This window comes from Dendrobium catenatum, unplaced genomic scaffold, assembly GCF_001605985.2.
Source record: "Dendrobium catenatum unplaced genomic scaffold, ASM160598v2 fragScaff_scaffold_370, whole genome shotgun sequence".
Taxonomy (NCBI): Eukaryota; Viridiplantae; Streptophyta; class Magnoliopsida; order Asparagales; family Orchidaceae; genus Dendrobium; species Dendrobium catenatum.
Window position 1 is genome coordinate 3,002,814 of NW_021318832.1, and position 72,089 is coordinate 3,074,902.

At 34.2% G+C, this 72,089-nt stretch overlaps 2 protein-coding genes across 3 annotated transcripts; one reads left to right on the forward strand and one right to left on the reverse strand.

Moving 5' to 3' along the window:
- Positions 1-17,546: 17,546 nt before the first annotated feature.
- Positions 17,547-42,316, forward strand: LOC110105224 (endoribonuclease Dicer homolog 3a). 2 transcript variants are annotated; one of them, XM_020834627.2, is made up of 24 exons: positions 17,547-17,754; positions 17,825-18,005; positions 18,134-18,247; positions 19,323-19,457; positions 19,550-19,619; positions 19,759-19,823; positions 20,087-20,218; positions 20,322-20,474; positions 20,710-20,845; positions 21,514-21,619; positions 21,693-21,885; positions 21,963-22,123; positions 27,824-28,042; positions 28,219-28,484; positions 28,592-28,866; positions 28,968-29,473; positions 29,708-29,805; positions 37,860-38,092; positions 38,190-38,399; positions 38,775-39,533; positions 39,650-39,976; positions 40,185-40,353; positions 41,503-41,614; positions 41,928-42,316. In XM_020834627.2, exons 1-24 carry the CDS (start codon positions 17,630-17,632, stop codon positions 42,112-42,114), a joined length of 4,932 nt encoding a protein of 1,643 aa, XP_020690286.1. In that variant the 5' UTR covers positions 17,547-17,629; the 3' UTR covers positions 42,115-42,316. The 2 variants fall into 2 exon arrangements, with proteins under 2 accessions (XP_020690286.1, XP_020690291.1); XM_020834632.2 differs by having other exon boundaries at positions 41,506-41,614.
- A 437-nt stretch (positions 42,317-42,753) lies between these two features.
- LOC110105215 ((S)-coclaurine N-methyltransferase) lies at positions 42,754-55,779 on the reverse strand. The gene is made up of 8 exons (XM_020834617.2): positions 55,533-55,779; positions 54,995-55,103; positions 52,622-52,846; positions 49,248-49,347; positions 49,055-49,165; positions 48,766-48,849; positions 48,396-48,454; positions 42,754-43,263 (listed from the first exon to the last, which is right to left on the reverse strand). The coding sequence occupies exons 1-8, from the start codon at positions 55,717-55,719 to the stop codon at positions 43,071-43,073; spliced, it is 1,068 nt and encodes a 355-aa protein (XP_020690276.1). The 5' UTR covers positions 55,720-55,779; the 3' UTR covers positions 42,754-43,070.
- Between the last annotated feature and the right edge of the window lie 16,310 nt (positions 55,780-72,089).

Consider the following 72,089-nt stretch of genomic DNA (forward strand, 5'->3'; position numbering starts at 1 on the left):
CATTTATGGTATGTTTACAATTCCCCTAATTGAATAATTTGTTGTTAAAATGGCATCAAAATAAAGAAATTAAAAGAGGAAATTAAAAAAATATACTTAATAATGATTATATATACTATAAATTTTTAATATAAATATTATGCACCTATAATAATATTTATAATTCAATGAATAATTTCAATTGAAAAAAACATTGCGTTGGGATATTCTAATACATATTATCTCAATATAGATTCAATATTTTCAATTCCTTTTTTATAATTAAATAATTATTTTTCCATCTCAATGCCTATTTAAAACAATCTTTGACACTAATCTATTCTCACCTTAAAAACAAAGAAAAATAATTATTCTTTTATAGGCCTAAACATCTTCATTTCTTGTCATACCCATTCCCCTCTTCTATTTCTTTATCTTAAACCCTCTAAATCTTAGATGCAATGGGCATATCTCCCCAAAAATCTTTAAAAATGGTTGGTAGGGTTAATCAAGGAAAAACAAAAAGAAGAGTTCTAGTTGATCGCTATGATTCATGGAATTTAAGTCCAACAGATCTCTCTTTTATGTTTTTTATCTTTCCTACACTTCCTTTGATCTTTTTGTTCTATTTTTGTTACAACAATCATGTTATGGTATTTGAAGTGGCAATACAGAGGTAAACCAACACTATTATCAACATTAATGCTAGGAACACCATGATTATTTTGATAATGATTAAGGGGATTGGAAAGGATCTTAGATAAAAGTAGGATAGAGACTTCATTGTCTTCCTTGTTCCTTCTATTCATCTTGTAACTGAGACTTTTATTTTTGAGAATAAAAGTGATTTTGATCTATTTTCTTGATAAATATATGGGTCATTTTTTATATTTTAAGGGGAATTTCTTATTGATTTATTTTTCCTATAATTACTTTCTATGGGGCTAGCAACATGAGATTATCAAAGTTCATACCCATCTTAAAGTTGCTGGGTACAATGATGGATTGAGAATTGATAAGTGGGATTAGAAGAGTTGGGAGAAGGAGACACTGCTTACCAAATAAGTTTGCCCTCCTTGTATGTTATATGAGGCATTAAGTTGAAAGAGCATCAAAGGAAAACCTATAAATCTCTAAGATTAATAAAATAAATGCCTCATACAACAAATAAGAGGCAAACATACTTGGTAAGTAGATGTCTCTTCCTCAATGTTCTTCTAATCCCGCTGATCAATCCCTTCTCACCAAAGTAGCTAGCAACTTTAAGATCGGTATGAACTTTGATGACCTCATATTGCTAGCCCTATATATAAAAAGATATTAGAGTGTATAAATAAATTAATAAGAAATCCCCCTAAAACATAAAAATTGACCCATATTTTTACCATCTCATAGAAAATGAAATGAAGATAACTAAATCAATAACAGATTCCCAAGAAACCATATAGAAAATGATCCACATTGTTGCTGAAAATAGACCAAAATCACTTTTATTCCCAAAAATAAAATAAAACTTAGGAGGCACTTTGAACAATAGAAGTAAAGAAGACAATAAGGTTGATATCCTTCTTCAACCTAAGATCCTTCCCATTATTTTAAATCATCATGATAGCTATGATAAAAAGAGAACAAAAAAGATCAAGCAAATGAAAGAAAGATAGAGAAGATAAAAAAAGTTTTCTTCTTCCTCAACTGACTCTGCAAGCTTTTTATAGGGGTCTCCTGATTGAGATGTGGCCATTATTTCTAAGATTTGGAGGGTTTTAGAGAAAGAAATAGAACTGAAAAGTGGGGGCAGTGAGAAAAAAAAGAAAGTGAGGCCTTTAAAAGAAGAATTGTCATTTTTTGGTCATTTTTCTGAGTGCTAGTTGCTATGCTTTCTGTTAAATAGAATGGGGGGATTAACATACATACTACAAATATTCTAATATAATTATATATCTAATATCTAAATTTTTATATTTACTTATTTAATACTTTAATCTCCCGAATCATATAAAAAATATCACTAATTTTACTTTATCTAAAGTAAAACATAGATTTTATGCATGTGTTCTAATTTGGATTGAAGAATAGTATGTTACATAAATAGATCTAAAGATTTAAGTTTTAGCTATAAATACATAAGAATTTTTTTATATGTTTATAAATCCTGAAATGAGTAATATGCTGATATAATAGAATCTAAATATTGGCAATAAATTATAGTAATAAAAAATACTTAAAATGATGATATATTATAACTATAAATTTTTACAATAAATGTTATATACTTTGAATAATTATTTTAATTGAACAAAATTAATTATTTTAATATATTTGATATAATTTTACTCATAATAGACAATTTTTTTTTCATAAGCATTTTCATTTTTCCATATCGCACCTCCAACAATCTTATATATAAAGCTCTCTTGACAACCAAAGAATGGCGAGGCCTCACCAACTTCATTGCACACAGTGCTCACTGTCCTCTTCCATTTTAAAAAATTTCTCTAAAGCCTCTACACACAATGGATGCAACTTCCCTTGAAATCCCTTCTAGAAGGCCTGCGGAGTCGACCAATGAATAAAAAGAGTTCAAGCTGGACACTAAGAAACAGAAGAGATGCTTCATGGAATTCTAGCCTCAAAGGTTTCTCCTTCATCTTCGCTTTCTTTCCTTTCTTTTCTTGCTTGATCTTTTTTGTTCTCTTTTCGTCGTATCTATCAGGTTATGGTGTTCAAAGTGGCAATGCGGAGGAACACCAATGTCGTTCTTGACACACACACATGAACAACCGTGATTGTAGTGATGATGATTAAGGAGATTGAGAAGGACTTTAGGTTGAAGAAGGATAGAGACATCATTGTCTTCCTTTCTCCTACTGTACATTATATCACCCAATTTCTTTTTGAGAACAAAATTCATTTTGTTAGATTTGGCAAAAAGATGGGTTGTTTTTTTGTGTAATTATGTGGGTTGAAGAAGCACCTTACATTGCTTGGCCCACATAAAGCAATGAGAGTATAATTGAATCAATAGCAAATTCCCCTAAAACCAGACTTGAGGTGCTCCTTCAACCCATAAAATCTCTAAAAAAAAATCATATTTTTTCCAAATATGCCAACATCAAATTGTTCTCAAAAAGCAAAATACATGAGTGACAAGATGAACAATAGGAGCAAGGAAGATAATGAGGCCTCTATCCTCCTTCAACCTAAGGTCCTTCCCAATCTCCTTAATCATTATCATCACAATCATGGTACCTCCACATTGCCACTTTAAACACCATAACATGATACAGGCTATAAAAAGAAAACAAAAAAGATCAAGAAAGCTATGACAAGAAAGAAAGCGAAGATAAAAGAGTAACCTTCGGGGCTCAAATTCCATGAAGCATCTCTTCTGCTACTTAGCATCTGGATTGAACCGTTCTTCTTCTTCTTTGGCTGACTCCAATCCTTTTAGAAGGGTTGTTTAGGAAAGATGCGTCCATTGCATGTAGAGGGTTTTAGAAAAAATAAAATAAAATGGAAGAGGACAGTGTGTATTGTGTGCAACGAAGGTAGTGAGGCCTCCCCATTCTTTGATTGCAGAGAGTTTATATATAGGATTGTTAGAGATGTGACATGGAAAAAGGAAAATACTTATGGAAAAAATTTGCTCATAACTTAAAAAAAAACTAAAAGATATTTCCTTAGATATATTAATATTAGTAATATTTTTTGTATGATTCAGAGATTAAAATGTAAAAAAGTAAATATAAAGATTTATATATTAGATATTATAATTATATAAAAATTTTGTAGTATCTATACAAATCCCCGATTCAATTTAATAAAATTTAATTGCAATTTTAGCTTTTTAACATGATATAGGAGTAAGCATTCGCTATCATACAAACGTTCCACAAATCCAACTTTGTCGTGCAATTTTCTCTCCTAGTTTATGTTAGATTTCAACATTTGCATGATTGATTTTTTTGCCTCCAATATAGCTGGTCAAATTGCATCCTCATCTTGATTGACATGAAACTCGTCATCTTCTTTGAAACATGAGCAACAATACTCCAAGCAACATTTATATGCTTAAGACACCCATATTTGATGCTTCCTTGGGGACATTTGTGCATTATTCAAAACTAACTACATTTGCAATAGCATAACCAACAACCTGTAGGTCAAGAGTTATATTTAGATATCTAAAATTAACTTGGTGCCTAACTTATGCCCAAGAGTAAAAGTGGGAGAGGCCACCCCATCACCATAGTCTTGTTCCCTTGAGAAAATTCCCCAACATCTGTTATTATGGTCTCACCTTAAAAAAATTTGACATTATAAATATTTTGAGAACCGCCAACAAGAACAAACATCCTCTTGATCAGCTCAACCTCCACCTCTACTACATTTTTAAATGAAAGAGAAATTATGTTGATAGTGGGATTACAAATACTCAAGAACTTTGATTGCATGTTCTTGTTGATGCACCTCCCTCGAAGTTGTCACTTTTAATCTTCTTGTATTGTTGCATTTTCAATTTTCTTTCCACTCTCTTATAGGAGAGACTTGAGACACTTTCAACCTCTATGCTCAAGTAATAAAATCTTCTAGTGTGCTTCGGCTCACCATAATGCAATCACATTTCATTGGATGGACAATGGAGTGGGGATCAACATCACATAAGCACTCCATTATTAACCTAAGTGACTTGGATCCTTTAGATATAGAATCACTCAATCTCCTTTTCCCCAATTCTATATCATTGTCTCTAGCTCAAGTGAGGCTTAAAAAAATATTGAAGGCCTCTAGGTGATATAATTGGGAATAGTTAGCTACACACTTCCATCGCTTATTGAAGGACATGAAGAAATATATATCCTTCCTCTCTTTAGTAAAAGAAGGTAGTCTTGTTAGCAATAGAAGGGAATCAACATGAGTGATGAAGTAATGAAGTCCTCCCAAAAACTTAACATAGAAGATGCTCAATGATAATATATGTGGACAACACCTCATCCATAAGTGAAGATTCAAAAATATAGGCTCCATTTTGAAGAAGGGGGGGGGGGGGGGCAGAGAAATGACTAAAAAATAATGGAAAAAAGTATGACACGTCATCATACAACCACCCACCTTGCTTGCACCCTATAATCCACCAGGAGATCATAACTATGTCCCACATATGGACACCTTTTATCAAGGTCATAAGAACAAACATTCACTATGATCATACTTCTCAAGCAAAATGTCTAGAGCACTCATGTCTCAAATCAACCATGTTAATGATCTAAGTATAATATAGTATGCTTTACAGTCTTACTCACTAAAAATATCATAATCTCACATAACATTCAAACATGTTTTCTAAGAAAATAATATATTTTATTAACATTCATTGATTAATACATAATGCATGAAGTTTGAACCAAAAACACACTTTAATATTACAATTTTTTATCTATATTTATGAGGAATTAAAATTCTCCCCATATGGCCACCACTAGTGTTTCCAAAGTGCCTTCATCTCTCATCACCTTGACCTTTTATAAGAAATTTTCAATACACACTAAACACTGTTACAAAGAAGCCCAACCTTGATTCATCACTGATAAGGAACCATGAACATATTGAACTCCTTAGTGGAACCAACTCCTAGAAGTTGGAGAATGAATAGCAACATCTTGGCATTCTCCTTGACTAAGCATAATTGAAGTGGAATCAAGCCTGTATAAAGTGTAGTGATAACCAAATAGTATTGCTACACCAATTCAACTAAGAATGCCTTCATTGATGTAAACTATCCTAGCAATACCCTTAAATGGAAGCGAATAACTCATTTCCTTGATGGGCAATATGTTGAATTTTGGAGGAATTTTTAGGAATACAAACTGGCATCCATTTAAAGTTAAAATTGAAGGACACTCTAGTTGTAATAGCCCAAACTCTTAATTATCAAGATATAGTTCATTTTAGCCTAAGGGCCTCATGATTTTGTTCTGTTAGTGTAACTTCTCAAGAGGACACATGCGACACCTATAGGATCAGAATTTGGATTGACATTTTCTAACCCGATTGAAAAAAAAAAACATGAGAAGAGGAGTTTGAGAGGAAGAAGAGGATTTTTTAGCCGCCGGCCCAGTTTAGAAAGTTGTTTGGATAAAGGTCGGTAACATTACGTCTATCTTAATTTTTAAAAATATGAAGTTTTTTTTTCTAATTTTTCAATCATATTTCTGTTTCCATTAGCAAAAGGTATATAACTTTGCAATAGTAAAGCATTCATTGCGTAACTTTTTATATGTTATAAAGATTACAATTATGTATATTTTGAATATTTTTTAGAAATTTTATAACGGGGGTTTTATAATTTGTGGGGTTTTTATTAAATAGAAATATATTTGAAATATAAAAAATAGCGCGGTAGTACGATAAAAGTCTTAAAATATTATTTTATACAATCTCTAATAATTTAATAATTTTTTGAAAATATGTACTTTTGCCTAATAGGATTTTATGTTGCCTACTCTTTAATTGCTATAATGTGATGATATATGTATATATGCGATTACATTATATCTTTTGAGATCCCCAAGGAGCCAGAATTATTTAAAATTCTATCTATATCAGGGAATATTATGCTGTCTATAAGATACATTGTGATGGTTATAAGTTATATTTTGGTGTCTACGAGTATGTTTTTGTGCTATAAGCACAAAATGGAGTCATAAGTGGTTTGAATCCTTTGAGATTCTATCTGGGTCCAAAAAATGTGATATGAACTGCTTTATGATATAAATTATAATTTATTTATCTGCTTAGTATTATTATTTAAATAATTAGATAACAGTTATGCTCCTATTACATTTCATGGTATAATGATTTATTAGATTATATTTATTTGCTTTAAATATTCAATAAAAGAATTTTAAAAATTAGATTTGGTTTGTGTGGCATGCTAAGTTGTTATAATTCAATATGGTTTTGCTTCTAGTTTTTATGATCTAGAAAAGAGAAGGAGATTGTTAATTAGTAGTTCAGGATCATATAGGAGATTATAGGTATTTCTCTATGTTGATTTTTGTATAGTCATAGATAGTTTAAAGGTACCTTAACTGCAAAGTTTTTTAATAAAATACCAACCATTACACCAAACATGTGCGTTAATGTTTAAGAGTTTAACCTATTTTACTTAAAGGATTTCACAATTTCCCTCACTTAAGTAACTGATGCCCTTGTCACCATCTTTACTTAGAGTCATCCACCAGGTATATAGAATTTTAGAGTTGACCCCTACAAGTTCAAGTGGTTACTCCCGCTATGTAGTACTTTATCCCATATAGGGTTCAAAAGGTGGCTCCTATGGAGTAGCACTTTTTCTTGTATGACACTTATTTCCCATCTTCCAGCTAGTGTATTACTCTAATACAATTTGTAATAACTCAAACTCTTAACTATCGAGATATTATCCGCTTTGGCATAATGGCCTCATAGTTTTTTCCCGTTAGTGTAACTTTCTAGGAGGTTACCTATCCCAGGATTATTATGAGATGAGCACACTTAACTGCAAATTTTCTTAATAAAATTTCAACTATTAAACCAAAAGGTGCCTCAATGTTTAAGAGTTTAGCTTATTAAAACTTAAGGGATTTCACTCTAATAACCCACTGATAATTCCTCTACGTAGGAGGGGGAGATTTAAAAAGAAGAACCTAATCATCGCTCCATAAGTATCAATATTGATGCTCACAAAACATATTTTGAAAACTAACATTGCATTAGCATAGGATTGATGATCTTCCTCACTCAACATCACCTCCATATTTCCACCCCCCCCCCCATCACCTCCATATTTCCCCCCCCCCCCCCGCTCTCCCTCCTTTATAGGGGGGAGTTAATAGCTCCTTCTTTTAAGGAGCAACTTAATAGTAACCTCATCACAAAATTAACATAATATTCCTAAAGATTAGGATTTTCCCCTCCTAATATAATTATGACGCATATTGTAGCCATAAAATTTTGACATGATATTGGGATAACATGCTTCATGAATGATGTCTATGCTTGGCATTCTTGATAAATGCTTGTGCAACATACTCTTGACATAATCAAGTTGGATGGCTTACTGAAGTTTCCTTAATTATAATGAATCAGCTGAACCTTAGTTTGTGAATAATCAATCTCTCAGTGTCAACAATACTCCAAAGGAGTCCATCCCAATGTGTGATCCATGCAAGCTCATTCCAATAAACCATGCAACAACATGCTTAAGTACTCCTAGGGTAAATCAGAAAATATAATATAAAGATTAAAAAAGCTATCATGTATGAGAAATTTCCTATTGTACATATAACTACTATTTTATTAATCATAACTTTTCTATTAAAATGATATTGCAAAAAAATTTCCCTTCTTAATGACCCGAAGTGAGAATATTCTCATCATTTGTGTGGAGTATCTCCTTGATTCATCTTAAGGCATTGTAGGATGTCTTGCTGATGTGGATGTTTAATCAACATTCCTTAGGTTCATTAAGGCAACCCATTACCTCACCTCTTCCACAATTAAGGATGAGAGTAGGTGTGTTAATATTTGACAGAACCCAAAACCCAACCCAAACTTGACCCAAAAAAATCTAGGTTCGGGTTGACCCGGTTAGCAAACGGGTTGGGTTAAAATTTTTAACCCGTTTCAAAAGGGTCGGGTTCGGATTGAGCCGGAAATCCGAAATCAACTCGACAATGACCCGAAAGTCGGAGACAACTCCGGATTTCCGCCCGAACTCCCACAATCCCATGGACTCTACCATTGCCACGCTTGCGAGTCGCAACTCTGCTCGCACTCGATCCCGCAGACGACTCTGCCCGCACTCGCGGACCCATTGGCTTGCCCATTGCCGCGCACTCGCGACTCAGACTCCACCAGCACGCGATAGATTATATATTTAAATCTATTTAAATATATAAAAGTATGCATGCAAAATCAAGTAATAAAATGATGAAGTATATTGTCGAACTCATGAGGAAGAATCATATTTTCTTGCAATAAAACTACTACTATTCACTCTAACTGCATAAGTTATTCTACTGAAACAAAAATGATATTTTTGAATTCTTATCACTGAATAAAAATAAGTTGTATAGTCGATACAATTTTAATAAATATTTTGGAATGATATATGTAAATATCTTATTTTTTCTAATGAAAAGAAGAATTAGAAAATTCTTCTTTTCATTAGAAAAAAATGATATTTACATATATAAGCATTTTGTTAATAACAATAATTGGGATATGGATACTATTCTGGAACTCGTGCCGGCTGAAATTGGTAATAAAATTAAGGAGGTGAGTTGTTTTGCTGGTATTGAGGATCAGATTATGTTTAAACTTTCTTATAATGATTCTTTTATCTTTAAAAATGTTTGGCATTACATTAGGGAGAAAAATGATGTAATTGTTATCTTTGATAGAATTTGGAGTAAAAATATTCCAACTTCTTATTATGTCTGGTTTGGAGAATCATTAGAAAGTACATTTCTGTGGATTCTATTCTGATGAAAAAAGGGTTTTATTTACCGTCTAAATGTTTGTGTTGATATCATATTAAAAGTATTGATCATCTTTTTATTAATGGTGCTATTGCTGCTAAAATTTGGCTTTGGTATGATGAGTTTTTTAATACCTGTTATTTTTCGGGTCATCTCTTGTTTAATTATTTTCTTATGGCTTTATTCCATAAAACTGCTAGAGGGCACAATAAAGTGGTTATGGCTGTTACTCTCATTTGGTTTATTTGGATGGATAGGAATGATGCCAAGTATAGAAACATTCCTATGAACCATAAGAGAATTATTGCTAAAGCCTAAGATAAGATTATTAATCTCTTTAATGCTGGTCTTTTCAAGATTAGTCATTTTTGTGGCTGTAAGGCTATGGCTAAGAAACTTTATTTTAAGATTATTGACAATGAGACTGATATTTGTTTTAAGTTTGTCTATTGGAGAAAGCCGAGGGATTTTTTCATTAAAATTAATATTGATGGTTCGGTGGCAAATTGTAAGTGTGGTTGTGGTGGTATTTTGAGAGACAAGGAAGGTAAATTGCTTATTTGTTTTTCTTGCCCTCTTTCTTTTTATTTTGTCCTGGATGATGAATTAAAGGCTCTCTATCATGCTTTAAAAATTGCCTTATCGCCTTATCTAGGGGATTTTAAGGCTTTGGATTGAAGTAGATGCTTTATTAGTTATTCATTTTCTTATTTGTTCTAAACTTGGTAATGCAGATATTGTTTATCTGCTTAGAGATATTGAAAGTATGCTTTCTCAAGTTGATTATTTTATTTCTCATATTTGGAGAGAAGATAATGCTTGTGCTAATTTTCTGGTCCAGATGGGAGCTGAGTTGATTTCTTTAACTTGTTTTGATAATTTGAATATTCCTTTTTTACTAAAAGGTTTGATTAGATTAGATAAATCTGATTTAACTTGTTTGAGAAAATAATTTGTTCTTTTGAGTGGTAATTTGATTTGGATTCCCTTTAGTGCTTAGTTCTTGTGTTACTTGTTGGTGTGGGGGTTGTTTTGTTTGATGTAGGGTGTGTGGGGGGTGGTTTTTGTTTTGAGGGCTGGGGTTTATTTCTAGGTTGGTTTGGTTGTGTCTGGTGGTGTGTTGGGTGGGTTGTGTTGGTTTGGGGGGTTTTGTTTGTTGTTTGTGCTGGCTTGGCTGTGGGGTTTTATTTCTAGGTTGTTTTGGTTTTGTGTGGTGGTGTGCTTTATTTTGGGTTTGGTGGCTGTTTGGTGTGTTGGGTGGGCTGAGGTGGTTTAGGGGGTCTGTGTGTTTTGTGTTGTAGGCTGGCTAGTGGGGGCTTTGTTGTTGTGGTTGTTCTTGTGGCGTTAGGACTATTGGTATTGGAGGGAATCTTTTTTAAATTATGCTCTTGTCTTTATTGTTTTTAGTTCTATCAGATGTTGCTTATTTTGTTTCTTTGAGGTTGTTTTTTGTAGGTTATTTTTTTTATGCAGGTTAACTACTTAGTTGTTTGGAAGAAGGATGCTTTGGATTGGTTTGTGTTAGGGTGGTTGATTTTCACTTGTGCTGATTTGTCTTTCTTTTTGTTATTATTGTATCTTAGATAGGGACTCATTGCTCAGTAGGTTTATTTTTATTTTATATTGTAGCTCTTTTGAGCATTTAGTAAGCGATTTGTCCCTTTTGAAGGACTTTTGTAACAACATTTTTATATAAACGTGTAAGCCCCTTTAGTGGTTTTAACTAAAAAAAATCATATATTTTCTAATGAGACTATTAATTTTAGACGTGGATCAAAGCATATACATTCCTAGATCTCTATTAAGCTTGTAGGCATGAAAAGTATACAGGCTAATCTCCTATAATTTAATTATATGCATAGAGTCTTGAACAGTTAAACATCCTATCTCTAGGCATGCCAACATTTTATTTTTAATATTCCTGATTATTCTTGCATTCCTCCGTCGATGCTATATATCACACTAAGTTTTAACTATACACATGACCATTTTATGCATTAAATGAAGAACAAAATATATTGAAAACATCCATTAATTCATTAGAGTAAAAGAATATATGTTAGTACTTAATATGCTCTTTATAACATCAATCCAAAATAAGAGATTTAGCCAAACATAGAAGAATTAGTAGGCAAACTAATTTTTATCATATTCATAGAAGGCAAAGTACAAGATAAGTAATGGAATTTTATCATTGGAAAGGATTGAAGTTTCTTCTATACACTCCTTTCTCCAATTACATTGTTGCTTATACACACATAGTCTAAACTCTCTTAGAGATTGTTTCTTGCACTTCCCTATCCTCCCTTAGGTTTTACTCTAAGAGGGTACTAGAGAAGTATACTGAAAGTGTACTCAATTTTACTCAAGTGACTGAACTCTTTTATAAATAAAATTGAACATCTATTTATAGGAAAACATAGAAATGGCCTCAAGTGCTACAACGCTTGACAAGGTGACACCGCAATGCTTAAAGTTGAATTAGCACCTCGGTTGACAGGTTTGTTCCACTACGGTGCTTGGTGATGTGGAATAATTACTAATTGAATAGTCACATCCTTTTGCTAAGTTGTTCATGGCTTTTAGGAAGTTATAATTGGTACACGGCCATGGCGCTTTGGAAATCTGAGGGTTATGGCGCTAATGTGGAGTTTTTGATGCTGCGGCGTTGAATTATAGCTCTGTGATAATCATTTTCCCGAGAACCCGACACTACCAAGCTAAATGTTTAATGTAGTGACGATCTCAACGCAGCAGCGTTGACTATGATGCCCCTATAGTGCTCACAAACATAGAGGATGGTGTTGTCATGTCCCAAAATGGTGCTTCAACGTGGTTGATTTGGACACAACAGTGTTGTTTCATCTGGTGTCGCGGAGCTATTTGACACTTTGTATTTTTCATAAAATTTTCAATATTCCCTATAAAAAAATAACTAAACAACACATTCTCACTAAAATTCAAATATAATAGCAGTATGTAATTTACACTTAACATATATGTATTTTGAATATTAATAAATTATTTGATATATTGATGCTTTCGCTTGTTTAATTAATATAAAATAAAATGGCTATAATATATTAATTCGAGGATAAAAAGATGTTATTCTTTCAACTTAAGTCTTGAGGGTAAGGATGTAAACCATCATTTTTTAATCAAATGTCATAGCAGTATTATCCAAACAGTAAGAAAATCATATGAATAAATAAAACAAAAGTATCTATGAAAACTGTCAGAAATTTATGATAATGCAGTATTATCAAAGAAGTGTATAAAAGTGCACATGATGTTCAATTATTTTGTATTAATCTCAAATCTACATCTTAATCACATGCTTAGTAACAATAAATCAATAAAAATAAATCAATGCCTTATGTACATGTACAAGCAATTATATTAAACAGGTAAGGAATTCTGGTTTGCGAAGTATGTTTCCATTAAATATTCTTAAGTATTCATGTGACTTTTATTAATCTCGAATCAATATTGTAATTATTTTTTATAACTCCTAATCAGTAAATCATGTAAATCAGTAGAAGATATCACCAAAAGTTAATAGTATTTAAAGGAAAGCTTGTCAGCCTACCATCCTGCACATATATAAAATAGTCTCCAGCCAATCTCAACAATGAACCAGCCCTTCATATTTATTTTTTACACATAATACTGTAAAGTAATAATGACCAACTATTACTCATTTATATGCCCATATTCATTCACAATATTTTCATTAACTATATAATCATATCAAAATGCCCAAAATACTATTCTTGCTCAAAATCATACAAAATGAAATGAATACAATTTTAACTTATAAAAATACAAAACCATCCTTTCAAATGACCAAAATAATCACTATTATAATATACTAAAAGTTATGCGATAAAAGTCACAAAAATATGAGAAATCGCAATACATATCTATTTAGACAAAAAAAAAAAAAATCTAGAATCAAAATATTCGAAAATAAAGATTGGATAGAAGTTACCTACAATGATCAGAATAATTTTTTGTAATAAAAATGACAGTCAAAAAAATCTCAGAAGCTTTTTCTTTCCTTTCTCTCTCTTCTTTTTTCCCTTCTCCTCTCCCCTTCCCTTCCTTTCCCGGCAAGGAAAATGAGAGAGAGGGAGAGACTGAGGAATGATTGAGCAGAGAAAATTTTATATTAAAAAATAATATTTTTAGGGCCTAGCGCCGTGTCTCTCCAACTTGGTGTTGCAACACTACATGCTCGTTTCAGAGTTACTATAAAATAGAGAGCATCAACTCCGCTACATCGAATTCTAACTCCATAGCGCAGCTCCCCTTAGAGTCGTTGTATTCAAAATCACAATGCTGCATCGCCACAATTTACAAATTTCATATATTTATTTTTTTCAAATAAATTCATTTAAGAACTCTGAGTTGTTACAATGATATAGATTATGAATTTATGATGAGACTTTTGCTCGTGTTATAAAAATGATTTTCATTTATACTATTTTTGTGATAGCATTAGTCTTTTAGTGACATATGTCTTAAATATATGAAAAGAATGGCTTCTTAAATGGCAACCTTCAGGAAGATGTCTATATGGTTCCACTCTCCAGGTGTTTCTCTTAACCTTAAACTTGAGAAAGATTATATAATCATCAACATCCACTTTGTGCTTGGTTTGAGAAGTTTTCTACTATGCTTATTATCTAACTTAATTTTCACCCTAGTGACCATTACACTACCCTTTTTCTCAAGCGCACTCCTATTGGACATATTTTGCTTTTCTTATATGTTGATGATATGGTGATTACATATGATGATATTAATGATATTGTTGTGTAGAAGTCTGAATTCATTTCTCACTTTAAAATAAATGATTTGGCCATTTCAGATAATTTTTTAGGTATTGAGCGGTTCATTCTTCTAAAGATTATCTCTCGCAATTTAAGTATGTAGTTGATATCATGAATTTATTTTAAATAAAGTTATTTTAAAATTTAAAAGGATTAGGTATTTTGGCCATAAGTTTCAAATAAATCATTTTTTTTTGTATTTTCAATAAAGTTATAATCGAGTAAGTGCAGTTCGATAAGACAAATACAATGATATGAACAACATTTACATCTGAATACAAATATACTTAAATTAATTACTATGAAACACAATTAAAATTTTTTCAAAATGATTTAAGGGATTAAATATCATCTAAATTTTTTGTGCTATTTGTTGAAATGAGTATCTTAACATGACAAATTTGACTTGTCCAAGACCACCTAATGAAGAATTGAGATTAAAAAAAAAAACATGGTATAAAAAGATATGCTTATACTATTTGATGCCATTTTTAAAAATTTTATAGTGATTATCAAAATGCCCTTCTTGAAATTTTTAATGTATATTATATTTTCACACATATATTGGATGACTTCATAAAGAAAATTTTTAAATTCATTGAGAATTTCAAATCTATCCTTATCATTACCCAATATCAGCTATTGATCATCATCAATGTTTGTTGTTGACCACATTAATGCTAGTATCATCAACACCCTTTGACTTATAATTATTTTCATCATCATAGCTGGGTGTTCATCAGCATTGGCGCTATTCATCATCACCACTGGAATTATGCATCATATTAACCTTGATGCCCATCATTACCATTGTCTAAAATTTGTTAACCATCGTATATGTCTTCTCAATCTCTTATGCTTCGTTTGGGACAGCTTTTAATCATTGCTTTTTCGCCGCTTCCATTAAATCTTTAAGCTAGAAAACTGCTTTTGAAAGCAATAAAAAGGTTGTCCCAAACAAAGCCTTAGTTTCGAATCTTATTAAGAAAATGATCAACCAGAATGTCCATGATTGTATGACTTTCAATGTTCTCTATAGTCAGTGGCTTGATGAATACCAATAATCAATATTTGAGACTATGGTAAAGGCATACCAAAAATCAGTGAATTGTACTATAAAAAAATAGTGAGACCCTGATATATTTGACTAGTATAGTATTTTGGGAGCAATTTTAGCCCTAGAAAATTCATCAAGTCATTGAATGCCAAAAATCCATCAAAATTTTAATGAAACAAAGAATTTACAATTTCTTTTGGTTATTCACTATTTTTTTGTCATAAAATGTCTCAATAAATCACTTATTATTGATGAATTTTATGTCCTAGAAAGTCACTAATTATGTAAATAAGCTTCTTACTTTGCTAGTAGCTTGCCTATTAATACTCAACATAAAAATCCATGTTATAATATATGAGATGTGTATTTGTAAAATATCTAACTTTTAATCATATTTTTAATAATTTCAATTTATTAGTTTCCAGTGAGTTTCAAAAATATAATCTTACACATTTTTCTCCTTTAAAGAAAATTTTCACATAATTTTAAAATGGATAAAAAATTCCATCCAATATTTACCAATAATAGATTGCAAAGAATTATTTTTCTCACCAACAAAGATGAACAGAATAAGAAAAACCCACATTTATTATTTATACAAATCAATATGAAAATGCTAAACTCTAACATAAATTAAAAAAGGAGAGGAAAAATACATAATGAAGTCTGATCTATGGAACTTATGTGTGATATTGAATGCCTGCTATTATATAGTGTTAGGGCATCTCCAACCGAAAATGTCATTTTTCACTCCAAAATGTAGGGAAATCAAAAAAATGCCGTGTTTCATCTCCAATCCAACGCCATTTTGCCGCTAAAATGGTCGTTTTCGTTGGCGCCTTTCTTCCCAAGCTGTTCGGTAGAGAGAAGAAAATGCCGCAGATGAACAGAGCAACGCCAATATTGGCGTCGCACTGTTCATCCGCGATCAAATGGCGTCAAAAATGGAGATCGGTTGGAGCAAAGCAAGAACGACAAACAAGTGTTTGCCGTTCGGTTGGAGATGCCCTTAAGAAATCTTGAATGTAATGCTTTTATTAAGGGGCTATTTGTTTAATGAAAAAGGAATGCATAGTAAAAAAAATGAAGGAAAAAATAGTGCATTAAAAATACTTGTGAGTTGTTTAGTTAAGTATTCTTATGAGTTGTTTAATTGAGTATATTACAAATGCAAGAGTTTACTTTTGTTTTTTTTTTTAAAAAAAAAATTTAATGAAGGTAAAGCAAAAAATAGATGTTTGAAATAATAATTGATCATATATAAATGATGGTGATGAGGGTGACTTTCGGTAGCAGTGGGTTGTGGCTACCAAGGATGGTGGTCAGCAACATTGGCAGCTCATGGTGGTGAGGGATGACGGGTAGTAGTTCTCAGCACTGGTGGCGATAGGTGGAGAGGTATGGCAACAACTAGTGATAAAGGTTGAAAATGGTGGTGGCTAGTGGCTGCTAATGGACAGGTGGTTGCGAGCAGGTGACGAAAAGCTTTGATATGTTACTTCAAAATTCTTATATGATTATACATCTAAAATTTTGAATCTTTATATTTACTTAGTTAACAGTTTAATCTTTGAATCATATACAAAATATCTCTAATATTAATTTATCTAAGGTAAAATATATATTTTCATGCATGCTTTCTAATGCAATTTAAAGGTAGAGTGTTACATAAATAAATCTAAAGATTTAAGTATCATATATATATATATATATAAAAGAATTTTTTTATATGTATATAAATCCCCAAATAAATTATAATATAATATGCTGATGTAATGGTATCTAAATATTGGCAATAAATGATAATAATTAAAAAATATACTTGATAATGATGATATATTATAGTTATAATTTTTTACTATAAATGTTGTATACTTAGAATAATATTTATGTCATAAATGATTTTAATTGAAAAAAATTAATGTTAACATATTTGATATAATTTTGATCATAATAAATATATACAATTATTAAATTTACTTTGAAAATTTCTATATGTTAGAAAATTTATATTATATTTATTTAAAAATAAATTTACTATCTTTCATTTTTTTTTTAATTTCTAAACAATTTTTTTTTCCGTGAATATTTCCTTTTCGGGCCCATCTCTAAGAACCCTATATATATAAGCCCTCCGACGACAAAGGACGGCGAGGCCTCGCCACCTGCGTGCTCACAGTGCTTACTGTCTACTTCCATTTTTCTTGTCTTTTCTCTAAAACCCTCTTCACGCAATGGAAGCTTCTCTACCTAAAAACCCCTCTAAAAGGCCAGCGGAGTCAGTCGATGATGACGAAGAGGGGTTCAAGCCGGACGCTAAGAAGCAGAAGAGATGCTTCACGGAATTCGAGCCCCGAAGGTTTCTCTTTATCTTCTTTGTCTTTCCTGTCTTCACTTGCTTGATCTTTTTTGTTCTCTTTTCGTCGCAGCTATCAGGTTATGGTGTTCGAAGTGGCAATGCGGAGGAACACCATCGCCGTTCTCGACACAGGCGCGGGGAAGACCATGATTGCGGTGATGATGATTAAGGAGATTGGGAAGGACCTTAGGTTGAAGGGGGATAGGGGCCTCATTGTCTTCCTTGCTCCTACTGTACATCTTGTCACTCAGGTTTTTTGCTTTTTGAGAACAAAATTGATTTTGTTATATTTGGCAAAAAGATGGGTTGTTTTTTTGTGTGGTTTTTGGCGAATTTGATATTGATTCAGTTATACTCTCATTGCTTTCTGTGGGCCTAGCAATATGAGGTGATAAAAGTTCATACCGATCTTAAAGCTGCTAGCTACTATGGGGAGAAGGGGATTGATCAGTGGGATGAGAAGGACTGGGAGAAAGAGATCTCTACTTACCAAGTATGTACGCCTCGTTGTATTTTGTATGAGGCATTTAGTTGACTGATTGATTACTGGAGTTGATTTAATTTCTTTGCGGTCTTTACCAAATTATTATTTTTTCTATAATTGATTATGTTTTTTTTTTTTGTTTTGTCTCTCTTGTGGGTGAATAAAGAGATTATTTTGATGGCTTGGTATATTGTTCTATGTTTTTTCAGAGTATTTGTACATTTGATTTATTTTTCATTTGGGCGATGTAAGAGTTTCCTTTCCATTTTCGTATTGATTTCTGCTCAATGGCTGTTTGATTGGATGCTTTTTAAAATGCATGAATGTTTGATATGCAGTGTAACAAAATGCATGCATCTTAGAAATGTAGATGTTGTTTGGTTTAGTGTAAATCAAATGCATTGAACAATTTTTTTGAATTCATTTCAAATACATTAAAATGTTTCTCTTTATTCTCTCTCTCTCTCTCACCCCCCCCCCCCCCCCCCCCCCTTTTTTTTTTTTCCCCGGGCTCCGGCCAGGTTCAGGAAAGGTGTATTGAAGGGCTTAGGGCGGAAGGTGACTTGAAGTGGTGGGGTTGAGTGTGGTGTGGAGGGCTTGTGGGATGATCATTTGTGACAAACGGTGCTTAGGGATGTCAGCTATGAAAAGATTACTTGGGGAAGGTCACTGGCATTAGAGACAAGGACGGGTGTGTGAGTTATTTGGAAAGAGCAAGATTAGTGTGATGAGGAGGGACTCGAGGAAGATTGAGGGTGACGAGCAGTTCGGGAGTGGTTGAGGACAATGGAAGCATGGGAGGTCTCCTAAGACAAGAACAAATCAATATAAGCTTTGCAAATTCCTAGTGATCTTGTTTGAATGAAAGTTAAGTAAATTTAGAAGTTACAAAAAAGTAACAAGAAAAGGGTAAAAGAACAGTACTTACAAAAATTAAGTTAACAAGAAAGCAAATAAAGCTAGCTAGGGGTGCCTAGCCACTCAAGGAACAATATTTATCTGTGGGCTAGTATGTGCTTATCAAGTGCTGTTAACTATTTTACATTCAATCAAATGGCCATATCATGTTAATTCTGTTTTACAGGTAATGGTGATGACACCTCAAATTTTATTAGATTCATTAAGAAAAGCTTTCTTACCAATGAATGTGGTGCGATTGATGGTGTTTGATGAGTGCCATCGCGCCACTGGTAACCATCCTTATACTAGGATAATGAAGGTATTTGCAGAAAGTTTTGATCTTTTACCTTTTTGTTAGACTTTATTCCCATAATGATCCTGATAATCTTCAGTATATCTAATATTGTACAGGAATTCTATCACAAGTCTCTACAAAGGCCAACAATTTTTGGAATGACAGCATCACCTATTATAGGAAAAGGCAAGCTTCAGTTAATCTACCCTAATTTCCAAATTGGTTTTTTTTCTTCTTTCTAGGTCCTTGCGTTCTCAATTTCAAATTTGATTTGTAGTTATCATATGCATTTATACATCATAATTAGATTCAATGTTCATATCAGGTGTTTCGTCAGTTATGGAATGTGAAGATAAGCTTTCTGAACTTGAAAGCATTTTAGATGCAAAGGTAAATTGTATCTTGAATTTTTTTCTTAAGCACTGAGTCAAACATTCAAATCAATTTTGCGGCCTCTAAATAAAAAATATGCATTGTATGTCTGATTAGAGTGCTTCTTATATCAGTTAGTTGATGGAATTTTCATGTAGCCGACCCGTGTAGTGGGATAAAAGCTTGACGTTGTTGCTAATGAAATTTTCATCTACAATCAATATATGCCGCTCTACTGCCTGAGCTTAAATTCATTGAGCTAAGTTATTCTTTTTTTACAGATATACACAGTTGCTGACAGGAGTGAAATGGATGTATATATTCCTTCTGCAACACAAGTTAATATATATTATGATCCCGAGTTGTTTATTCATCATTGTTTAAAAACGAAGCTGGAATTGTTATTGAAAAAGGTCTTAATTACCCCCTTAGTTGTATTCTTACTACTTTTCTCTAACTTTAGTTAAGAATATATGTGAAACAATTACTTCTTTTATCATTCCTCCATTGTAACAGTTTGATGCTGCTGTTATCTCTTTGAGTAGCTCTGTATTGCATCATTATAGTGACTCTGAAGATATTCTGAGAAGATCCAGAATGAGATTGTCCAGATGGCATGCAAAATTTTGTTATTGCCTGGATGAACTTGGATTGGTTTGTGCCAGTGAGGTATTGCTTGTTTGTATCTGATGTCATTGCCTTCATATTAACCATATCACTAGGTTTACACAACTTTAAAAAAAACATGGAAGCCTACATAATGACCTATATTCAGCAATTTTGCTAGTTATAAAATTAGTAGCTATTGCTGAAAGCATAACGGTTTTACAATTGGTACACTTTTCAACAAATGTTTGTGTGTAACAGAAAATATCTTAGTTATTTATAAATTCCCCTGCAACAGGCTACTAAAATATGTTCAGAGAAAATCCTTCGTCCATATTCTGCAGACTCCAAGGATTTTGCTGCAGAGTGTTTGGAAAGATGCAAATCCTTTGTTGAGCAGTCTAGGAATTTATTTAACGAAAGTTTACCTGAAGGTATAATCTTATCCTCTTCTATCTTGTTTTCTCTTGATACTCCTTATATCTTTTCTAATTAATGATGGTTTAAATGGTTTTACTTCTGGTTTTACCTGACGGCTTCTCCTTTCATTTCATATTCATATCAACCACCCTTGCTATTTAGTACAAGCATATTGAATTATGCTCCAGAAAGCTTTATGATTTTCTTAATATATCTATTGAATTATATATTTGTGATGCCTTTCTGACCTGCTTATGCTTTTAATAATATCATGACTGAATATTCTTTGATTCCTAACAATTTGCATTTTTGCATCAACTCAAAAGGAAAATATTTCAACTCACTGTTCTGGACGCCAATATTTTATCTAGCTTAAAGTAAAATATTTCTACTCACTCTCAGATTCTTCTGCAAGCATGCAAAATAAATGCATGAATTTAGGGAGACCCATTTGATTGAATGAGCGCATGTGCATTTGGGTGCATGAAATACTTGCCAGTTAACTAATGCACATTGATGAACAAAATTGCAGATCTAGATGTTTGTGTTTGTGTTTTGGGATATGATACTTGAGAAATCTCTTAACATTTTTTCTTATGAGCTTAATACTGAGGTTTAACATTCTATGCCTGTTATTCTATTGTTAATCAAAATATATGATTATACCTTATTATGCTTTCAGGTTATGACATTCTTCTAAAATCTGGAACTTGCCGTCCAGAAGCCAAGGAATTGGGTTATATGTCTTCCAAGTTGAGCGAGCTGATGTGTATTTTTCAATCATTTGAGTAAGGGGATGGCTGCCATTTTCTTTTTAAATTGAAAAGAAAAAATAACATATTTTTGAAATTTTAATTTCAGCACTTCCAGAGAAGTTCGCTGCCTTGTATTTGTTGAAAGAAAAATTACAGCTAAAGTGATAGGGTGCATGATTGAGAAAATTAATATTTTATCAAATTTGAAAGTTTCTTATTTGACTGGAGGAGGTTCTTCAGTAGATGCATTAACACAAAAAACTCAAAAGGATACCTTGGACTTATTTCGTCGTGGAAAGGTATCTTTGATGTTAATGTTGCTTTTAAATTATGAATCTTATAATATTTTACCGAAGAGCTGAATATTACTTTGTAGGTGAATATATTGTTCACTACTGATGTAGCTGAAGAGGGGCTTCATATACCAGAATGTTCATGTGTCATTCGTTTTGACTTGCCAAAAACAGTTCGTAGCTACGTTCAGTCGAGGGGGAGAGCTCGCCAATTTGGTTCCCAATACATTATTATGCTTGAACGGTAGTGATCTTTCTTGTTTGTTAACTTTTGCATATTGAGTATCTTGTATATTTTCTCTGGCATATTTAGAAAGTTAATTCCCTTCTTATGTTAAAGTCCACATGACACTGATATGTAATTTCCAAGAAATTTAATTATGGATTTAAAAGAGTGAGTTGTTGTGGTTTTCAACGAATATCTGATAGATCTTTGTTAGAAGGTTTATTACAGATTTAAATTTTATCTGTTGGAAAAATTGTTTACAAGAATAGAGTTTAGTTTTGTTAGAGAGTGTGATTGTAGGTGGGCCAAATTTGGGTCTCATACACCAGTGGTCAATTTTTTTTTTAGTTTGAAAGCTTAAGTCTATGGATGAGGATTGATTATTAGTAAGTACATCAACATAATTTTCATATCTCTGATATGAGGCTAAATCCAATACTATCATGCGACTTTGCAATCTCCTCCATATGTGAGAGCTCTCCATATCGTCCCTCACTCCCTCTCAACAAACCAAGCTGAGTAACATTCACCACTATAACGGCTCAACTTTTTGCTCATCTCGGCGGCCATGTGTTAGGACTTGAAGAAGGCACTTCTATTGGTTAGGCTAGGTCAATCGATCAATCAATATAACTTAAAGTTACTCTGCGAAGTAACTCAAATATCTAAGCAATGAAGAATTTGAATCCATGTTCAGTTGGGCCTATAAAACTGTTAACTTGCTAGAGTCCATTGACTAGAATTGCCTAAGTCATTGAGTGTATTGCCTAGATTGATTCTCATTACATGTGTTTTAATTCTATGTTGGCATTGCAACAATTGGTTCTACCTTTCTCGGCATATCAGCTGTGATGTGACTACTCCTGGAATGATGTGCCAACTATGCCCCAAACCTTTCACCCATTTCCGTAATGACTCTTTGCTATGAATCAACATCACTCTCTAGAATAACTGCATACCATAAAGTTTGTCGTATAATTCATACAATGTGAAGTCAACCTCTATTTTGCTCGACTTATGTCCCACTATTTTTATTTTTGTTGAAGTTGGTTGACACATGCCTTCACATTGCAATCATCAAATAGATCCTCTCCAATCCATCGAATGCATATAAATACCCCTTTCTTAGACAACCAATATCAGGTAAGAGATCAAGCTTTTAGCATAGACTATGTGAATTATAATTTGAGAGTAATTGTAGGGCAAAACTTTTCTCTGTATTGTTGGTGAGTTAAGAAAAAAGTGACTTAGTGGAAATTAGTATATTCTTTTCTTTTTTATATTAAAGCTTCTTGCATTCTCCCGTATAGTGGGCGTAGGTCTATTGACCGTGCCAGTATAAACCCAAGTGTGTTCTATCTTTTTTTTTTTCATTTTATGTCTCCCTCTTCCTAAGTATTTTCTTTTTTTTAATGGATGCCTTTCTCTTTTTTTTTTAAGGAAGTAAATTGACCCATTAACTCAATGCTCCTCATTCTCTCTTTCCTTACTTTTCATTCTGAACCAATCGAAAGTCCACTCTTGCATGTCGGGTGATCCACCTGATGATCTTTTGATCATTCACATCTTTTGGTTCTCTTATTAAGTGTCTTCTCTCTTCCATTAGGAAGTAAATCAATTCAACAAGTCAACCCTATCCTCAACTCTCTCTCTCTCCCCTAGCCATTGTGAACCAGTCGAAAGTCCATCTATACATGCTGGTTGATCCATCTCGAGATCTTTTGATTGCTCAAATTTTATGATGCAATCATTGAAAAAATATTGGGTCAATGAAAACTTAATAAAGTATCATTCGTCATAATTATACTAGCCATCATCATTACCTACCTATGCTTCTCGGTGGTAGTGATGGCGAAGGAATGCTTCATCTCAGTGTCTCATTTCTTGGAGCTTTCATGCATAATCAACTTTTTCATCCAAGGAATGCTTTTCCTTGCTCCATGAATTTTCCTTACTACTAGAGCCTATTTGGCTCCCATTTATCTAACTGCGGGTTGAGTGCCTTGATCCTTATGTCATCCTTCATTCCATCAACACTCGTCATGATATAAGTTCTAACCAACTATTGTCCTGCTGCATTGGTCATCACCATACGTCATGTCAATCTCATCCCTCTACTCAACGACAATTGGGTGAAGTGGCTTGTAGAGGAGTCTTCAAAACATTCTTTTCATGGTTAATTTAACAATTGATATGTAGCCTTTATCTTAGGAAATTTTGTGGAAGCATTTGTCTTTAAAATATTTTATTTATATTTACTTATTGGAGGAGGATAGCGATGTCGAGGAGGTGCCAGTGCCAAGGGTCGGGAGCGCCTCACCTGTCACAACCCGACCCGGCTAGCCCGAGTTAACGGGGCGGGAGCAAAAGGTCGTACGGAAAACTATAATAAAACATAAACAGTTCTAATTAAAAACTTTAATTAGACAACATAATCATCATCCAGTCTAAGAAAGAGCTACTAACAACAATAAACTCAGATAGTTCCAAACAGTTCAATTATCTCAAGACCACTAAAAACTTTCAACACATCATTACATAAACTCCATTTACTATTCATACTCAGATACAAACTCAAACTTAGACTTAAAACATAAAAACAAATGGAACATTTCTTCCTCCTGAGGTCCCCTACGACGATAAGTGTAAGGTCGTCGTGCAGCCATTACTTCTCTCCTGAAAACATTTCCAAAACGAGGAATGAGCCAACGCTCAGCAGGTAATTCATAGCACAGTTAATTTCATAAGATGCATAAATTAAAAACATTTACAATTAGAAACTAATTCATTTAATTAGACAAGTCATAACATAAAATGTCATTTTTCTTTTTCATAAACATTGCTATCCTTTCATTCTTTTCTTTACTCTTTTTCATATGCAATGCAAAGTGCAAAATGATTATGCTAAATATATCACCCGTACCGGAAGTACCCCTTTTTCGTACTGATCAGGAACGTAGTCAAATTTTTTGGCCATTTTCTTTACCATTTGGCTTTTACAAGCCTCATTACCATTTTGGCTTTTGTAAGCCCCTTTACCATTACCATTTTGGTACTTCCGGATCAACATGTAACATGAAAATTTTATTCCATTTAAATCTTTCCATTTCCTTTCATATTTATTTCATTTATTCATATACATTAATTTCTTTTCAAGAATGCATGAAATGTAAGCATGAAACTGTAGGGTACTTTAAAGCATGAATATCAAAACATTTGACAGTAAATAAAATATTTGACAAGACAAGAAAATAATTATATGAAATTGCATTCTAAGCATAAAAATTTTAAAGCACTTATAAATTTAACTGGGTTCTGAACACCTACCTCAAAGAAAATACGGTACGTCACTTCGACAAAGTCTTTCACTTCACACCTTAATGATCACCACCTAAAAGTTTATAAAGTAAACGTGTCACATCAATAGAAATCAACTTTCCTAAGTCTAATTGTCAAACCCGGCATTTTCTCTTAACCATTCCTTACGACATTTAAAGGATAATTAATTAAATTAATATGAATTTTCGGATTTAATAAATACCTAATTTTCAAAAATCTATAAACCTTCAATTTCATCAAATCATTGTTTCAAAATTGGTCCTTAACATATATTAATAACTATATAATAATTTTCGGATTAAAATAATCAAAATAATTCATGAAAATTAAAAATTTACTAAAACCCTAATTTTTCTTCATTTAAGCATTTCTAATAAACTTAGGATCAACATTAGTAAAGGGAAATTCTAAAATTTCAAAATCTAAGAAAAACCCTCATTTTTAAATCTCCAAAATCTCTATGTTTTTATTGCCAAAACAATCCTCTAAACATTCCTTAAAGATTTTGCAAAGAGATTTCGAAGAAATTCTAAAATTCTATAAAACCCTAGAATTTTCTTTTCCAAAAATCTAGAGATCGGGAAAGTTTCATTTGAAAATAATTATACCATAGTGTTCCTCTCGTCGTCCTCTTCGTTTTGACTTAAAAGTTTCGCCGGAAGATCGTCGCCGGAAAGCCCTCGCCGAAGCACGCCGTCCGCCCTAGTCCGCTCGTTCCGCTCGGTTCGGTCCTTCACGCGTGAAAATGAGATGGGAGAGGGGTTTCGGTTTGCCAATTAAGGGAGAAAGGGTTTGCAAATGTCCATAATGCCTTTGCTTAAGTAATTTCGTCTTAAGAAACAAGTGAGGGTAAAATGGGTATTTTGAAACTTCGTTAAATTTTAACTCCTAAAATAGGCTAAATTAGGTAAGGGTTATTTATATCAAAATGATCAGAATTTTGCGTAGGATTTTCTAAAATTATTTTCGTTGAATTCCGTTAACGTTGAAAATCTTACTTAAAAATTCGTCGCGGCGCTTTGAAAAACGTGCGATGCCCTAAAATAGTAATTTCGGGTTTTACATCACCAACATTTCCATCCTCATCCTCTTGATCTGAAGAATGATTTGAAAGAAGAAGAGTTGAAGGAAGAGATAGAGGACGAGGATGGAGATGCTGATGAGGAGGTAAATATTTTACATTTTTTTTTCCTAGCAAGCAGGATTTCTAGGTTTTTTTCTGATTTGATCACTTTCTTCTATATCGTGATGAGCAAGTAACATTTTTTTTTAAATTTAACGAAAGAGATTACTGTTTTCAATTATAAATGACAGCGGTATATATGCGCTTCTCTGTATATAAGATTTTTTTTTTGCATATATGTTTGTTTATGGGTTAGTGATTGCAATTTTAGATGGTTTTAATTTGTCAAATTTTTGTTCATTTTGATGCTTGGGTATTTTTATTATTTTTTGTATGATTTTTTAATTAAACTTATTCTAACTTTGGTGAGAATTGTATGTTAGGAATAAGTTTAATTTAAAAATAATAAAAATACCCCGGCATCAAAATCTACAAAAAATTGACAAATTAAAACCATCTAAAATTGCAATCGCTAACACATAAACAAACATATATGCAAAAAAAAAAATCTATACAGAGAACTGCATATATATTGCATTCATTTATAATTGAAAACTGTAATCTCCTTCATTAAATTTAAAGAAGATGTGTTACTTACCACGATATAGAAGAAAGTGACCAGATCTGAAAAACTCTAGAAATCCTGCTTGCTAGAAATAAAAAGTAGAAGTAAAATATTTACCTCCTCATCAACATCTCCATTCTCATCCTTTATCTCTTCTTTCACCTCTTCTTCTTTCAAATCATTCTTCAGATCAAGAGAATGAGGATGGAGAAACTGGTGAGGCGCTCCCAACCCTTGGCACTGGAACCTCCTCCACATCACTATCCTAGCTCCTCATCCTCTTCATCAACATCATCTCCCTCCAACGCCTCATCAACATCTCCATCCTCGTCCTCTATCTCTTCCTTCACTTGTTCTTCTTTCAAATCATTCAATAATCACATGATGAGCAACACTAAACAGAGCGAACATTCCAACTACATTGTACTCAAAAGGTAAGATGTATTATTTGCTTACACAGTAATTGCATAAAGACAAGTTTATTTATTCATAATAATATTTCTTCAAGTTCTAGTTTTAATTGAGGTGCATATATATATATTCTTTGATTACAAGTGCTAAAGGAATAGTTCTCTTGTTTAGTCAGAAATCCTTGCATTTTTTCTTGATTTTTATTTTGTTGTTCTTTCTCCGACATTATAGTAGTGATTCTCACTCTCTAAGATGTAACTTAATATTTTTATGTCTGCAGGGGAAATATTCAACAAAGGAACCTGTTATTTGACATTATGAGGAGTAGGCATTCAATGATGGATGCTGCTCTTAGTCGAGATCAAGATGCTTTGATTCCAAAAACATTCAGCTGCGAAGAAATAAATACATATCGCGTTGATTCAACTGGAGCATCTGTGACTGCTGATGCAAGTGTTAGCCTTATCTATAAATACTGTGACAAGCTGCCCAGAGACAAGTAGGGCAATATTATCCCTAGTAGCTTTAATTGTTCATATTTTCCTTTTAACATTTTTATCCTTGGTAGCTTTAATTGATCATGTCTTCCTTCTAGACTAATGTTTCCTCCATAATACTTTGTTGTTCTATTGTAATCTATTACTATGGTAACAAGTCAACATCCCCTTGTTGTAGATATTTCACTCCGCGGCCGGCTTTCCAATTTGATGTTTGCAGTGGGGCTTATGAGTGTACGATTACTTTACCAGCCAATGCTGCATTTCGGTCCTTAGCTGGTCCTTTCTGTAAAAATTCTCATCTAGCGAAGCAACAGGCTTGTTTGGAGGCTTGTAAGCGACTGCATCAACTTGGTGTTTTAGATGATCATCTTAATCCTATAATTGTAGAGCCATTGGAATCTGAGGTTGATGAAAAAACAAAACAAAATACCAATGGTATAGGTATTAATACTATCCTCCTTTTTATGCTTGTATTAAAAACTAGCCTGCTAGTTTTTATCTGTATCTTTGGTGCAAAAATTGAGATTGACTTGCACTCCTGTTTGAAGGAACAACGAAGAGAAAAGAACTCCATGGAACAACCATTGTCCATGCGATATCAGGAACTTGGGCGTACCAGAAGACTGGTACTGTCACTTTACAAGGATACAAGATAAAGTTTGTGTGCAATAACATAAACTACAAATATTCTGGATTCATTTTGTTGCTTGATACTGTTCTTGATGAAGATGTTGGCTGTTTGGATATGGATCTTTATTTGATTGATAAGACGGTGAAAGCCTCCATTTCCCCATGCGGACCTATTCAGCTGGATATTCAGCAGGTCTCTCTTATTAATGAAAAAAATTCCTAGTTTACTCGATAGCATTTGTCCAGAAACCATATTTCGATAATTTACTTATGGTTGTGTTAATTTAATCTCAGATGGAGCGAGCAAAACTATTCCAAGAACTATTTTTTAATGGCTTGTTTGGCAAATTATTTAAAGGATCAAAATCTCGTGGACAGAAGAGGGAGTTTCTGCTAAAAAGCGAGAGCAAATCGATGTGGAGCAGTTCCAAGATGTACATGCTTTTACCACTTAAAACTTCAGGCCAACAACATCATGATGAAGCACATATAAATTGGGATGGAATTGATGCTACTTTTTCTGTGGTGGAATTCATGTCAATGATTTACTCATCAGGAGCAGAAAGTGATCAACTGTGGAAAAATCTAGTTCCATTTGTTTCAAGTAATGTTTCTGATGAGTCTAGTATCATCCACCTTGCTGATAAGCTTGTGCAGGTTCAAAGTGTTAAAGACTTGGTAGTTATGGCGGTTCACACTGGCAAACTCTATACTGTTCTTGATGTTGTAACTGGTTCATCCGCTGATAGTTCGTTTGATGCACCCGAATTTGCTACATTTAAAGACTACTTTAGCAAGAAGTAAGCAAGGATTTAATAAGAATTTTCATTTTATTAATGTGTTTATGAAGAATATTTTTGCACTCAATGAGGGCACATGTGTTAACATGCATTTTTCCTTCTTTCATGCTAGACGCCTAGTTTTATGCGGATTTAATTGAGTGACTGAGCGCTTCTTGGTAGGATGGTTACTATGTGTGATCGCTGCTTATCAGATTTATGTCAATTGAATTCATTTTCCTTTTTGTGGATTAGGTATGGAATTGTGCTTCAGCTTCCGGGGCAACCATTGCTGCTTTTGAAGCATAGTCATAATCCTTACAACCTTCTGTCTTCTTCCAGCCATATTGAAGGTTTGATTTTCTTTGTAAAATATTGTTGCATTTCATGTCTCATTTTTTAGTTTTCTTGTTTAATATGATGTGGCATATTTTTCGTATGTAATGTTAATGATTCTAAGAAATGTTTAACGTTAGGAATGTTTAGAATATCTACCTAAAACTTTGTTTATCTCAAAAACTATTAAGAATATTGAGCATGAAAAATCATCTTTTTTATATTAAGATATTATTTGATGCATGGGATTTTAGAGGAGCAGTCGTTTATAGTGAATCTTATTCATAAGGCTCCTAGTGCAATATTTTGAGGTACAAAAAAAAAAAAAAAAAACTAGTGCAATATTTTGAAAAAAAAAAAAAAAAAAAAAAACATACAATTCTCACCAAATACAGAATGGTTTTTTATTTGATATTTTTCAATAATAGCACTTCACCTCGAATTGAAGCATATTGTTGACCACTAACCACCAATCCACTTCCCCCACTACCCACAATCTCATAACCTCCCCCACTGCCTGATCTTATAACCTCCCCCACTCACGTAACTCTCTCACATGGCAGTAGTCAAAACCTAACTCCGCACCTCTCAATTTACACTGAGCCACATACAGGAACCCCGAGATCCTCTCTCTTGCTTGATCTCTCATTCTCTCCCAAGTTCTCTGTTCGTTTGCAGGAACCGCATGCAAGAGCCGCTCGACCTGTGTCCCATCTCTGACCCCCACTCTCGTTTCTTTGAATCCAATGTCCACATCTCCAAATCCAGGCGCCTATGCGATCTCATCCCATATCGCTCTCATACGTTTGTCCAAATCCAGGTCCACGCAAGTGACCTGCTTCAACATCTTCGACCTCAAACCTACGCCCGCGCCCACTCCTACTCCAACCCGAAACTTGTGCCCTCATCTTCTTCCATGACTCCAACCCAACCCGTTCTCTCTCACACGACACAGTAGCTGCACGTAGTAACTAGGCCAACCCCAACCGATCTCTCGATCCCCCATCCACTCGAGCTCTTGACCACCTACAAGCTCCCCTACACTGCTCGTTAGAACAAGCCGCTCAACCCATCACCGTTGTCATCACTTTTGCTACAATAAATTTTATAACTTCATTTGTTTCGTGCTTAAATAACAGGTACAAAAAGAAACCATGCCCGTTGTATCTTTGATCCGGCTGGGAGAAGAACGAGAAGACATGAAGACCTGCGTTCGTTGTATATTTGATCCGAGTAGGATAAATAAATTATACGAAAACCCCACGTCTGTCATATGTTTGATACGACCAGGATAAACAAAGGCAAGTGCCTACTAGACACTCCCTAAATGGGGGGGTGGGACGCCGAGAGATTGTCGAAATTTTAAACAATAGTGGATATTCATATAATTAAATTAAAAAATAAAATTTTGAAAAAAAAAACAATAAAATCATATATGTATGTAATTATGAGCCTGAGGAATAAACATTAACTGGACTACAATATCAATCAATATTTTGAACTCAAATTAATTGATTATGGTAGAGACTAAACTAACATCATAAAAATATTATTATAATATGTCAGCAAATTGTTATAAAAAAAAAACATATTGAGTGGAAATATAACATGAATTAACCTCATAATAGCTTATCCTCTTTTAAGGAGCTCCTCATTGAGCTTTTCCAAGATGAATTTTAGCGCTAATCAATTCTTTGTATTGTAATCATGATCATTATGATATAAACAGAAATTACTTTAGTCCAGGCCTTAAGATGATTTCTTCATTAACGCAAGTAACCTTAAGTATTCTCAAATTGGAATCAAGGCCATGATAATAGAAATTGACTGATTAAAGGGAGGTAGAATAACTTCAAAACACGTTAAAGTAGGCAAGACAAACCATTATCTTTGATGATCATTATTCTCTTTTTGAATACATCTCTCCAATCGAACAAGTCAATTATTTATTGCCTCTTGTAGCACCGAGAAGAGTATGAATTCACTTTATTTATGAATGCAAGCTATTTTATATGCGCATCGAAATGTTTATTTGATTAGTATGTCATTCAATTAAAAGTCTCATCTTTAAACTCAATAAACTGGCCATTAATCAGCTCAATAAGAGGTTCATTTGGTTAGCTAACAAGCCAATCAATAGTTTTGCTTGTTCATACACTTGATAAAGCTCATTTAATCAACTACTAAGTTGTTTGGTAGTATTGTTGATTACTAGGTTAAATATGGCTCATTCTGTTGATAACAAGCTGCTCGATATTAATATTATGCAAGAATAACGGTCAAAGTTTACTTATAGAAGATCCATAAGCAAATGTAAAATACATTGTACAAATGTAATGAGAATGCGAAAGACATTATGTAAGTTTAATGGAAGTGTAAAATACATTATGCAAGTTCTGCATGTGTTACGATCTTTACATCAAGCTCTTGAATGCGAGATCCGATAATGGCTTCGTGGATTTATTAAAAGTGCTTAAACACCTTGATGATAGTCATTGACATGAAATTTTAACCTGAGAGAGCTATTTAGTTTTCAAAATGCCTTCAAAATTTTAAAATCTACCATTCAAAGCTGTATTCAAATCTTACTAAAATTTTAAATTTTTAAAATGAGATTCGTTATAAAAAACTTAAAACTAAAATCCATTCACACTCCGCAATGGTTTGGCGAGAATGATGAATTGAAGATTAACTTTAGCTCACAAAGAGAAGACGTCATGCGGAATGTATTACTACAATTCATTCTCAATTGATTTCTTATCAGCAGGCACGAGGCGTGTGCCCTTTGACTTGGTGGGTTTTCCGCAAAATGGTACCACTATATTAGGGTCATGGTCAAAGCCCGTATGTTCCCTGTTGGTTAAAAAACTATTGAGTAATAAATTATAGGGTGCACTCGATGAGGTATAAAGCGCTCTGTTAGCTAAGTTTGACTTAAGTTCACCCTTTTAGACAAACATTCACTCTAGATCTACAAGGTATCTTTGGACAAAGCAACCCATACTGTCGACAAGGTTCCTTCTGTCAGGTTGGGTTGACTAACTCCTCTGACTGAGTAAACCAGAGACTATGATAGCCTGCGATGATGTAACCAGAGGATCGTGATTGGGCCCATCATCATTCCCCCATCACTCGCTTTAAGTATACAGTGATAAATTTCAAATCATAAAGTCCAAAATCTAAAACTAAATTCAAATTCTAAAATCACTGCTATTATATGCTAGATAATTATTGCAACCTATTTAACAGGTAGTCTTAATGGAAAGTTATCTCTTATTATCGAGAAATGTAATTAACCATAGGGACTTGCGCCAATAGGAAATAAGAACTCAGATCATAAAGTCCTCGCAAAATGAGGGCAAAATCTCTGGGTAGCGTCTTATCTAAAGCCTAATGTCTTCTGAAAGTTTACCTCAGAACCTAAATTCGTTAAAACTATTCCCATTAATAAAGAGGCGTGGAGAGGCCGGGGCGAATTTTTAGTGCCCCACACCTACTTTAAGTATATAGTGATAAATTTCAAATCATAAAATTCAAAACTAAATTCAAACTCTAAAATCACAGTTATTATATGTTAGGTAATTATTGCAACCTATTTAACGAGTAGTTTTAATCGAAAGTTTTCTTTCATTATTGAGAAAGGTAATTAATCATAGGGACTTGCGCCTATAGGAAACCATAACTTAGATCATAAAGTCCTCGTAAAATGAGGGTAATATCTCTAGGTAGTGTCTTATCTATCAAATCTAATCCGTCTTTTGAAAGTTTACCCTAGAACTTAAATCCGTTAAAACTCTCCGTGTTAAGGAGAGGGCGGGGCGCAAATTCCCTAAACCCTAATCTTCCTAGAAAATATAGTGTCTTAGAGAACATTTACCCAAATAATTTCACATGCAGAATGAGCTGTTGCTCTGTATTTAGCGTCAACCGGATCTAGCCACAACTATTTGCTATTTTGCTGCTTATTTTTCATGATGACATGTTGCCTAAACAAAAATACAATATCTTGAAGTTGACTTCATATTTTTAACTAACCAACATAATATATATCTAGGAATGTTTTGACATTCATGTGCTTAGTCTTAGTGTATAATAACCTTATTTTACGAGACATTTGAATACTTGAGAATGTGCAAATCTCATTATTCTTCAGTTATGGATTTTGCTTGTATCGGATCACAATTCCTTTGATGAATGAAATATCAATTGTTGCTTAATTATTTATACATAAATGACCAATGACCATCAATTCCATCCTAGTTTATGTGTGCTTTGTCATGATGTTGTTGGCCTGAAGTTTTAAGTGGTAAAAGCATGTACATATTGGAATTGCTCCTCATCGATCTGCTATTGTTTTTTTTTTGGCAGAAACTCTCTTCTATGCCCACAAAATATTGATGTAGGACTAAATGCGTATGTTGTTGCATTTGAAATTATATGCCATTGAAAGAGCAAGAGCAATTAGTCAATCTTTCTTGATTTAAACGGTGATTGAAAACAATAAAGTAATGATTTAGATCAAGCAATAGATTACACAACAAAGATTTAGAATACAAAAATAATCAATCAATTCAGATTTTTCATAATGCGGGGCTTTCGATATAAATTTCCTAAATTAATATTTAGAATAGTCACTATGAAAAATCTCTCACTCAACTCTTTAATGATAGGTGAAAATGGAGAAAACCTACATAACCTTTATGACGCTACAATGAAGGGAAAATTTAGAAGAGAAAAGACTTGGAGGATAGTTTACCTTTGTCAGGATTCAGAAGCAAGTCGCCACTAAATGGGAGGGTGTTGTTGGTCGATATTGGTGACGAAGGAGAAGAGGATCCTCTCTATGTTGTCTTCAATGGATTGATCGTTCTCAAAGTTGATGTCGAAGAACGAAGGCTCGGAGGGTATCAATCAGCCCTTGATCATTGAAAACAAAGCTGTGATCTTGTTCTGGTTCAGCTATACATGAGTAGACATCAGACTAAGAGTTGTGGGAAATTATGGACGACAAACGGAGTCTTTCCAGACAGCAGGACAGCAAGGAGGCCTTGCTGAAATTTCTGGACCGTAGTGGAAAACCTTGGAGAGATGGTAATAGTAGAAAGTAGGAGAAGATTAGGAGTAATTAAGGTGGAGAGAGGAGGGGAAGGGGCTGACCATATGGAAGAGGGAAGGGAATTCTATTTCCAAATTTGGGAAGTTATTTAAGGAAGGAAAGTGATCCAAAAATCTAAATTTTAATTTCAGATTTAATGGTAGAGGTAATTGGGAAAATTTGAAATTCAAATTCCCAAATTCCAAACAAAGGGGGAAAGGAGGGAGGGGCCGGAAGCTATGAGAGGAGGGGTGGATTTAGGGAGCTTTGATTGCTTGCCAATTCAAGCAACCTAAGTTACGAAAGAGATTCAAGTCAAATATCTCTCAAATTTGATATTTAATTTCAAATAGATTTGATTGGAGGAGTTTCCAAAATAGTTCCTCATAATTAAGAAAGGGGTTTCAGATCTTAAATAGATTAAAATCTGATTTGAAAACCTTCCTAATTTAAGATGCGCTAATTATGGAAAGTGACAATTAGGATTTGAAATTTGGGGGCAAAGGGAGAGGTGTGGCCCAATGGCTAGGAGAGGATTAGGATTAGGGCCGGTGGCTAGGATTAGGATTTGATATTTGGGCTAGTGGCTATGGGGAGGGGAAGGGCCTTTGTTGCCAACGGCTAAGGGGATGGAGGGACCTTGGGCCGACGGCTAGGAGGGTGGAGGGTGGAGGCCGACGGTTTGGAGGAAAAGAGAGGGAGGCCGGTGGTTTGTGGAGAAGAAGGGGGATCTTGATAGAGGAGGTGGACCACTAATCCAGACCCTTCCTGTGGTTGGTGGGTAGTACGTCGCCCTCACCTAGGGACTTCATACTCTCACAAGAGCTCTCAAACTCACAAAAACACAAGTGCATGAATTTCTCATAATAATTATTAATTATCCTCTCCAAAGAAGAGGAGTTATAAATAGCCAAGTTACAATAGAAAATCCAAAAGACAAAAGTGCCCCTAAGGATCACAAACAACTAGTCCCTCAAGTGAGGGTAAAAACGGAAAAATATGATAATAAATCAAATACACATATAATAATAAACCTAATACAAAAAATAACTCAAAAATAAAGTGGTGTGATCGTGGCCATAGATTGTCGGCCCCTTCTCTGGTAGATTTTTCATGTTCGGATGTCCTCATCAATTGATCTTCTAAATAATTTGCCAACTAAACCATTTAAAAATAGTTCTCGGAGTAGTTTTTCTAAAAGTAGTTCTAAATAATTTGCCAACAAATATTTCAAAAAGCTAAGCCTTGGCTAAACCTTGGGAATCTTAATGTCATAATGCCTTACAAATGTAGAAATACTTGATAACATTTGTTGCTGGATAATACTTTTGTATGTATATGAATTTTTGAAGGTAGCAATCCCCCAAATATATTGGGGGATTGCTACCTTGTTGGATTTGCATTCTTGGATATGGTTTCTGGACAAATGTTATCAAGTAAACTTTGAATTTTTCATTAATAAGGGAGACCTGCTCAATAACCTGCTGAATACATTCACCAGAGGAAATGGAGACTTTCACTGTCTTATCAATCAAATAAAGATTCATATCCAAACACCAAATTTCATCAAGAATGTCATCAAGCAACAAAATGAATACATAATAATTGTAATTTATGTGATTGCAAACAAACTTTTTAATGTGATAACATGGGTCATATGGTGCCTAGGTTCTTGACATTACATGTACATTGGTTGTTGGGGGGATTTCATGTTTCTTCGTTATTCCTTCAAGCAGCAGTGGAAGTCAATCTCATTGAAGTTTTGATTTTCTTAGTAAAATATTATCTTATTGTTGCATTTCATGTTTCATTTTTTATTCAGCTTTCTTGTTTTTTTATTGTGGCATTTTTTTATATATTGATAATGATTTTAAAAAATCATTAAATGATAGGAATCTTTAAGATGCATACCAATAACTTAGGTTACCCAAAAACTATTAAGAACATTGATCATGAAATTTATTTATTTTTAATATTTAGGTATACACTAAAAAGAATTAATTAGAAAATATTAGAAATGACCTTTCTTTATTAGATTTGAATGAGAATTTGACTTTTAACCGGACACAACAGAAAAAAAGGATTCATGTAGCCGGGCCGACCCCACAGTGGGATAAATGCTTGATGTTGTTGTTGTTGTAAGGTTTAAACTAGGATGTTTTGAAGAGGAAGTTAATTTTAATGATTATTTTTTTAATATTAAGGTATACACTAGGATGTTTGAGGAGGAAGTTAATTTTGATGATCTTATTCATAAGGCTCCCTTCTTATACGAATGAGTATAATTTTCTAAGATAAATGTACAACACTCACTAAATATGGAGTACTTTTTAATTTGTATTTTTTTATGATAGCACTCCCCCTGAAATTGAAGCATATATATATATATATATCTTTAGCTTGTTTTATAATTAAGAGAAAGATGGAGAACTTGGAGCTTTTGTATTTATACCAATTATTTTAAAATGGAGACATGCAATGTGATATTCTTAGTAGAAAAAGACAACATCTTCACTGATATTACATTCAATCATAATGTGTTTGATTCTTCATTGAACATGGTTGTTGGCAATGTGGATAGCAGCATTATTACAACAACAACTACATCGTCTTTATCCTATTATGTGAGGTCGACAAATAGTGACATGATTTCTTAGTACAAAATTGTAGGTTGAGTAATTGGAAAACTAAATACGCTTAGGAGCAAATCATTTCACACGTAGAATGAGTTTTAGCTCTGTGTTCAACTTCAAAATTAAATGGGCACAACGATTTTTTTCCTTGCAATGAACACAATTAGAATATATTATCTAGTTGACTGCATGTCTTCAATCGTGCAGCATAGTCAACATCTGAAAAATGCTTTTACAGTACCTGAAAATTAATTTTTATTTTTTCATGTATTTAAAACCTTGCCTGTTTTACTAATTGTTTTTTTCTTAGCAACCCCCCTCATTCGCTTTTGTTTTTGAACAGGAGGCTTAACTACTAAAAAGACAAAGTTTAGAAATAACAGTGCAACTAAGTCACAAAATCATGTGCGAATGCCTCCAGAACTTCTGGTTCACATTGATGTTCCCTTGGATGTGATAAAATCTTTCTACTTATTACCTTCCTTGATGTATCGAATGGAATCCCTGATGTTAGCTAGCCAGTTAAGAAAGGAAATTGGTTACCATTCTGTTTGTTCTTCTGTATCAAGTGCTTTGGTATGCCATTTGTTTGCTGAAATGATTTTATGTACTGTTTAGTTATAAATTTAATTTATCAGTTATTTCATTGGAATCTAAAGCACTTTTTGGACAGATATTGGAGGCGATAACAACATTAAGATGCTGCGAGGACTTCTCCCTGGAGCGCCTTGAACTTCTAGGGGACTCTGTACTGAAATATGCGGTGAGCTGCCATCTTTTTCTAAAATTTCCCAAGAAACATGAAGGTCAATTATCTGCTCGCAGATCACAGTTAGTTTGTAATGCCACTCTTCATAAATTCGGAGTGCAACAAAATTTGCAGGTACGTTTCATCTTCTAAGATTCATACATACAAATGTTTTATGAAGATATATTGTATGTCTATATATACATAGTGATAGAGATTGGTCTATTTTGATTTTACATTTAAATGTCATTATGCCATCAAGACTAAAGCGTCGTTTGGGACAGATTTCTTACTGCTTCTTAAAGCAGTTTTCTAGTTAAAAAAATTAAATATTTTATACTAAAAAGTTGCTTTAGGAAGCAGTAAAAAAATCGTCCCAAACGAAGCCTAAATGGGAGAAAATATTTTATATTAGTGTATTTACAGTTCCTGGTGGTATGCTTGCAGATTTATTGGCTACTTGTAGTCCTTTCTAGTTTATTGAACTTTTGAAGTGTCTCTCCTTTACAGGGTTACATACGTGATGCTGCATTTGATCCACGCCACTGGGTTGTTCCTGGTCAAGTCTCTCTTCATCCTGTTCCATGTAAATGTGGAGTTGATACTCTAGAGGTGCCATTGGATGGGCAACATGTGTCCGAGGATAAATCTATTGTGATTGGGAAGGCTTGTGATAAAGGGCATAGGTGGATATGCTCCAAAACAATATCTGATTGCGCTGAAGCACTTATTGGTGCATACTATGTCGGAGGTGGACTTAGTGCCTCCCTTGCTGTGTTGAAATGGTTAGGTGTTGAAACTAGTCTGGAGCTGGAAATGGTGGAAGAAGCAATAAGGCCTCTCTCACTAAGGAACTATTTACCCAAACTTGATGAGATTGAAAATCTGGAAAAGAAGGTTGGGTATAAATTCAAAACAAAAGGCCTTTTACTGGAGGCCATGACTCATGCTTCCCAACTTGAATTAGGAGGTATCTGGTGCTATCAGCGGCTTGAATTTCTTGGCGACTCGGTGTTGGACATCCTGATTACATGGCTTCTCTTTCAGCGCCATACAGATATTGATCCCGGAGAGTTAACTGACTTGCGATCAGCATTGGTTAACAATGACCACTTTGCTCAAGTTGCAGTAAAGCATAAGCTTCAAGTGCATCTTCTACATGGTTCTGGATTGCTTTTAGAACAGATCACAGAATATGTAAAACTGTATGAGGAATCTAGAAAGGATGAGCATACATCTTGGCAAAATAGGCCACTGAAGGCTCCCAAGGTAAAGTTCTCGAGCATCTTCAGTTCATTTACTAGGGTTTTGTTTTGCTTTTTTTTTTTTTTTTTTTTTTTTTTTGTAAATCTGCTTGCAACAATTTTTTTTTTTTTGCTATTCAGGTTCTTGGAGACCTGGTTGAGAGTATTGCTGGTGCCATACTGATTGATACGAAGCTTGATCTTGATAAAATATGGGTTATCTTTGAACCCCTGTTTTCACCTATTGTAACACCTGCAAGTCTTGAGTTGCCCCCATTTCGGGAATTGTCAGAGTTATGTAGTCATTCTGGCTATTTCTTAAATGTGTCATGCATTGATGAGGAAGATATGGTGCTTGCTACACTTGATGTACAACTGAAGGATGTTTTGCTGGTCAGACGAGCACGCGATAAAAACAGAAAGTCTGCCAAGGGACAGGCAGCTCTTCTGTTACTGAAGGACATGGAGGTTTGCTTTCGTTGCATAGCTTTTATTGTTTAACATGCTACATTAATAAAAAGATGACAAAAAAAATCTAAATGTATCACTTTAAGCCGTTGCAAGTTCTGATCCTCTTTATGGTTATACTGTTGAAAAGCCTGGTTTTAAAGATTGTAGTGCTACTGGCCAACCCCCACCTTTTGCTCAAGTTTTGTGGGATAATTTTATGTTACAGGAAAGAGGATTCTTACATTCTCGACATGCTTCGAAGAGCGAAAAACATGAAGGACAAATTCTCAACTCAAAGCAGTCAGGAAGAGACTCTGTGTTAACAGAGCTTACACAGGTCACAGAGGATATGGATGTTGCACCACTGCTAAATGGCAATGGGCCCTGTCCACCAGGTATCTTGATTCATTAAAAAACTTATTTCAATAGTTTTTTTACATATTGTGTTTTGATTCATTAGTTAGATGGATCATTTGATCTTTTTGAAAGTGGTTTTCATTCATTCTTACTGTTTATGCATGTTACCGAGTTCTGCCAATATTAATAATGTTACTATTTAAAATTATCAAAGGGAGTGGGTAACTGTTGCTTAAAAAAAAAAGAGAGCTCAGCTAAAGATGATGCAGGGTACGTTCTTGAAGAATTTTGCACAAAAAGACTTTAGGGATAAGTTAATGCATCTTTACTCAAATTCATTTAGACTGTCATTTTGCTTCACTTCATTTTGACACCAATTTGATGGAGGATGTTTAAAGATCTAGGGTCACTAATGCGAACTATGATGAAATGCACAATGAGACACATAAAAGCTAAAATTCATAGATTACCAACTCTCAATTTTAACAAAGATTAGTCACCTTTGATCTAAAAATACATATTTATTTCATTTCAAACAATAACATAAGAATCAGCAAAATTTGAAATCCCAAAGTGAATATAAAATTCAGCTAGAAATAAGATTTTCTTGTATCATCACATAACAAAATTTCAACCAAGCTCGCACCAATCATTAAACTAGGTAACAATAAAAACAACAATAGAAGTCACTGGATGGAAGATCCAAAAACTCACCCCTGAATCTACACGCATAAGAATCGAGTTGAAACTGAAACTTTATTTCACTATTTAAGGTTCTAGCAATTTACATGCTTCAGGAATCAATATGTGTAAAAAACTGCAAATTCCAATTTAGCACACTCAGATTCCATCAACGATGGCAAGTTCCCAAAGTTAAAAATTCCTATTTCATCAATTCCTGCAAAACCCAATCTCCAAGCTACATTAAAAAAAAAAGTAGAAGAAATGTGATCAGAATTAGAAATCTGCTACAACAACAATGACGAAAGTACAAATTTAAGCCTCGCCCTCCAATATGTAATAATTGGACAAAAGAAAAGTTGCAAAGTTCGCTACGTGAGAAATTTTTTGCCCGCATGCTTAATACTGTTTGTCTTCATTTTGAAATGGTTGTCATCATCATGTCACCTTCATCAGAAAATTGTTATAGTATCAGTTGCACTAATAAAGTTTCCAAAACTTGACAGTAGTGGATTTACCAGTCAAACTGAAAAAGGGCGGACCGCGTACTGCAATTTATGAACTTTGCAAACGTTTTCATTGGCCTATGCCTAGCTTTGATTCAGTTGTCAAGCCAAGGTCAGTATAACATATTTAGCATGCAGTCTCTCTCTCTCTCTCTCTCTCTCAACTATTCTGTGCGGATGCCGAATGTAGTTTAAGTCCAGAGACTAATAAGAATGCACCACATTAGCAGTACCAAGCAGGGTACCGAGTAGTATTTAGCTGTTGTATGACGGTACCGAGCAATATCGAGCCGGGTATCGAGCAAGGGGTGAAGTGGCGCATTTTGGTTGGTCTCTAGACGGCGTTCGGCATCCGCACAGAATAATTCACTCACTCTCTCTCTCTCTAAAACATTTTACATGAATGATTGTTTACCACCATGCAGTGGTGTTGATGGGAAGAAGGGGGTTCTTAAGTTCATTTCAAGTATCACAATGCATTTTCCTGATTCAAGCATGATCAAGCTGGCAGGAGAGAGCAGATTAGATAAGAAGAGTTCACAGGATTCAGCTGCGCTAGTTATGCTCTATGAGCTGGAAAGACTTGGGAGATGCAGCATACACGAAGTTTGATTGGTAGATTCGGACTTTTTAGAAGAAAAACGTAAAAATCTTTCAATACTGTAGTTAGTTAGATGCAATCAGATCCACAATATTGTTCTCTCGATGGCCAATTTTTTTTTTTCTGTACATATGTAGTAATTGAAAAGGTACCATTGTTTAACTCATTAAACATTTTCCAGCAATAAAAAAAATGTTAACGGCTCTCTCTTTAGTTTCAGCTCCCTTAGTATTTTCATTGGTGTAGATGAACTGAACATTAATTAGTTGGGGTCTTGTTTGAGCGTAAAAAAAAATGATAATAGAATATCATTTTAAAATATACAATACAAAATATTTTTTTCATGATTCTTAGGTAGGGTGTATCTATATATAAAGAGAGGGAGTTTTTCACATGTCATTGGCTATTTGTAATAAAATTTAAATAATTGATTTATTTAAATATTATATTGATATTTGGAAAAAGTGTGAATTAACTAATTTAAATTTCAATAATTTAAATAAGTAAAAAATGTTTTTAAAAAAGTAATGATGAAAATCATTATACTTCTAATAAACATATAATTATCATTAAACTCGGATGATAAATCTTGTCTAACTTTTAATCATAAGTAAATAAGTATAAATTTTTGTAACATATCAAAGCTCAAATAAAATTATAAAAAAATGCGCTCAATTGAGCTTTGCTATATATATGCTTCGTTTAAGACTACTTTCTTACTGCTGCTTAAAATAGCTTTATGGTAAAAAAATATTTTTTTTTACTAAAAAATTGCTTTAAAAAGCATAAAAAAGCCGTCCCAAACGAAGCCTTATAATTTCAGTTACCAGTTGTGCTTCGAGTGATTATTAATAATAAATGAAACAATACTTTTAATACATAGTAGCGAGCTGAAACTAAGCTGGAGTTTGTCCATTAGCTCATTAGAAGATAAAGCTGCAGATTTTGGTCCTTAGAATCTGTAAGTTCACTTCTTTTTAAAGAGGAAATTAGCAACCATCCATTCATCTCCACTGTTGTAAGCAAAAAGCTCTGCAACTGAAATGAAGAAAGTTCTCCAATAAGCAGTCCATTTCCTGGCTGAATCCTTCCCATAAGTAGACTCCATAATGGGTCTTATAGCATCTGACTGCTTATCCATTCTCTTAAGCCATTCTTCACTGCATGGAAGTGTGAATTTTGAATCACTGGCAACAGCTTTAACATATATATATATATAAAGATGCCAAAATAAACAGTGAAAGCTACTTGAAAGAGATTTTAAAGGCGTGCGGAGTTCATCTAATCTGCTTAGCATACAATGAGTTTTCAGTCACAATCTTGGACCAATTGGATATCACCTTCTCCGAGCATCAATTAGCCTCCACAATCTCTCTCTTCCAAGGCCATCTCTCTCTGCTCTCTCCTACTCTAAGTCTCTAATGGCCACTTGTCCCCTCTTTACTTGAAAGCTGTCTCTTATTATCTGCTTCTTACCTTATAACTCAATCGGTTTAAAATTTTCATTGTAGGCTCTGTGGCACCTTTTTTTTCTTTGGGTCGTCGAGGAGAGTTTTAAATAGTATGTTCCGAGGCAAATTTTCAGAAGGCAGATTAGGTTTTAAATAAGACATTACCTAGAGATTTCGCCCTAATTTTACGAGGACTTTATGAATTGTGTTCAAGTTTCCTATAAGCACAAGCCCCTATAGTTAATTACCTCTCTCGGTAATGAGAGAAAACTTTCGATCCAAGGTTATTCGTCAAACAAATACGTAATATCCGATGTATAGTAGCCGCATGATTTGGTATTTGAAAATTTAATATTTAAAATTGAAAATTCAACATCTTGCACTTAAAGCGGATGGTGGGGAGAGTGATGATAGACACAATCAAGATCCCATTGTTATGTCATCCTGTGCTATCATGATCCCTAATCTACTTAGTCAGAGGAGGTAGTTGACCCAACCTGACAGAAAGATCCTTGTTGGCAACCATAGGTTGCTTCATACAAGGGTATTTTGTAGACCTATGGTGAGTATTTTGTCTAAGAGGATAAATTTAAAGCCACCTTATCCAACAGAGGGCTTTGTGCCCTATCGGTCTTATCCTATTGATTCATTACACAAAGATTTAACATCTTTGGGGAACACACGGACTCTTACCATGATCGTAATCTAATTGTGCCATTTGGCAGCGAAACCACCGGTTATAGGACAGGTGCAACGTCCTTACTGGCAATATACGAATTGAAAATTAATCATAGTGATACTCTCGACAAGATATTTGCTCATTGTGAGCTGAAGTGCTTTTCAAGCTTGTACAGCTTGGCAAACTATTGCGGAGGGTGGATTGATATTTGCTTTAAGTGTTTGGTACTTGATTTCAATTTTAAACATTCATATCATAGAATATATTTTATGGGAATTGAGAGGCATTTTCTAATATTTGGGGTCCCTCCGGTTGAGATTTTTTATCAATATGACCATCATCAGGATACTTATGGGCAATTTCATTTTGTTGGTCAAACTTTGTCGACTTTGTCTACTTGCCAACAAAGGACTAGGTTCGTTGTCGACTTCATGCCCTTATTAATGAATTTTTCTTGTAATAGGCCTTGAAGGCCTAATATAAATGTATAAAACAAATATCTCGGCCAATGTTACAACCATATATTTGTTGATAGTTTGAACTGTGTCAACTCCATATATTCACATAAAAGGATCGGGCTTGAACTTATGTTCATTTCTTAACCCGCACAACATCCTCGGACGTTACGTGTGTGCATACAATACGCTCACTGATTCCCACGCATATATATATTTTTACATGTATGTTACATGATGCACATAGTAGTTGTATGTATACAGTGCAAGTGGTGTATATGACATATTTGTATAATATGCATTTATGTGAAACATGAGTTCATTGATTTACTTATGCATTTAGATGTTGTTACATGCTTGAATGACATCTCTACATGTTGCATTATATATTAGTATGCAGTAAAATGACTTAATGCACAATCATAATGTATGATGTATTTGCATGATTTGTGCATAGTACACATGTACATGGTATGTATGCTTGCATAATACATTTGCATGATCATTCAGTGTTCCTGTGTACTACATGGGATGTTTGCATGTTGGCATAGCGCGTTGCCGCTACACAATACATTATACATGTTAGGTGATATGCTTGCATAATGCATTTATGTATTGCTTATTTGTATACACAATGCATTGGTGTGATAATTCAATACTCTCATGTGGTTCATAATGTATTTGCAAGTCAACGTAGTGTGTTGGCACTACAGAGTGTATTTTGCATATTTGATAATATGCTTACATGTTGTATTTTATATTTTGCGACATGTATATGCATGATATGAATGCATCAGTGCACATTTCAATGCATGGAGGTATTTTTCCAAAATTTAGTTATAGCTAGCTGTGCAGAAGTATGCAGGATTTCATTCTATAATCTGTGAACACCTTCCGTTCGTTTATGTGAATGTTGCGAATCTAATGGCGTGGTGTAGCAACACATTGGGTCTCATTTCATCTCCTGCAAGCTATTATTTTCTTCAATATTTAGCTTACGAGAGTATTCTTCCTCCTGCAAATGAGCTATGTGGTGCATCAGGAGCCTCCAACTTGTCGCTTCCAAATAGACATATTTGTCTAGTGTGACAGCTTGGCGCCGCAAATTTACTATCTCAGTTTATCAGCGGCCCGCAATTTTTACTATCGACTTCCTGCTTTTGCCTACAGGTGAATCGTAGTGTTGCGTTATGGGTCACTCATTGCCTCTTGCAAGGGAGATATTACACGCATTGTGAGTTTTGTTGGATATCCAGAAGTCACCCGCTGTCGTATACTAGTGAACTGTATTCAATGCGACATCCTCTTGCACTAATTGTAGGTACTCACACTCGTCGTAGTTTCTTAACCTTGCTTGTAGTGTGTTGTATATCTTTTTATATTCATAGAGAAGTCATCATACTTATAGCATATCCTGTATCGTTGCTAGCAAGTAAGTCATAACGCTTCACAACGGGTCATTTGTGGCTTTTTGCATGTAAGTCATTGTGCACTGCAAGCTTTATTAAATATGTATGCAGGTCGTCAGTGGATATCCAAAGGTCACTAGCCATCATATGCAGACTGTTGTGTTCACGACGTATTTCCCACAATGGCTTGTAGGTGCCTGCACTTATTATAGGTTCATTGGCTTTGCATGTAGGCGATGTGTTACATTCACTGCAATCTTTCATTTATGCCTGTAGAGAATCCATCGCACTTGCAGTACATCCACTATTGCTGGTTGTAGGCAGGACCGTTGTATGTATTACAGGCCTTCTATGGTTACCTATGGGCAAGCTACTTTACATGCAAATCTTCTAACGATGTAGTGGCTTATAGGTGTTTGCATTTGTTGCACGATCTACGACATTTGCTCGTAAATAGCAGATTGTGTATGTGGCGGGTTTTCTACAGGAGTCCGTAGGTGCTTGCATTTGCTGTCAATCAACCGTCTTTGCTTGCAAGGGGTCAGTGAATTTGCTAGCTAGATAGTTGCTTATTATTGACTGTAAGAATGGTCTAGTATTTACTGCATGTTGTTCATCGTCACCCATAGGTGGACTAGTGCACACGACAAGGCTCCTACTGTCGCTTGTAGATGTTCATGTTCATAGTGGATTCTTGGCTTTTGCTTGTAGATAGTGTGTGCATTTGTGTCCACAGGGGATCCGCCGTACTCGTAGCATATCCCCTATTGTTATTCACAATTAGATCATATTAATCGTTATCGCTCATAAGGAATGGTCGTATTCATCTACAAATGAACTGACATTGATTGCAAAAATGTCGCAACATTCACTGCATGCTACTTGTTATCATCAGTAGATGAGTTATTGTGTGTTCATCAACATTGGCATTGATAGCAAAGAGGCCATCTCTTTTGCAAACTTCTCATTTTGCTTGTAGACATGCTATATCCCTTGCATGTCGCTCGTCATTGCTTGTAGGATTTAATGTACCTATTCATATGTTGATATTGGCTGCAGGGTGTTGTTGCATTCATTGTAAGTTACTAGTACTTACACCATTTATTGTGATTATATCTATTTATTTTGTAAGCATAATTGAGATGAACATTGCAAGTCAACTATCATTGTTCATAAGTTCCATGTCATGGCATGTAATAAGGTCATATCTTCTATAATTTCATCGTCACTTGTAATCAAGTTGTGTTTGCAAGTTCTTTGTCCAGCATAAGTTTCCTGATCATTCATTTGTGTTAAATTATTTGTCATTTGTAAATTATAATTTCATTTTATGCATTTATTTAAGTTTGGTTCCCAGTTGTTCATTCAAGTTCTGTTCCTTGCGCTTGTTTAAGTTCAGGACCTCCGTATGCTAAAAAATTTGGCAGCCTCCAAACGTCTCCCCCATTTATGGGAAATTTGGAAAGTCTGGGCCTTCCCACCTCGCTAAGAAAAGCATGTATGATGAGTGTCAAGCGACACCACGGTCATTATTTTTTTAATCTCACTATGCTAAGAAAAGCGTGCATAGACCTTTTGTCTTCGTTTTATTAACGCGAACATGAGTGCAGAGGTCGAGATGAGCGAATCCTGAGAGAAAGCTCGAGCGGCGTCGGCGCCGAACAGGTACGTGGGATTTGAGCATAGTTTCGGGAGATGACAGGGAGGTCAACATCCATGAAAAGCAAGGAGATGAAGAAGAAGAAGAAGTTTGTCCGTTGTTTGGGATTACTTTCAAAGTTTTCTACTTCCACCATATAATTCTCTCTCTACCTTTCTTGATAATCACAAGACTCCATAAAACCCCTTGGTTCTAGAGATTATTAGGTGCGGAGTGTGGACAAGGAGAACCGTCCGCACACAAGTATAGGGTACCCACTCGGTACCGCTTGGTACTGCTGGGTACCGTTAGGTACCCAGTGCTTGTGCTGATGGTGCACACTCCGCACCTAATAATTTTTCCCTTGGTTGAGCCTTCGCTTTAGGAACATAATTGACCTACTTTATTGCAAGGGTCCATTATCTACATAAAATATTCTTCACCATGATAATCCTACCAAACATTCTAAGAATCCAGGCTATTATGATTACTCATACTCATACTTTACTGTTTTCTTCTCAGGTTTGATATTCTCATTTGCAATTTTTATCTGTATTCTAATACTATTTATATCCCAAACTTTATGAATTACAAGTAAACTAAATTAGCTACAACTGCAAGTGTTTTGTATGAAGCCAGGACTCTTTAAAGAAACAAACCTTGTCCTTGAATAGTGTATACCACTAATAAGCCAATGGTTGACCACAGAAACATCATCCTGCACAATACATTAAAAGTTGTAAAACACAGTTCTTAAAAATTATACTAATCAGGTTTTGAAAAACCAAATCAACTTACTCACATTAGGTTCTTAAATCCACAAATTAATGATAATAAAGCCATATTCTTCTAAATATTTGTAAAAAACAAAAATGAAAAGTCTATCATGAAGATTAATGATGTGTCAAAAGTAAAAACTATTTTTTCATCATGAGATCCATGGTGGAGATCATGAAATCAGTAAAAAGAAATCTCAGATGTAGAAAGAAAGCCGTCGTTGAAGGCAGTTTTTAAAGGTAGTTAGCTAACCTGGAAGTATAGTAGCAGGTTAGAAGATGGCATTGTTCCACCACTGAAAAAATATCTTGTAATCCAGTCATCATCATTTACATCCTGAATAAAACAATGGTCATTAGAAATGTCCAAAACTATGAATTCAAAGTAAAACAGGTTAAAAAGGCTCTTTTTTATTATCTAGTTTTTATAAGGCTGTAAAAATCAATAATTAAATTGAAAAAGGGTGGCGGATTTATTTAAAGAAGCAATCAACGGTTTCTATAAAACCTTTGCAAAGTCAACTAAGAAAATAAATTGATACCTCGAAATGGTAAGCGAATGCTTTGTGGCAAAAATGATGAACAAAAAGTAGACTTTCAGGCTTCATCCACTTAGATATTTTGTTGAGAAGTGCCTTGTAGTTCTTCATGTGCTGTTAATAAGATGAAATTTAGGTTTCTTGTATGTGTAACAAAACGCAAGAACTAATATGCTAGCCTTAAAAGATGGCGCACCTCGAACATCTCTATAGATATAATTCTGTCAAAAGATGCATCCATTTCATGTTTGCTAATGTCTGCAACAATGATATCTACGTTCAAGAGCTGAAGTTCCCTGACAAACATGAAAAAGCCTTATATTAATTAAATAATTTACAGGAGGAGCTCAGACTATTTGAATAAAGATCCATACAAAGTTCTTCGAGTTCAAATTGACCAAGCGGTGTAGAATGGTTAAGGCTCTAGGCTTTCTAAATGAAACATGGATGATATGCTAGAATAAAAAAAATCACAATTTGCATGATACTAATCCATAATTTTAATAAAAACTTTACTTGTTTAGTTTATGGATAGCAAATACGCTTTATTATTCTACAAAATAATTTAATAATCGCCCCAAATATGAAATTCAACACGAAAATAACAAAGAAAATAAAATTCAGCAACTAGTCAAGCTCACATTTCAAAGAGAAAAATCTAGCATGTATCATGATAAAATCAATTAAAAAAAAGAAAGTAATAATGATATATATCCACAAAAAGAAGCAATCGGGCCTATTGCTAGTATAAGCGGTCTACCGATTGGAATTAGCAGTCCATACATGTGAAGCACTCGAAGAACACATCCAAAAAGAACCACCTTGAGAGAGAAAAAAACTGAATTTGTCTTTCAATATTCATTGCTCAATGACTTTTACATGCTTTAGGGATTCTATTTACAGGTATCAAATGACTCAAATAAGGAATTGCAAAAGATATGTAGCAATTTACCATGAACAATAAGTGTCAATACATATAGTAATAATTCTTCAGTAGAAATCTTCCCATAAAATCCAATTCCATAATTGCATAAGGAACCAACCTAAATAAGAAGATTATTAACGTAAACATGGAGGAGGTATGACTGCAGAAGTGTGATGCTATAGTGTGGGTATCGAGAGGGGGGGCATAATAAGTAGTGGAACTATAGCAATTAATGGGAGACATAAGGAGACACCAACCCAATAGGAAATCAATAGCAAGTGGAGGCAATTAGCACAAAGGCAAAAGTAGGAAGTAGTGGTAAAGGCAGCCAAAGGAAACAACAACAGAGTGGAAGATTTTCTTCCTTAGGTGAAACAAGAAACATTTAAACTCTACAAATGTAGATTAGAATACCACTTGCTAAGGCATAATAATGCAATAAAGAGTTAGACAACGGTTATACAAAACCGGCACCGATTTTACTGGTTTTCTGGTTCAACCAGTTGTTTAAACAGGTTTGATGCAAATCCGATTTTTGAATTTGATCGGACCAAAAACTTGGCTGGTTCATAGTCGAACCGGTTGAACTGGCCAGTCTGATCCGATTTTCAGAACGTTGCTTAATATACTCTACAAAGTAATACATAAATTATCAAGTTTGCATATGAGCCAACATTATAAGCACGTATTATACAAAATAACTAAAAAGGAGAATAAATTACATTGATATAAATTATATAGATCATCAATTTCTATATTTTTGATGCGAACATCCGCAGCTATACTTTAGATTTCCATTACATAACAATATAACATATTGAATAAACCATAGATATAAATTTCTAACAAGAAAAATACTATAGCCATTTGGTTTTTTAGAAGCAATTTACTGTTTATTTTGGTTATATTGACTAAGAAAGCATCCATGATCCGACAAAAAACAGTCCACCAGCAGTTAGTTACTAATTGTTAAAATCCCAATCATCCCTTGGCCCTTAATCCCACGACCAAGATGGAGATCTAGGGGAGGCTCACCTGGATCATGACGATCTCCTTCCATATTCAGGTGGTTGATTTAGGAAGGATTATATTATGTATTTATTTATTTCTTTATTAAGATATCTTGTATAGATCTATAAATAGGAATAATTTTGTATAATGAAATTAAAGCATTTTCCTCTCAAGTTCTCTGAATTTAGCATGATATCAGCCACCATCAGCTTTCATGCTGAAATTTCGAGGAATACAAGTTCCCACGATTGGTTTTTATTGCTGGAATTCTGAGGAATATAGGTTACCACTACTAGCCTTCATCGTTGAAATTATGAGGAATATTGGTTCCCACCACCGCTTTCATTATCAAAATTCTGAGGAATACATGTTCTCACCACCGGCTTTTATTGCCGAAATTCTAAGGAATACTGGTCTTTCCACCGACCTTCATTGTCGAAATTCTAAGGAATATTATTCCTTTTGTTTCCTTTGTGTATCCAAGACCGAGGAGAGATCGAGTAGGAGGGCTCCTCTCACATGTAATGTCCAGAGTCGATCGAGCAAAAGCGAGAGAAGTTGAGCGTAGGATCTCCTCTTGCATGTTCATGGAAAGAGTTGGGAGTTCCCTCTCGTGAGGATCTAGGGTTGGGACAAGCAAGAGTGCAAGACCTGCACTTCTTCCTGCGATCAGACCAGACGGATCAGAGGCCTCGCGTACGCTTGTATGGGGTCGATCGAACATAAGTATTCAGGTGGAGTTGGACCACTGTTTTGCATTGGGCTGAAGCCTGGCTTGATCGACAAGAGGGGATTTGCATGCTAAGTGTTGAGCCGCTTGAGATGTGTTTTTCTGATTCTGTCCTTGAAGCTTGCCACAACCCTAAAAATGAATTTTTTTCTTACTATAGTGCCTTCATTGCCAGCCTTCCCTTGTGGTTTTTATCCTATCTATAACCAATGCAACCTTCATTACTGTCCTGCTTAATATAGTCTTCATTGATACCATTTGCCACTGCAATGTTTGAAGCTAATTTCTCCCAAAATTTTGACCAAATGGAGGACTATATGGTGCACTAATGGACTTAATAGCTCTTCTTTTCTGTGACTAATTACTAAGCTGGAATGAAAGATCTGCATTCTCCAGCTAAGGAAGAGTGCTAAAATCCCAACTGTCCTTTAGTCCTTGATCCCATGGCCAGGATGGGAATCCGTGGGAGGCTCACCTGGATCATGACGATCTCCTTTTATATTCGGGTGGCTGACTTAGGAATGATTATATTAGGGTGATTATGCATGATTCCATAAATATTTGTGTTTTTATTAAGATATCTTGTATATATCTATAAATAGGGATAGTTTTGTATAATGAAATTAAAGTATTTTCTCTCTCAAATTCTCTGAATTTAACACCAATATCAAATGAAAAAAAAAAATTATATTGAAAATTAAGCCGTTCAAATAATGTCTATAATTCGGTTTTCCATCTTGGTAATGAAAAACATCATCTCATGTTTAGCAGATGACTCATATGTGATTTTAAAACAAGCATACAAATCAGAACCTAGAATCTAAAAGATGATTATATACAGCTCCACACAACATAGAAAAAATGGTAACATTCTACAATGGAAAAAAAAAAAATTCCTGTTTACCTGCACTGCTCATCAATATAAGCTTTCTGCGTTTTTGAATTGCATATCCCTGTAATTTTGCAATTTTTGTATTTCTTTGCAAGATATAAGGAGAGAGAACCCCAGCCACATCCTAAGTCAAGGATCGATTGCCCATCTTCAACCTGAGCTCTTTCACAATACAGATCGAACATTGCAACCTCAGCATCCTCTAGTGTGCTTGTGCTTTCTTCAAAGTAACAACAGCTGAAAAAAGGAAAAAATATTATCCATTTCAACATAATACAAAATTGCTAGATTTTAAATTGCTTGTGTATGGATTCCTAACTGTTAAGCTTTGAATCAATCCACCTTAAGTCTTAAAAGGTTGTAGATTGAGGCCAATAAATTCATTTTATCGTCAAATTCACCATCTCAAATGCAAGCATAGCTGAATAAGCGTGAAGTAAAACTACCTTGGGATTAAACAAACACAGCATCAACCTATTTTTCCATATGTTTGAAGAAAATGACGATAACAGGACTCAAATTCCATAGCTCTGAATTTGATATCTGTTAAGAACTAGAACAAACAAAATCTAAAAGCTTAAGCTTGAGAATTGGGATCCATGAATTAACTCTATCGTCAAATGCCAAAGAAGTGGATATGCAAAATTGCAACTTCCTAGCACAAAAAAGAAAGCAATGGAGGAAAAAAGGAAACCATACATCCTCTCACACATAGCCTAATTTTGCTTTTAGGGCTCATTCAGTTGCTTGTCAGTAAGAAAATATACTTTAGAAATAATGATTTAACTTTCATTCATTTTGAGCATAAAAATGAAATCATCATGTAAGAGAGTTTATGAAAGTTTGTGGAGTTTGAAAGAAGTTGATTTCTAACTATTGAATTTACAAATTTCATCATTTTTAAACATGATTTACTCCAAGCAATAACATGAATCCTTGGGGCATTGGTTGCAAGTTTTATTCAGGAATTAGACTAAATCTTGCAAAATCAATTTTTTGAGTCACATAAATCTTACTACCATCTTAAATCCTATTTTCCTCTCATTTCTGTTTACATGCCAAATTTATTAAATCTTGGGAGAAGTGGAATTTAAGAAATTTACACTTCTCATTGTGCTTCTTTTTATCCTTAATTTAAATTCCAAACCTTGGAAATACATTTTTTTCAAAAAATTTATAAGCATATATCTAGATTTAAAATCTATTATGACAAAAAAAAAAAGAACTAATGCCCCCAAGATTTACTAAATCTAGATTTGCAAAATCAATTCTTTGAGTCATATGAATCTTACTACCATCTTAAATCCTATTTTCCTCTCATTTAAGTTAAAATGCCAAATTTGTTAAATATTGGGAGAAGTGGAATTTAAGAAATTTACACTTCTCATTGTGCTTCTTTTCATCCTTCATTTAAATTCCAAATCTTGGAAATACATTTCTTTCAAAAAATTTATAAGCATATATCTAGATTTAAGCTTCGTTTGGGACAACTTTGTTATTGCTTTCTAAAGCAGCTTTTTATTACAAATATTTATAGTTTGAAAATTTTTTGTATTAAAAAACTTCTTTAGAAAGCAACAAGAAAGTTGTTCCAAACAAAACCTTAAAATCTAGATTTGTAAAATTGACTAATATAGCATTTTCTATTCAAGTTTAAAAAAACAAGATTGTGAACTCAAGTATTTTTCCTTAGCGAGGCAGCCTCGAACCTAAGAAATTAAAAACTCGTAAACTAATAATTACTCATAAATATATCATAAACCTTCGACAGGTTAACTTAATTCATCATCATAAACCATAAAATAGTAAGAAATTCAAGATAAAAGAAATTTTCAATCTTAAATATTAATCTAAAATAAATGTGTGAAATAAGATTCAAAGTTTCAAACTAAACTCTCACTTAAAATTTAAACACACTGAGGATCATGATCTACAATGCAATCACATGCAGACATAGATATTCCTGCTTGAAGTTGACCACTTGCACATAGTCGCAAGCCTCATAGCTTGTATCCTTCTCCCACCCCTATTACACTTTCGTCCACTTGCAGACTCCTCGCTTGCTTACTACTCCTTGTCTAACCGCCCTTCTCTCACTCAACTCTTGTAATTCTAACCTAAAAATTCAATTCAAATATAATATGAGGTATATCTTATACTTATTTTTAAGCATAAAGAGGTGGGTTTGACATGATTTCAAACTCATTAGTTGCTTTGATAACCTTTTAATACTAATTAACATCTCATTTATAAACTGCAACCCCCAGGATGCTTCCAAAGAATAATTGTACACTACTGGAAAAATCAATCAACAAAATAGCATAAATGAACTAAAAAGCATAACTAAATGCTGAACAATAGCTACAATAGGGACTGCAGGCAAACCTATATTTGAGATTCTTCCCAAGAACAAGTTTGAAAAATGATGTCGGTAGCTCATAATGCTGTGATTTGGCCTTATCAGTTTCCATAGCTATTGGCATGTCTTCCAGAGCTGCCCACATAGTCAACGGCTAAGGCTTTTCACCACCAAAATAATAATAATAATAATAATAATAATAATAATAATAGTAATAACAATAAAATAAAAGAAAATCCGAAAATACTTGATTGTAAACACGGTGCTGTTATGGCTCTCGCTACCTTAAATTTGAGAAAAAACCAGTTAAATTATGCATAATAGAAAATATTTTCCCTATATATATCTATACAATAGAAGCTTTGCCCTTCTATTTAACCTTTGCGCACTCAAAATCCTTATTCCACTCCTGAAATTATTGCACCAAGAATATGGCGAGACTAAAAATTTAAGCCTCCCTACCTAGATTCAGCCTTTTTTTGTGAAAAGACCACAATTACAACCTAAACCAAACTCCTCGGAAGATAAAAATATGTCGACATATATAATTTTTGAAATCCTTACCGTTCTTAAATCGTAGGAGTTGGGAGAGCTGAAGATGGGCGGAGGAGAGGTAGCCCTGGCGGAGGCGGGCGGCGAGGAGGACACGCGTCAGCCGGCGTACGACGGCGTCCGGCAAGAGGTTTTTCTCGAGAGAGACGAGCACAGCTCGCACAGCCGCATCGTACGGAATTTGTACTAGCGCTGCCATTTCCTCCACCGGTTAGCTCCCTGCTCTCTTCAGTTCCGATCCTAACTATTCCCTAAGATCGTTGGGGGAATTTAAAGCAGTTTTTTTAGTTAAAAAATTTATTTATTTTTTCTTTTAATCAGACACATTATATGAAGGTCTTAGGGGTGTAATCAAGTCAAGTTGACTTAATATTGACTAGTTAATGAGCTTGCAAATCAAGCTTATTGAACTTTGAGAGCGAGCTGGAGCTCAAGCGTTCGCTCTCAAGATAAAATGAGCTTGAGTTTGAGTTTGATGAAACTAAGCAATTCAGATCACGAGCTTGCTCCATTACATAGATATTTGGGAGGAAAAATATGTTTTTTTATTAACTTAAGTTTTTAAGTTATTAAAAACATTATAGGTTCCAAGCTTTAGATTAAAAAAGTGAAGATAGTCGAAAATATGACAACATAAGATTTAACGGAATGAGTGAAATCCTGAACCATCATTACTACTCAAACTAGCAACATAAACAATAAGAGCTATTATAAATCCAAATGATAAAGCATGACAAATATATTTCATCTCATCAAAATCTATATATATTAATCTAACATAAAAAATTATGTACATCAGAATAATGAAACAATGAATTACAAAAAAAAAAAATTCTCAATCAATTAAACTCAAAAAATATAATAAATAATATAATGAGCATAACTAGCCCGGTAGACTTCTTATCCCAACCTCTCACATATATCAATATTTAAATTAAAATATTAAAATATAATATTATAAAAGAAAGATAGTGACTTGCAAAAAATAAATTTTTTTTTGACCGGAGACAGCTACCTCTCCAGAAAATAAAACACGTACTAGTATAACAAAATTTTCTAGGGTTTCAGCATATACTTGAAGTTATCACTTACTTGTAAAGCCATTTTCACAAAGATTTTCAAATACATCATAAACACATGTTAACAAAGATTCACTTACACTAGACTTTTATATTTCATCATAATTCATACAGAAACTTAGAGATTTCTAACATTTAGTTTAGAGTATTGAATATACTTTATTCATTAATATATATACAATATAATGATTATAATGCACATGTCCCAATGTGTGCTTATAATTTCACTTTTATGTATCTCTCCTCTTAACCTCTCACACCTGTAGAAGTTTACAGAACAGAGAAGATAAAGTAAAGAAGAATATTATTTGATTTCTTAATGTCATTACATACAGGTTATACATATATATATAGTAGTGTAAGAGGAGAGGTACACATGTAATAATCTGATTGGATCAAATGGCAGCATAAGTAATATAAGGAGCTGCTCTTAACAACACCGACATATAACAAGCAGGGCTAAAATCATAGCAAAACAGTGCAACATAACCTCCCACACGTACTTCAAACAAATGGGGACAAGTTCCCTCCCACATCTACACTATACAAAATTGGGCCATAACAAAACACATAGGGCCCATGTAGCATATCATAGAGTGGAGGAATGCATTGGGCATGTTGTATGATAGAAACGTACCCCTCAAATTTAAGGAAAATTTCTATAAGATGGTGAGGAGACCTGCAATGCTTTATTGCACAAAATGTTGGACATTAAAAGAGAAGCATAAAATTAAGTGTTGTAAAGATGAGGATGCTTAGATGGATGAGTGGCTTCATTCTTAGAGATAGAATGCCAAACGAGTATATAAGGTTAAAGTAGCTGTAATGGCAAATAAGATTAGAGAGAAGTAGCTTAGATGGTTTGGACAAATAAAATGTTGGTCATCTGATGACCCAGTTAGGAGAGTATATGTATTAGATTTGGCCTATATTTAGAAAGGTAGAGGTAGACCTAAAAAGATATGGTTAGAAAATATTGGCAATGACCCTTTTATTAAATTTAAAAGAGAAATTGACTCTTAATTGAATACAATGGAGAAGAAGGATTCATGCAATCGACCTCACGTAATGGGATAAAGGTTTGATATTGTCGTTGTTATATACAACTAAAAAGATATAAATAAAATATAACAAAAAATATGAAAAATAATATTGTTTAAAAGGTAAGATGATTCTTTTTCTAAAAGCAACTAAAAAAACTGTCAAAACGTTGTTCATCTTGGTTTGTTGGTTGGGAGCTTTGACTACCAGCCAAAAGGTATTGAGTTCTTACATATGTGATGTATATGTGAGTTTGTCTTAATTGGTCGAAATGACCCAAAAAAAGCTACAAAAATTAAATTGTATTAAATGAGTTGCCAGCTACTTTTGAGATTAACAAAAATTTATATTTACTTTCTCATGAAATCGATTGCATTTAATGCTCCAATCATATTGTCTCTTCTAAAAAAAAAAGCACTTCAACATTTCTTCTTCTCATCTAACGTCCTCACTTTCATGTTTGAGCTTGACATAACTCCAGTGACCATGCGGCCTTACTTTCTCCCTTCTCCGGCGAGTCAACCTCAAGTGTCGAGCCAAGCTCGCTAAAGTTCGATGAGCCAAGCTCGAGCTCATCATATGAGAGCTCAAGTTCGAGCTTGCCATTGAGTTGATGAGCAAAGCTCGAGTTAGCCCAAACTTGAGTTTGGCTAGACTCATTTACCCCCTAGGTGGTCTACATTATTTAAGTAAAAAACATATTATATGTAAAATATAAAATATATTAGGATTTTCATAGCCAATTGATTTATTTTGAGATTAATATAATTAATGATATCATAGAAAACACTAATCTCAATACAAATCAGAAGTTTTGAAACTCATCTTAATGAAACAAAGTTCTAGTAGAACATTTTAATATAAATTACATCAAAATGAGCTTAAAAATCATTGATTTGCTTTGAACCCATATGGGAATAATATACATCATTCAAAGTTCTCTCATTTACGTATTTAATGAATTAACCATATTATTTGCATAATTTAACATTAATTAACTTCATTAACATTGCTATAGTGAGTTCCATTCCAACTTCCTCTATTGGTCCTATTCATGTATTGTAATTAGTGAGCTCCATCGCAACTTTGTCAGTTCCGTCGATGCATTTCTTGAACGAGCTTAAGCCAAACATCATTTTCTTTATGTCGATCTCGTAGACAAATTTTACTAACAAGCTCTGTTTCAACTTATTCATCAACTAGTAATATTCAACAAAATTTTGTCGTGCAAATGCTTAATCGTCAAGACGTATAAGGCAAGTTTTGGATGGGATTTGGTTGGGGGGGAGTTCTGTTTTGTTGATACTTAAAATAATAGATGTTATATGAGTAAATAATAAAATATTGATATTTAATGAATATATTAAAAAAAAAACATTATACCTAGTGGCTAGTGGGCTCATTTTCTAGGCCTAAATTATTTGGTCCAAAAAGAACAATATGGCCTGCCTTGGCCCAAATTGTAATTTATTGGGTTGGGTCCAAAACCCATAATTTCTTTTCTCGTTGTGCATTCTCTCTCTCTCTCTAAAAACCAACGCCTCACAATCTTCAGAATTAGCAGATAAAAAGCTAAAAAAGATAAATAAAATAAAATATCCTCACAGAAAAGAACAGACTAAGCATCACTAACTGAACGAATATAATAATATAAAGAAATAAAAAAGCAATAATAAAGGAGAACGCAGTTGTTGACTTGCTATAAAACGTAAAAAATAAGCTCTAACTTTCTAAGGGAAAAAACTATATTAAATTAATATCAAATTAAATTATTATTATCAAATGATCGTAAATATTTTTTTATATAAAATTTTTATTAAAGGTTGCCATCGAACACGTGGCTTAACCCCATACGTCTACTGTGCGGCAGATTCCAAATTTATCAATCAAAGACAAGTGGTGCAAAAAGATTTCCTTATTATTTATTTTAATAATTACATTCTTTTTTATTAGGCATGAAAGCGTTGCTTTTTTTATTTTTTATATGGGCTGTTTCATTTATTAAAAAATAAAAATTAAAAAAATAAAAAATAAAGTAGACTATAGTTTAGTAAAATGAAATATTTTAAAATATTTAAAAGTATATAGATAACTATAAAATAATTATAGATAATTATTTTTATTAAAATTGAAGAAAAATAAATACAATATAAAACCTAATGATGATAGTGGTTCATTGCTAGTTGTAATCGGGCTATGAAAAAGATAATAATGTCAGAATAAGTAACTTACGGTGAAAAAAATGTTTGAAAAATATTATTACCTTAAAATATATCAGAATTTGGCTACGATGAAAAAATATATTAAAATTTTACTATGCATTCCATTTTAGCAACACCAAATAGTTCATTTGATTTTCGTAAAGTATTTTTATAACTAAAAAACATCCATCACAAAATTTTGATAAATAATAAGTAATTAACATGTGGCATAAATTTGTAATTACTTTGTAATAGAATGCACACATTTATTATGAGAGAACACTTTACTATTATTTATGACAAATCATTATATCATTTTGTTTATGGGATGATTTATAGTGACAAACATGCAACAAAGTCAATCATATGTTAGTCACAAAGTGACAAAGCTATAATTTTTTTGCTTTGTTGATGCAAATTAAGACTTCGTTTGGGGCAGCTTTCTTACTGCTTTTTAAAACAGTTTTTTTAGTACAAAAAAATAAATTTTTTCTTCTCGAAAGTTGTTTTAAAAAACATTAAGAAAGCCATCCCAAACGAAGCCTAAGACATTGTTTGTGACGGCTTTCTTATTGTTTATTAAAGCATATTTTTAGTACAAAAGTCATTTCAAACGAAGCCTAATAATATAATATCGATTAAGGCTTCGTTTAAGACTGCTTTCTTATGGTTTCTTAAAGCAACTTTCTAGTACAAAATTAAAAATTTTGAATTAAAAATATATTTTAAGAATCAATAAAAAAGAAATCATAAATGAAGCCTAATTCTATTACAGACACGTAACAAATGAACAAAAAAGATTACAAGAGTATTTATACATATACTGATCAGCCTTTTTCTAATCTAATTATAGCCCTCATCCTTGCATCAAAGAACATCATCAATGCTAGATGATTACTTGACAACTCTCCATATTTCTTGGCGACAATAATCGTATAATTATTTCATATATATACAAAATGAGCACGTACGTGCTCATCGGTGTAGCTCTCACTACAAGAAAAACGCTGAAAACCGGCGGTTAGTATAGATTTACCAGTGGTTTTTAAAGTTACCGGCGGTCTAACGGCGGTTTGTGAACCGCCGGAAAAAAACGGCGTAGGAAACCATTACCGACGGCTATTTACCGGCGGTTTATTTTTGCGGCGGTTTTCCGGCGGCCAATTCCGCCGGTGACCACCGGAATTTTAACCGTCGGTCGGCCGGCGGTTAGGCCGCCGGTATTGTAACCGCCGGAAAACCGCCGGTCAAATTACCGGCAGTTTTCCGGCGGTTAAACCTGGCGTCGTCTCGTTCATTAGACCGCCAGACGGCGCCGTTAGACCGCCGGTAAAGTACCGGCGGTGGACGGCGGTTATAGCCGTCGGTATTACCGACGGTTTAAACCGTCGGACGTCCATCGTATAACCGCCGGCGGCCGTCGGTAAGCCGCCGGTACTTACCGGCGGTTTAATAATATAACCGGCGGCTTTATCTTGTCCGTCCGGTATCGTAGTTTCCGGCAGTGTATCGTAGCTAAGCCGCCGATTTGGCCATCGTTATAGTCCGACGGCTTAACCGCCGGCGGAGCCGTCGGTAATACCGACGGTCTATAAACCGCTGGTTAAAACCGCCGGTATTTGCCATTTTTCCTGTAGTGTCTAAGGTTTAGGGTTTAGCTTTAAGGTTTATATTTATACATTTAAAGCATGGACATCTATGTTTTTCGCAATTCATTTAGGTTGTATTTGGGATGACTTTCTTACTTCTTTTTAAAGCAGGTTTCTAGTATAAAAATTATTTTTGTATCAAAAAGCTGATTTAAAAAATAGTAAGAAAACTGTCCAAAACAAAGCCTTAATTTATCTATACAAATCCGAACTTCATAAACTCATCAACATTGGACATAAATTCTCTATTATGGCAAACACTACGTACTGATCGATACATCCTTATGTGAGAATTTGACATTATTTCTATTCATATATGATAATTAGATAAGAATCATAATTACTTCCATCAATGATTTCCTCATACATTTTAGTTCAACATTGAAGATCTTGCTTCAAAATATGAAAAATCTTCAAGAAAGTAGAGTTTTATTCATTTAAGAGAAATTTGATATCCACAATCTACAGACATATATAATATCAAGCAATTAAAGAATTACAAATGAGTATTCCCATAAATTTCAGATATAAAGAATAGATAATTGGTTCAACTTAATTGAATAGAGACACTGTTAAGAAATACATTTATGATCTTAATAAAATAATGTTTTTCTTCTTATCACTGTCCAAAAATTCCACACAAATAAGTGATAATGCTATTTTACTTTCTCTTTATCTTCTATTTCATTGACGTGAACTGTGTTGTATATTTAAATATGAACGTTTGTGACAGTAAGCCCATACAAACTAAATACACATTTAATAGTTCTCTTTATCCAATATTATTTATGTATAGATAAGAATGACAAAATTTTCATCTGAGAAAATCTTATAAAAATGGATAAAAATATAATTAAAAATGCTTTAATGTATGATTGTTTGATCAGCTTTGTTTAAGTATATGTATAAATCACATTTAAGAGCTTCATGTATAAAGCAACATAAAGAAGAATATAGATATATATTAGACTCGAACTTAGGAAAAATTATTACTTGCGGAGTTTGAATGCAGTTCGGACTCCAATCACGGGAAGACACTTGAATTTTTTTCTCTTTTGTATATAAAGTGTGTACAGTAGAGAAAATTCAGATGTCTTCATGTGATTGGAGTCAGAATGAAAAATGACATATAGACTCCACACGTAATAATTTCTCCAAGGGTCTCTGCGCTGAAAAAGTAGGTAGCATGTTGGTTAAGCTAGGATTTTCTTGATGATCTTCAATCATAAGTTATGATAAAATTTTAATAATATTACCAATAATATATGATGTAGTGGATCGTCGGAAGTCGATACCTGCAAGAAGGATTTGAAAATTCCCAATCCAGGGAAGAAGAAGAAACAAAAGCTCTAAGGCTTCAAATGGTATAATATTTCATCAATGAGCTTCATCCTTTACATTAGCCAACTATTTAAAGAAGAAAATAGAACTATCTAGACTAAGGAAGGTAAACTAGTCCTCAAGCATAATAAAAGCTAAGATGTTCCTACATCAATATATATACTCTAATTACATATATGTTCTAAGTATCATAAATTCATAACCAATGGCACTTACTTTGAAATTGAAGATCATTTAAATCAGCCTTACACAAATAAAATTAAGTGGTTCATTACAACAATGAATGATTATTTATGTGGATTACAGTTAGTGCATCAGAATAACATATAATAATTTCTGGCATTCGTGAGGGACATGTGAGAGTATAGATGTTGGTGTTCGAAGATAATGCTATTTTATAGAGGGAGGTTGCAATGATAAGATTCGGACCACTATTCCATTCATATGGGAGAGGATGGAATCCATAAGATAAGCTCTTCCCTATCATCTCCTTCTCTATATAAACTCCTTCAAGCCACTTCAATGCCTCACAGCCCACAATATCTCGATGAAAATATAGAGAGAGAATCGAGCAAATTAGTTTTGAACTTGTTTTATTTGTTCATTTTGCATTTTTTTGTTTAAATCTTGAGGAGAAGCTTGAGGGAGAGTGACAGAAGAGAGTGAGCACACATGATGTTTTCTTGCATGGGAGGTGAAGCCATGCTCGAAGTTATGTGTGCTCACCCTCTCTCTGTCACTCGTCACAAAACTCTTTGTGCTTTTATTAGGCGCATGTAGGTTTTGATGTAATTCCTCTTTCCCTTGGTTTTGAGCAAAGTACACGTTTTGTTATATTTTTTTTATGAAGTCCTACAGATATATATATATATATATATATAGGTGAAGGGATTACTAGCCAATGGTTGCAAATAGTTTTTTTTACCATTGGTCAATATTTTGCTTCATGCATACTATAACTATAATGAAAATTTTGATCCTGCACAAGATATAAATGCTTAGCACAGATATAAACTCTATATGCATATAACATGCATTCATGGAGAGATGTAATTGTGTTTCTTTTAATTTTTCACTGAAAATTTTTTAGAAGTTTCAGGTGATTTCTGTATTGCATAGGAGAAGATCGAGACTATGGTTGAAACTATATATGAAATGTTTCTGTGATTTCTTGTTATTGAGAAGCGCCTATGGTTGAAACTCTGCATGCTCTATCTTCCTTGCTCCTCTCTCTCTCTCTCTCTCTCTTTATATACACTGATAAAAAATTTCTTCTCACTGTGTCGATAATGGAGGGGAATGTACGAAAGAAGCTAGAAAGTACAAAAAGTACAGAATGAGATGGCTGAAATCGTGAAAGAGAGAGATTTCCTGTCAAGAGAGATGAGATTTCAATTATATTTTATTTTTATAATAATTTGACTAGAAATTATAAATATAATCATATTTTAAACCAAAATTTTGTATAATAAGTGTCATTAGTCTTGAATAATTTGACTAAAAAAGTTTTAATTAATAACTCTAAAAAGCTAAAAATAATTCAAGAAATAAATCATAAATAATTTTTTTAGTCGCAGATTTAACAAAATATGACTACATTTGTAACCTTTATTATTTATATTATTAGAAAGAATGATTATTAAAAATAAATATAGTGCATGATCGATTTAGCACTTGAGATTTTATCAAAAAATTTAAAATAATTAATTAGAGAAAAATAAATCATAAATATCTTAATTTTATGATGAAGGATGATGATCTCTACTTAGCTTGAAAGATAGGGCAAAGAAACTTGTCCACATAATTTCCATCCAAAAAAAGAAAAAGGAATCTCTATAGAGGAAAGCTTTGTTCAACTGAATTCCAACATCCAAGTTTCAAGGATGATGGAGCTAGCAGTGGAGCAAGTTGCAAAAATATTTTTTATTTATTTGCAAATGGTAAAAATATGATAGCTTTAGGGTTTCTTTATTAAATTTAAGTTTTCAAATGTATTTTCTATATAATAAAATTAGTGTATGTTTGGTGTGATGGAATTGGAGTTCAAATATATTTTATTTTATTATTTTGTATTATGTTTTAATTTTGATATAATTATTAGATTCAAACACAATAATGGTGGTGATCACAAGATTATTTTGCTAAAAATAGGAGTATTATACTATTTAAGTTTTAAGTTTAAATGTTACTATAGAATTAACACATTGTGCGCATAATTAATTCATCACCATATTAATATTCAAACTTAAATAATAAATTAAAAGAGCAATCAATGAACGCTAATATTTTTGCCACAGGTTTGGCACTCAACAGCCAAAATTTGAAGGTTAAATGCATCAAATTTGAACTAGTATTAACTTATTAATTAATTTATGTTCACAAACAAATTTATTTGTTATTCAACTAGTAACATATTATTTAAAATTAATTTACTAAATAAAAGTTGTTTAATTACATATTTATTAACATATATATATATTATAATTAATATTAATATAAGATTAATTATTAATCACACATTTATTTTAGCAATATATATTTATTTATCATATATTCTCTAACATTTATACTCTTTATGAAGTTAGTCACTATAGAAGTTGCATAATCATTTTTTTTTTGATAAAACGGAAATATATTGATAAAAATAAAACCGGTTACATCATAGGTAGACAACTAAGAAAGCAAAGATAAAACGGAAGAATACAATCAAAGATCGGGCTCAGCAAGCGGCCAGGACTTCCAGCATCCCTGAAGCCTCGCACGGACCATCCAGTAAGGTGGGAAAACGACCAACACCGACCCCGAGAATCCACACCAAAGGTTGCCACAGCTAAACATCAGGGACGCGAGCCCCGACCACATCATTGCCCAAATTCGGTCGCATCAGCCAATAGAACAGAATGAAATCACATGAAACCCGAGAGATAAACAAGGAGAAAGAAACAGAACAAGAAAAACATTAGCGTCTACGGCGGCCTCTGCCGCGAAGTCTCCCCCAAGAAGCAACCATTAAACTAGGTCTCACACGAACTAGGGTTATGAAATCATTACCAGGGTCCGAACCCCCACAAAATTCCGGAGAAGCCAAGCCACCTTCTGAAAAATCAGATACAGATTCACCATCCGACGATTCATTCAACCAATTAAAATGATTCATAATGTCCAAACCAGAAGAGTCTCCTACCCGACTGGCCATAAAATTCGAATCCACTAAATTCATAGGAACTTCAATTAAACCATTGATAACCGAGTTACAGATAGCCACAGATTCAACCCGAGCAGTAACCAAAAGTGCAACATTAACTGTATCCGTCGAGTGAAACAACAAAGGATTCATACTCGGAATTGGTATAGTAGGAGGAAAGAAAGGAATAGCATTTGGGGATAAACCAAACAAAGCAGCATCAGAAACAATCCCGCCAGCCTCCATTCCACCAGAAACCACCGTAGCTAAATTCGACTCCACCAGATCAGACACATGCTCATTCAAATCATTTTGTGCAACATTAATAGGAACATAATGGGTTCTGCCGTTAAAGGAACAACAGGAGACTCCATGGCATTCGTATTAGGAGGACACTCACCCACAATAGGACACACATCATCATTAAAAACCTCCACCGTGACAGAAACCCCCCCACAAACAGGGGTAGCAGACGGCTCAACAGCAGGAACATTCTCAGGAATGACAACATTATTCAACATCTCACACTCCAGAAAAGTCTTAGAAACACCCTCAGCAACGATACTAATAGGCGCTAAAGGAGGGTTGGGAGAATTTTGAATCACAGGAGCAGCAGGTTTGTAATTACCATGAGCATGTCCGATACACTTACAGCCGGCACAGAATTGAGGAAACTCATCAAAAACAACCTCTTGAGTATAACCTAATGATTCAGAACCTAACCAAACTTGTTTAGGATAGGATTTAGTTATATCAAGTTCAACTAACACACGGGCAATGGAAGGGCAGGAACCGACAACAGTAGCTTTGTCAATTTTCAGAGGCTTACCAAACAATCCGCCAAGCCCAAACAAAATATGAGGTGAAAAAAAAATGAGGGCGCAATCGAGGAAACGAAATCCAGATTGGAATAACAGGCGATTCAACAGCAATATCCAGAGTTGGCGACCACTTCGTCAATTTCATATAGCAATTAAACACTAGATAAGAGCGGTGACAGAACACCCTACAGTAGTCAAGATCATTGGCAAGCTTTATCAGGATATGAGAAGAATCCAAAATCGTGACAGAGAACTCACTTTTCAACTTCAAATTGAAAAAAAAAATTACGGATAGAATCTAGAGGGGGTCTTTTAGAAGGAAAGAAACCAACTAGGAAAAACTGAAAAGGGGCAGCGAGCTCTTTGATTTCTTGGTCGGAAATCCATAAAGACAGTAATCCACGAAAGGTAGAAGCATACAAATTCGGAAAAGGAGGTTTAGAACCAGCAAGAGCTTCAATAAAAGAACGCGAATGGGAAACCCCACCAAAAAAACCGGGGTCCCGAAGTTTCACCGCAGCCATGCCGGCGTAGCCGGCAAAAAAATCGAAAAAACCACAACGAAAAAGTAGCCACGCTAAAAGGAAGAGGCATAGAAGGAGAAACTTCCCTGAAAAAAGATGGCCACCGGAGAGAAAGCTCCCGTCGAGCGGGAGGAGACGCCCGGAGCCACGAACCCTAGCAGAGCGGCTAGGGCGAAATTTAATTCAGATTGAAGTTGTATAATAATTATGTTGATGCTCTTGCATCAAATTTTATAGATAATATTATGTGTTTATAATCTTCTTCATTGCCTCTTATAAGCTCGTAATGCACCTATCTTTATATTATGTTATAAATTTTATTTCTAATCACATGATAAGATTATGTTAAAATTATTAATCATTCTTAAGGAGAATTATGACAAAAAAAGTTGAAGGTGGACATTAAAATATATTTAGGCTTCTTTCTTGCATATAATATTAATCTAATGATTTGCAATTTATTTTTCTTTAAATGATGGTATTGTAAACATTCAATGTGAAGTATCTCCATTGTTATCAACTTGGGTGCATGTTTTTTTCTTGATAAGCTAGTTGGTAGGGAAAAATTATTATGTGTGGTGTCCGGACGTCAATCCGTGACCTCCGGATGCACAACGTCACTCAATGCACAATGAATAGGATCATGTGGCGCGTCCAGATTGACCTCTGAACACGTTGGGACACCACACAAAATAATCTCGATCTCATTTGATAGGGAAGAATTGGTGTACGGTAGTTTCATATTATAAGAACATTTTAATTTTTTATGGTGTTGGCCAACCACAAATGGTTGTAAAATAGGGGTGCGAAAATTGAGTTTTGGGTTGGGTTCGGGTCGGGTCAAAGTGACATGGGGTTCAAACGGGTCAACCCTAACCAGACCCGGATATGTAAACGGGTCGAAAAGTTTGACCCAGACCCAACTTGTCGGGTTGACCCGACCCAACCCGGATTTGGGTTTTGCTAGCGCCGGAACAGTGGAACGGCGGCGGGTGGATGGCGGTCGAGGTGGCGGACGCGGGGTAGCGGGCGCGGGGCACCGGGCACGTGTGGGCGCGGGGCAGCGGATGCAGGGTAGTGCGCGCAGGGCAGCGGGCGAAGGCAGTGGGCAGCGGGCGGGAATCCAAAATTTTTAAATTAAACGGATATTCGGTTGACGTGCCTGTATTCGTCAAAAGCGTGCAGAATAATCACGTCTACAACATACCAAAAGTTACGCGGTGAAATCTTTGCCAGTACCAAACCGGGTACGAAAATCGCTTACAAAAACACAAATCTGAGCACCATTTTGCAAAATCTCAAAATCTCTGAAAACAGAAGTAGGGTTCGGAATCCTTACAGCGAGACAAACAAAATATCCAACAGCAACGAACGACGAAAATCGCTCCGCGGGCCCCGAAATCGGACTTCTTCCTTTGCTTTTCCGCCCTTTCTCTCTCCTCAAAATATCTGATTTATAAAAATGTTTTCTCTCTCCTCAAAACGAGCTCATTTTCTTATATCATTAGTGGGATCGGCCCGGCCGATCGCCACATCGTCCCGGGACGATCAGACCAAAATTGATAGTCCTGGACGACTCCCAGAACTATTCTCAGGATGATATTTTCTACAGTGCAGATAGGCCTGGACGATCTCCAATCGGCCCGGACGATCCTGGGAAAAATATCACTTTTCCCAGCAGCTACAGCAACAGCAAAGGAACGAGGTCTCACAGTGAACCTCTAAGCACTTTAAGGAATTTGTTTCTACCATTCTGTTTTATTAAAAAATTGGAATTCGGTTATTCCCACGTCCATCCCCTTTTTATCTTGGCGTATTATTAATGGCTTGATCCCTGTGGATGAGAGGCTTAAGCATAAAGGTTTATTATTATTATTATTATTATTATTATTATTTCTAAATCCCAATGTTGTTTCAATTTGGATACTATTAGACATGTTTTTATTGAAGGCCCTATTGCTATTAATGTTTGGTATCTTCTTGATAAAGCTTTTGGGTATTTATATGAGTTACACCACTATTTCTTGTTACAATCTTCTTGCTCACTATTTTCTACATAGATGTGCTTTTCATATTTTAACTGTTATTCCTATGTTGATGTTTTGACGTCTATGGATTGATAGAAATAATAGCAAGCATCATAATATTAAGTGTTTTCGAATATAATCATTATTGTGCTAAAGAATAAAATTTATGATATGATCTTGGCCAAGCTCCTTCTCCCTATGCATTTTAAGGGAAAGGAGTGGGCTTCCTAAGGGGTGTCAATATTTGACACGACACGAAAACCCGACCCGAACCCGACCCGAAAATTTCGGGTTAGGGTCAATCCGAACCCGAAACGGGTCGGGTTCGGGTTCAACATTTCGACCCGTTTCAAAAATCGGGTCGGGTTCGGGTTAACCCTTTGACCCGAAATTGACCCGAAAGTGACCCGATTTTGACCTGAAAACCCGATTTTGACCCGCCAACCCGAGATTGACCCGAAAAGAGGAGATTGACCCGTTTTTGACCTGAAAATTAGCAATTTTTTTGTTGAAAACGGGTCATTCGGGTCGGGTCGGGTTCGGGTCAAGGAAACCGACCCGTTTTTAAAAACGGGTCGGGTTCGGGTTGACCCAAATAGTGCCGGGTCAGTTTCGGGTTCGACCCGAACCCGACCTGTGACCCGAAATTGACACCCCTAGGCTTCCTATTTCCATGTTTCTTTTGATGGTGAGAGAAAGAATTTGAGTTATTAAATTCTTTTTTGGAAGAAATATATCCTCCTTGCATCAGTGTAAATTAAATTGTCAATGGGTCTAAGAGTGGTGCTGGTGGAGGTGGTATTGTGAGGGACTATAAAGGTGCTATGATGTTTGCTTTTACTTCTTACATTCTTACTGGTTAGGTGATTGTTGGGGAGGCTTCTACTTTATTGTTGGGTCTTAAGCTTTATTGCAGGGATCACAATCTTGATAAAGTTTGGATTGAATCTGACACTTTAGTTTGATAAATCTCATTAAGTCTAAATGTTGTAGGAATGTTAGTCTGTTTTATATATTTCGAAATATCATGAGCATTATGGAGAATTGTGACTTTGTGATTTCTCACATTCATATGGAGGATAATGTTTGTGCAGATTGGCATGTTAAGAAATTCTTAACTTTATCTTATACTGAATTATTTTTTAATGTGAACAAGCTTCATGCCTTATGAGGCATGATCAAGTTGAACCAACTAGGTTTCCCTTACTTGAGGAAACTTTAGTTTCCTTTTCTTTTTGTTCTTTATTCCCTCTTGGTTATTTTCATGGTTTTGTCTTTCTCTCCTCGGACTGCTTTTTGATTCTTTGAGGTTCTTCTTCTTCTCTATTCATGGACTGACCCTTTAATTTCTTTTTCAACTTGCTGGAATAGTTCATGTTGCTGGGTTATCTAGTTTAATTTTTTAATTTGTTTCTTTTGTGCATCCTGAGTTGTTTTGGTTCTTCTAGTTTTTTGTTTGGGTGCTCAGTCCTTATTTATTAGTGGATGCTATTGGTTACTTATACAGATGTTATCCTAACTAGATTTGTTGGTCTTGGTTGTTCTTATTATATTTTCTTAGCTTGTTGGTTTTTGTCATGCTTAATTTGTGTCTCAAGTTGTTGGTGGCTTCCTCTTGGGTGGCTCTGTTCATTCTCGGTTGTTGTTTCATTGTATTTTTTGTGATTTATTTTATTTGGTTTGATGGAGTTTTCTTTCTAATACTTTTTATTTTTTGCAGGTATTTCCTTCAGTTTCTGAGGGGTGGTTTTGAGGATTATAGCTTGGGCTTCTATTTTGGCAATTATGGCTTTTATTGAGTTATAGGTGCTTCGGGTTGATTGTTGCTTGGTCCTTTTTTTGGTTGATGGCTTCCTACCTCATTTTCATTTTTTTAATCTGCTTTTGATGTTGTATTATTTGTAGGGATCTTTGGCTCTCTAGATTTAATTTTGTTTTAAATGTAGCTTTTTGAGCATTAGTGAGCAATTGATCCCCTTAAGAACATGCATGTAACCTAATTTTTATGATTAACATGTAAGCCCCTTTTGTGGTCCCGATCCCCTCCCCGGGCAAAAAAAAAAAAGGATTTTAGCACAAGATGCTTTATGGGTAATTAACAAAAAATTACAACAATGTGATCAAATTAAATGCTTACGAGTGTCAATTGTAGATGCTAGCTAATGAAGAAAGCTAATGAAGAACACAATGATATATCTTGTAACATATTTGAATTTGCAATAAATGTCATAAAGACAAGATGGTGGCCATAGTCTTAGAAGGATTAGATGTGATCCTCATTTGATGAAGGATGGATGCAACATAAATATATATGCTCGATGGTGATTATGATGCTTGTCCAATAGAGAATGATTCAATGCAAGCAATATTGTAATATAGATGTTCTTACTAAAGATTGTTGCAACAAAAAGGAAATTGTGCCACAAGTCTTAAGGGAGATGAACATGGTGCAAATATTTAACAACATAAATGAGATTAGGCATATGTATTGAGAGAGATAAATGCAGTACAAGGTAATGGCATAGGCCATGATGTAAATGAGGTTGTCACACAAGTTTTGAGAGAGATAACAGTCGCATAAGCAATGCAATGGTGCAGGTCTTGATGTATAATGATTGCCACAATGCAATAGTGTGGGTCTTGGTGTACGGCGCAAGATTCAGGAGCATTCCGCCGTTACCTGCGTCGTTCGTTACGGCGCA

What these genes read in the sequence shown, in the direction of transcription:
- LOC110105215 (XM_020834617.2), bottom strand. Translation starts at nt 55,719, where the DNA reads ATGGCAGCGCTAGTACAAATTCCGTACGATGCGGCTGTGCGAGCTGTG. An exon ending in TATCTATAGAGATGTTCGAG is followed by an intron (nt 49,166 to 49,247) that starts GTGCGCCATCTT and finishes TCTTATTAACAG; the next exon opens with CACATGAAGAACTACAAGGC. An exon ending in ACCTGCTACTATACTTCCAG is followed by an intron (nt 48,455 to 48,765) that starts GTTAGCTAACTA and finishes TGTATTGTGCAG; the next exon opens with GATGATGTTTCTGTGGTCAA.
- LOC110105224 (XM_020834627.2), top strand. Translation starts at nt 17,630, where the DNA reads ATGGAAGCTTCTCTACCTAAAAACCCCTCTAAAAGGCCAGCGGAGTCA. An exon ending in TTCTTCCAGCCATATTGAAG is followed by an intron (nt 29,806 to 37,859) that starts GTTTGATTTTCT and finishes GTTTTTGAACAG; the next exon opens with GAGGCTTAACTACTAAAAAG. An exon ending in TGTTACTGAAGGACATGGAG is followed by an intron (nt 39,977 to 40,184) that starts GTTTGCTTTCGT and finishes TTTATGTTACAG; the next exon opens with GAAAGAGGATTCTTACATTC.